The 72,089-nt window shown below is 40.0% G+C and overlaps 1 protein-coding gene across 1 annotated transcript; it reads left to right on the top strand.

Moving 5' to 3' along the window:
• The first annotated feature begins 70,345 nt into the window (after positions 1-70,345).
• On the top strand, positions 70,346-70,991 carry LOC131254076 (wound-induced protein 1). The gene has a single exon (XM_058255104.1). The coding sequence runs from the start codon at positions 70,421-70,423 to the stop codon at positions 70,877-70,879; it is 459 nt and encodes a 152-aa protein (XP_058111087.1). The 5' UTR covers positions 70,346-70,420; the 3' UTR covers positions 70,880-70,991.
• The last annotated feature ends 1,098 nt before the right edge of the window (positions 70,992-72,089 follow it).

The raw sequence follows: 72,089 nt of genomic DNA on the forward strand, positions 1-72,089 counted from the left end.
TTCTTTTGCCTGCTCAACCCTCTTGTAGAGTTATGTGAAGTATGGCCACATGACTAACAATTCTTGTAGATATATGCTTTACTTGAAAATTGCATGTCTCTTAAAGTAGAAACGCATGCGAGTGTGGGGAGAGAAGGTACTTAACCCATTATTTTCTTGTAACCGAGTCCCTTTTCTATATCTTTAAGATCGCAGGCCAATCACATGAGTTAATCAGGTTAAAGTATTTTCACGATTCTTTGGCCTTACTAGCAAGTTTACGGCTCTGGCCGACCGTGAATTGTTATCTTACCAAATCGGCTAGTGGTGATTCCAACCATTTTAAATGTATTATTTTGGCCACCTTGAAAATGTATTGCATGACCAAGGAAGCCAAGATGAGCTTAAAAAAAACCATATTTATGGAGCCATTGTAACTCCAAAAAGATCTACTGCACATGATAACGAAAAAACCATCTAGTGAAAGGCATTCTTCCACCACGTGATGCATATCCAGCACTGAGCACGTTTATGGCGCGCACATGTAATCCCTTTACAACTAAAGGATTTTACATGCATCCAAACAGACAAAATAATAATAAATAATTATAAGTTGAAAATTAAAAAACTTCAATTCCTTAGCATTTTGCTTTTGGCTATTACCCGTCAGGCCTATCATATAAATAGTTCGGATAGTCAGTTTTTTAAATCCTTAGTATTTTGCTTTTGGCTATTACCCGTCAGGCCTATGATATAAATAGTTTGGATAGTCAAAACTGCCACCAACAATTATAATAAAAAATTCTATGGTGTCCACTATGATGTCTACATAAAATATACTCATTCCATCAATTCTCATTTGAGGACATGAGTTTAAAAAACAGGATGACCATAAACTTAATTGAACCATACCACAAGGAACAGTTGGGATAGGGCCACTCACCATTAAACCTTCTTAGTATATATTGTAACATTTATGTCTTCCAACCTGCTCTAAGGTCAATCCCACCAAGACAAAGGAGAAAAACAAATATCAGCTTGATTTAAAACTTCTATCTTAAGGAGGTTTAATGGTGCGCATCCCAATTCGTATCATTTTCTATGCTGTGGTCCACTTGAGCGTTTAATCTGTTTGTTTTTTAAGATGCCGTTCTAAAATGAGTTGGTTTGAACGGAATGGATTCAACATATAAATCATGCCTGCCCCCCTGCCCCCTCAGAGCTTTTTATTGCAAGGTTCACTGCAACATGCCTTTGTTGCCATGAACTGTTTATTTATTCTTGAAAGATAAATTGTGGAAAGATGCACCAATGGTCACAGAAATCACCCCTAATGGGACGTAAATTGCATCCATCACGGCGTTTGATGTACTCCATCCAGTGCTACTAAAAAAGCAACCCATGAATATATCATACATGAGACTTATAATGAAAAAAAAAAAAAAAAACCCTACATGGAATGACCATTTTATTTTACATTGGGTTCCACACCTACACCCACACATGCAGGACGCTCCCCCTTGGTGTGATTCCCTCAAATCACTAAAGTATTCCTCATGTCCTAAATATGGGGCACATAACCCTATAATGTTACTTTAATATGCTCTTCTTCATGCTAAGCTATTGCCTACATCAATCTATAACTAATGTTTGTTAATACTAATAATTTAATATTAGGGTTTAACATATACGACTTTGCTACATCTGCACGCCGCCGGAGCCATTCCCATCCACATGCATGCACACGCATGCCAATATGGAACATGTGTGTAACAGCATGGGGCTAGCTAAGCATCTGCTTAGAAATAATGCTTAAACATTTTGCCCCAAAAGTCAAACAGTTTCCCTCTCAAGTGGACCACATTCTACGAAGTAGACTGATGGTTAAAATAAATTGAGAAAATGACCACTGTTGACAAAACCTTTTACCCAGCGGTTTTTATGAGGGAATACAAACTTTAGTTACCAAGTTAGACTAGCACGTGCGGACAGCGATTTTGAGGACGAAACTGCCCCTCCTTTCACGGAAACGGACTGGGTACTCCCCCTGCCACCAGCCAATGGCGGATGATCGGTGGTCTGTGGGACCCACAATGATGTGTGCTATTCATCCATGCCGTCCATATGTTTTTCCATATCATTTTATGATATGCGACCAAAAATGAGGTATATCCAAATCTCAAGTGTACCACATGACAGGAAACAGTGTTGAATGAGCATCGACCATTAAAAACTTTTTGGGCGCCCACTGTGATGTTTGTGAGAAATCCTCCCTGTCTAAGTTCATTCATAGGTCACAAAGACCTGGATGAAGAAGAAAAACAAATTTCGTAATGATCCAAAACTTCTATAACCCCTAAAAGGGTTGCAATGGTAGGAGTTCAATTCCCCATTGCCTTTTACAGCGTGTTCTACTTGATAGTTAGATCTATCTTATTTTTCGTCTCAAGCCTGAATATGAGCTCGCCAAATAGATGGACGGTTTGGATATAACACAGACCTCATGAAGGGACCCACAAAAGGCGGTGGGGATTACAACAGGAAAAGGAAAAAGAAAAAAAAAAGAGCAACTTATGGCTACGGTTTTTATAGCTACGGATTATAACCGTAGCTATAACCAAAGCCCGGCGATCAATCACAACTCCCGCGATTCCACCGCAAGTCGCTGTCTGGATTTGGCGGTTCCAACTTCGATCTATGGCTACGGATTATAACCGTAGCTATAGCCATATCCCTATAATATTTGTTTGTGTTTTTTTTTTTTTTTTACATGGAGAATTTCATTCTACCTACATTTTTCTCTAACACATATTTATATAAATATGTATATATAAGCATATAAAAAAATTTTTATCTCTTTTTTTCATTTCTTTCTTTATTCATATAACAAGAATATCTTCTAAACCAAAATTAGTTACTTGACGTACCATATATGATTTTAGGGCTAAAAATTGGGCAGGCTCAACCCAACCAACCTATGACCGACCTGACATTGGGTTGGGCTTGGGTAGGGTGTATCAAGTTTAGTCTTGGGGTTGGGCCATACAAACACCAACCCGATAAAACTTGAGTTGGGCTCGGGTTGAGGTCTCGGGTTGCCTGACCCAACACGAACCCGATTAATATATAAGTTCCTTATAAATTAGTTATAATTGAGTGCAGATCATTTGTGTTGATGGCAAAAGAAATTCCAATGCCTCCCCTCAAGCTAACAAGATATGCCAGATTTCCCTCTCCCAAATCAATTGCTTGATACAAAATGCGACTTGTAATGGAGTAGTTGTCCTATATTTTAGCTTATTTGTTTAGAAGAAAATGCACGGAAATGATCGTGAAGTGAAGGGAATTGACCGTGAAATGAAACGAAATCACCGGTATTGAACGTGAAATGCAGGGAAATGACCATGAAGTGAAGGAAATTGACAGTGAAATGCATGGAAATGACAGTGAATCAACACGGAATCGCCGGGATTGACCGTGAAATGCATGGAAAAATGACCGTGAAGTGGAGCGAATTGACCATGAAATGCTTTTATTGGTCCACATCATTTTCGGTGACTCATCTCACATGTAGACTCTTACATGTCAATATCACATCTGGGGACAATATATACATTAACTTCCTATTCCAGAGTGAAATGAGAAACGAAATCGCCAGGATTGATTGTGAAATGCATAGAAATGACCTTGAAAATCTTTGAACTGGGGGGTTATTTTAAAAATCCAAACATGATGGGAACTTGAAAATCTTGAAATTTTGGATAAGAAACAAAAAATCAGAACATGATAGGACCCACGACAAGAACACATCATTATGGGCTATTGTGTTAAGCTCATAATGAGCGGGCCAAACTGGAAATTGAGCGGGCAAACATGGAAATAAGCGGGACAAACTAGAATTTCAGCGGGCCAAATTGGAAATTGAGCGGGACAAACCGAAAATTGAGCGGGCTAAACTGGAAATTGAGCGGGATAAACTGGAAATTGAGCGAGCCAAATTGGAAATTGAGTGGGCAAACATGGAAATGAGCGGGACAAAGGAAATTAAGCAGAACAAACTAGAAATTGAGAGGGCCAAACTGAAAATTGAGCGGGAAACATGGAAATGAGCTGGACAAAGGAAATTGAGCGAAACAAACTGGAAATTGAGAGGGCCAAACTGAAAATTGAGTGGGCAAACATGGAAATGAGCGGGACAAACTAGAATTTCAGTGGGCCAAATTGAAAATTGAGCGGGACAAACTAGAAATTGAGCGGGACAAACTAAAAATTGAGCGGGACAAACTGGAAATTGAGTGGGATAAACTTGAAATTGAGTGGGCCAAACTAAAAATTGAGCGGGCAAATATGGAAATGAGCAGGACAAACTAGAATTTTAGTGGGCCAAATTGGAAATTGAGCGGGCCAAACTGAAAATTGAGTGAGATAAACTGAAAATTGAGCGGGCCAAACTGGAAATTGAGCGGGACAAACTAGAATTTCTGCGGGCCAAATTGGAAATTGAGCGGAACAAATTGGAAACTGGAGTGGGCCAAACTGAAAATTGAGCGGGCAAATATGGAAATGAGCGGGACAAACTAGAATTTCAAAGGGCCAAATTGGAAATTGAGCGGGCCAAACTGGAAATTGAGCGAGCCAAACTGAAAATTGAGCGGGCCAAACTGGAAATTGAGCGGGACAAATTGGAAATTGAACGGGCCAAACTGGAAATTGAGCGGGCAAACATGGAAATGAGCAGGACAAACTAGAATTTCAGCAGGCCAAATTGAAAATTGAGCGGGACAAACTGAAAATTGAGTTTGGCCCGCTCAATTACTAGTTTGGCCCGCTCAATTTTCAGTTTGGCCCGCTCAATTTCCAGTTTGTCTCGCTTAATTTCCAGTTTGGCTGGCTCAATTTCCAGTTTGTCCCGCTCAATTTTTAGTTTGGCCCGCTCAATTTCCAGTTTGGCCTGTTCAATTTTCAGTTTGTCCCGCTCAATTTTTAGTTTGTCCCGCTCAATTTTCAGTAAATTCCCTTCACTTCATGGTCATTTCCATGCATTTCACGGTCAATTCACTTAACTTCACGGTCATTTCCACGCATTTCACGATCATTTCTAGCGATTTTGCTTAGATTCACGGTCATTTCGATGCACTTCACGGTCATTTCTAGGGGTGCACACGGGTCGGTTTGGTCCAGTTCTGGGGTGAAACCGGAACCAAACCGTTCCTGACGGTTCCACAGTTTTTGGAACCGGAACCGGACCGTTAGCACCATAGAACCGAACCGGAACTGGACCGTGAAAAACGGTTCGGTTCCGGATCAGTTCCGCGGTTCTGGTTATCAAATGGTTGGTCAAAAGCTGGCATCCCTTTGGCTCTCACCTTGGCTGGTTTTCTCTTCTCCATTGTCATCAGAAGCAAAGCCCAATCACCTCAACAACATCAAATGAACGGTCTCGATGAAGAAGAAGTCGAAGAAGATCACTGCCTTCTACAAACTCAAGGTTCGAATTCTTTGAAAATCTCACAGACTCAATGTCAAGATGAAGCCAGGGAGGAGGAAATCAGACAAGTTGTTGGCAAAGACGGATCTGACGTGGAGGAAGAGATCGATGGCCTTAAGAACCAGGTCAGTGCTTTTCAAGATAGGGAAGGAGAGCTCGAGGCACGTTTCCTTCATTATTGTAGCTTGCAGGAGTATGGTTCCGCTCTTAAAGAGCTCCAAAACGCTTTGGAATTGGAGATGACCCACATCGAATTCTTGGGTATGAAGGTCGAGGCCATGGGAGCGGAAAATCAGAGGCTCCAGGCTGTGGTGCTTGTTAAATTTAGCGACGTTATCTATCATGGAATATCCATTCAGCGACGCTTATATGAGATTTCTTAGCGAATTTTCATTTTTAACTCCTAGTGCGGGTTTTAAGTTTAGGGAGTGCTTAAATTTGATCTAATATACAATGTAATGGGTAAGGAACTGCTTACAATACCTAAACTCATTTCACCTACTGTCTACTAAGTGTCTTCACAATGTCATTTCAACTAAGAAAAATTGTGTGAAAATTCAAACTAGAAATTGAGTGGGCCTAACTGGAAATTGAGCATGACAAACTTGAAATTGAGCGGGCCTAACTAGAAATTGAGCGGGCCAAACTGGAAATTGAGCGGGCCAAACTGGAAATTAAGCGGGACAAACTGGAAATTGTGAAATTAAGCGAGACTAACTGGAAATTGAGCATCATTCAAAGCATTCCTTAGAAGATCTATAAAGTATTCTTTTGGGACACCTCCATAGTTTAGTAGTGAAATTAAAGTCTTATTTAGGTACGTTTTCCTTGGTATTGATCCCTAGTGGGGGAATACAAAATGACGTGCGTGGGGTCTGTATTCTCAACTGGACAAAGGGGAAATACAAAATGAAGAAAATGGAGGGTTTTACTAGAAGGTGGACAGTCACAGAGGGGGAAGAAGTAATCAAAGAATCAAATTCTGTTGGCTAGGATGAAGGAGTAGGGAGAAGAAAGAAGAAAGATTCAGTGGGACAAACTGGAAATTGAGCGAGACAAACTAGAAATTGAGTGGGCCAAATTGGAAATTGAGCAAGCCAAATTGAGCAGGTTAAACTGAATATTGAGTGGGCCAATCTAGAAATTGAGCGGGACAAACTCGAAATTGAGCGGGCCAACTGGAAATCCAAATCTCAAATAATCTATGTTATAAGAGACAGTGGAGATGAAAATAGATGCATTGTGATGCTTCAGTTCGATTATGCTTGCCAACAAAGTAAGATTTTCTTATTTATTGCCATGTGATTGGGCTACATTATTACATCAATCAGGTTCGGGTTCGGGATCAGGTTTAAGTTAGGGAGTTGAGATTAGGATTAGGTGTAAGTTTAGGTTTAGGGATTTGAGAATATATTTAGGTTTTAGATTTAGGTTTAGGTTTTAGGTTATAGGTTTAGGGAATTGAGAATAGGTTTAGGTTTAAGAAATCGGGTTCGGGTTTAGGCTTGGGTTTTCAAGTTTAGGTTTAGGTTAAGGAGTTAAGATTAGGATTAGGTGTAGGTTTAGGTTTAGGGATATGAGAATACATTTAGGTTTTAGGTTTAGGTTTAGGAAATCGGGTTCAGATTTGGGATCAGGTTTAGGTTTGGGTTTTCAAGTTTAGGTTTAGGTTTAGGTTAGGGAGTTGAGATTAGGATTAGGTGTAGGTTTAAGTTTAGGGATTTGAGAATACATTTAGATTTTAGGTTTATGTTTAGGTTATAGGTTATAGGTTTAGGTTTAGGTTTAGGTTTTAGGTTTAGGTTAAGGTTAGATTATACGTTACAAGTTTAGGTTATAGGTTATAGGTTAAGGTTTAGGTTATAGGATTTGGTTTAGGTTAAGGTTATAGGTTTAGGTTTAGGTTAAGGTTATGGGTTTTGGGATTTGAGAATAGGTTTAGGTTTAGGTTTAGGTTTAGGTTATAAGTGTAGGTTATATGTTTAGGTTTAGGTTAGGTTATAGGTTACGGTTTAGGGAATTGAGAATAGGTTAAGGTTTAGGTTTAGGAAATCGGGTTCGGGTTCGGGTTCAAGTTCGGGTTTAGGTTTAGGAAATCGGGTTCGAGTTTGGGTTCGGGTTTAGGTTTGGGTTTTCAAGTTTAGGTTTAAGTTAAGGAGTTAAGATTAGGATTAGGTGTAGGTTTAGGTTTAGGGATTTGAGAATACATTTAGGTTTTAGGTTTAGGTTTAGGTTAAGGTTATAGGTTTAGGTTATAGGTTTAGGGATTTGAGAATACATTTAGTTCCAGTAAATTCCCTTCACTTCACTGTCATTTCCATGCATTTCACAGTCAATTCACTTGACACTTGCAGAAACAAGTTGCAACAGGCAGCAATGACAGTCCAGGACTGGACAGAGGGATTGGAACAGAGCACATTGCAAAAAAGAGACTTCACCTCAAATTTACATTTTAAAACTCAAGGGATATATTTACCTGTAAAGTATTTCTGCAGAGGTAGCTTTCAGACATAACAACTTTGGCAAGATGTGATGGTTGATATATGTGGCATACAAGTAACTCAAATTAATCTGTCAGCACCAACTTAGATGATCAATCTCAAAGAAAGCCTTTTCTGTGTAAGAATGCGGGAAGGAAACAACCTACTGATCCTGTATTGTGTTGTTTTGTTCCATATAAACAATGACAATATGGTTTGAGGCCACTTCATATTGCTAACTGTTCAGAGGCATAGCAAGGGTGTCTCTTGAAAATTCCCCTTTGATCATTTGAGTTATGGTTGAGCTAATATAGTATTGTAGATAGTTACAAAATGATGTAGCATTTTCAGAACAAAGCCTAGGAAATGTTCTTCAATAATCATAGTTACTCATGGTTTTAGACCTCCCATTCTAAAAAATAAAAAGAATATTTTGAGTTGAGTATTCTAAGGATCCTCCAGGTTGTTGAGTAAAGTTATCTTAAAGGAAGATCAAGCAACTTGTTTAATGTTGCATTTTTTAATTTTGTTTTATTAAAAGCCTTACTACAAATTAGTCAGTTTGTTTTATCTACACTCTGTAGTCAAATGTCTTCAACATCAAGACTTTCAAATTTTCTATTATGCCTAATGAGCATGTGTTGCATTGCATGCTAGAGATCTTAATTGTTTGCAAATTTCCCTTTTTTGGATAATTTGCCATAGTTAGACTCATGTAATAATGGTGTGGGGTTGATCATGTTTGCATGTGAGTTGAGTTGGTAATCAAATGTGGGCTTGATCGTGTTTGCATGTGAGTTGGCAATAATGTATCGGTGGGTTCTATGCTATTTTGTGCTACCAACTACTAAGCATGGCATATCTTGTGTGTGGGTGTTTTGTGGTTGGCCGTTTGTTTGGCAACTGCTGTTCCATGATCCTACTTTGCTTGCTTGCCCTCACCCTTTCGACAATCTGCCATTTAAAGGCCAATCCCAAATCACTATGAGAAGGAATAAGATAATGATGATGCCGATGGCAGCGGCAACGATCAAGAATAACAAAGCACGGATAAAGACTGGGTTAGAAAGTCCCAACGAACCAAAACTAGGAGATTTTCCATCCAACCTACCTTTTATTTTATTTTATTTTATCTATGCATACACTTGTGCCACTATATTCATGAAAGTCTGGGAAAACCGTAGAAGAGTCTAAAATCATGTTTTAATTCCCCATGTTTTTCACTCCCCGCCTAGAAGTTGGGGCAAGATTTATGACCAAAAGGAATTCATGGGAAATGTAAAAACCAACCAAGAACTGATTTATTTTTTATTTTGCCCAGAAACTAAGGAATTACTAAGCTAAGAAATGTAAAACTCAGCAACCAAAAATTATCCTCACATAATGAATGTATTTTATTCAAGCCCACCATTCATCTTTTCAACTCATTTTCAAGCTTGAATCCGAAAATGAGGCAGATCCAAATCTAAGGTGGGCCACACCATAGTAAATTACGTGATCTAAGGTGGACCCCTGACTCTCCTCTTTTATGTAGTAATACTTGGTGGCCTTATCCTGTGTCGATTTTCTTTTGGACTGTTGGAAGCTGGCATTCTGAATCAGGTCAAGATGATCTCTTACTTTTTTCATACACCTTCTAATATTTGGTCATCTGTGACATTGATGCAACAGCTCATTGGAAGGATGATAATCATCTATAGGAAATTAAGGATAGCATTCGTTCCTTGTAAGTACTGAGAGTATTGAACGATGACAGACTATGGTAAGTTTTTGTAGATGCAACATGCTAGTGTCTTTATGTGTGCACATGCATGTATAAGTGCTTTTGTGGCGTGCATATGTAGCACTTATACGAAATTCATGTTTATCTTGGGGCCGTTTGGTTAGCCTTAAAGTTGTATTCAGATAGAACTTTTTGAATGCATTTGTCTAGCTACGCTTGTTCGAAGTTTCTTGTATGGATAAGCAAATCTTCAGTTTTTAAAGATGCTGGAGAACGAGATGGAGGAGAGCAGGAGTGGCACCATTAAGACAAGTGATGTATAATATGACGTTCTTCCCTCCTTTGTACACTACTTGTACACTAACACCATTTTGTTGTTAGTGAGTCCATACGTATTTATGTTGAAAGCACTAAAAAATGAGAGTACCAAGCTTCTTTAAGCTACCTCAATAGTATGTAGAAAACGGGGACATAAAACATGCATATGAAAAAGATTTTGGTCAGTTGGGGTTCTCCCCAAGTTGATGAAAGAAAGAAAATTGATGGATTCTTGCTTCTTCCAAGCTGCATTTGCAGTTCTACAGACAGTTCTTGGCCTTAGCACCATGATCTGATGAACATTTGCATTGCATGGAGTCTGCAATACTTATCCATTTATGTCGTCAAAGCTGTACTTTTTTCTTTTAAGTTGTTTCTTTATTTCTTAGCATATACTTTGAAGGACAAAAATCCTTCATATCAGTGACCTTGCTTTGATTTTGTATTATGATTCAATAACAGTCACTTGAATGGGTTGCTTTCGAGTTTCAACACTTGATGTAAAAGTGCATTTGGATTTCATAGTTCCCCTGGTTGTCATAATTCATTGCAGACCATACTGAGATAGGATGGTCTTGGTGGCGTGGGCTGTTTTTCGCCTGTTTTGCATCTTCTATTTCTCTTGATTTGGTTATGTTAGGTCACTCTTTTCTAATCTTGCTGGCTAGAAGATAGTCTCTTCTTTGTTTGGTTGAGCTATCAGTGCTAGCAACAAAGAGGTTCATTTTTTTTTACTGGATTTTATGATTTTGTTCATCATCGACATGATTTAGTGATTATGTTGTTGTGGTACGATGTAGTTAATAGCGAAGGTGAAACTCTCATGGCATAAAGCATCAACAAGTCTATTTTTACGCAAACAAGCATATGGTTTTAGTGGAGGTTAAACACATTGAACCAGATTTTCTAAACCTAAACCTTAACGTATTCTCAATTCCCTAAACCTATAATCTAAACATATAACCTAAAACCTAAACCTAAATATAAAACCTAAATGTATTCTGAAATCCCTAAACGTAAACCTACACCTAATCCTAATCTCAACTCCCTAACCTAAACCTAAACCTAAACTTGAAAACCCAAACCTAAATCCAATCTCGAACCCGAACTTGATTGATGTAATAATGTAGCCCAATCACATGGCAACAAACAAGAAAGTCTTGCTTTGTTGGCAAGCATACTCGAACTCAAGCATCACAATGCATTAATTTCTATCTCCACGATTTCTTATAGCATAGATTATTTGAGATTTGGGATTTATCTCATTTTTAGAGTCATGTCCTAACACAATATGATAATATTAATAGGCAAGGTGGATTTGTCACCAACATTATTCCAAGACCCATATAACTTCTCCTTATAAGAAGTTGGGTAGGGCACATGCAGCTTGAACCATCAAAGGAGATAAGGATCACCTCTCATATGTTCTCTCTCTTTTCATTTATTTTTTCCATAGGATTGTATGTATGTATGTATGTATATATATATATATATATATATATATATATATATATATATATATAAAAACTAGATTAGGCTCAACCTAGACTCAACTTGATTGAACCCAACCAATTTTAACTAGATCCAAGGTGATGGACTCGTCTAGCCTAAATTTCGAGTTTGGCCCGTTCAATTTTGAGTTTCGGGTCAAATTGAAAATTGAGCGGGATAAACTGGAAATTGAGCAGGCCAAACTGAAAATTGAGCGGGATAAACTGGAAATTGAGCGGGCGTCACTCAATTCTTTGGTTCCCTCACTGAATTTCTAGGTTCCCTCGCTAAATTCCTAGGTTCCCTCACCAAGCACACTGGAAGGATTGCAAATCCAAGGGGTATCTAATCCTGGGGGTTCCAAATCTAGGGGTTTACAAATCCACGCTCCCAAATAGGCCCAAGGATTGTTAAGTAGCTATAATTTTTGAGGCGTAAACGATCCATGCTGATTAGTAAATATGGACGGACAAATTTGCACCTCACACTGCCAAGTGTACTTGGTATAGATGGCTTTACCATACTCCGGTTTTTTCCTCTCCTCTATGTCATCGCCCTTTGGATATGCCCACTACAAGTTCAACCGGAATACGTAGATGCGCCGAACGCGCTGAAGCAGACCCACCCATCGGCCAACCGACACACTCATGTTGAATGTATACCGTTGGTTATCATTGTTTCAACCGTCCGTTTCTTTATACATGCCTGACCCACCCAACCAACAAAATTTTTAAGAAACAGAAAATTCACCATCAGAACCACTTTTATGAGCGCCCATGATCCCACAAGGACGCGGTTTGGTCGGTGACCCTAGCACCAGCCGGATAGTTGGTGTCAAAGCTATGTGAGCCGCACCATTATGTATGTGTTTTATCAACAATTTGTCCAATTTATTTCAGCTCATTTTAGGCTATGAGCCAAAAAATGAGGCAGATCTGAAGCTCAAGTGAACTACCCCACAGAAAACTGCGGGGATTGAATGCTTACTGTTGGAAACTTCTTTAACGCACACAAAAGCTTTGGATCAAGTTGATATTTGTGTTTACCCATCGTACATCGTGTGACCTCATGAGCAGGTTAGATGGCAAATAACCATCACTTTAGGCCCTGGGAAGGTTTCAAATGTGGACATCATTCTCACTATTGTATCTTGTGGTTTGATCCACCTGAGCTTTGGATCGCTTCATTTTTGGACTCATACCTTAAAATGAGCTGAAAGAATGGATGAACAACATGGATTAAACACATACTTCATAGTGGGGCCCACAGCTTTTGCACTAGATAGCTGGCTCATGTTGGGTCACCTACTAGTTTTTAATGGTGGATATTCAGTCAACACTGTGTTCTTGTAGTATGGTTCACCTTAGATTTGTACGTCTCATTTTTTTGTCTTATGCCATAAAATGAGTCGGCTAAATGATTGAACTGAGTGGATAAAAGAGATACATCATCATGGAGCTCACAGATCAGCTAATTGGCTGGTGCTGCGGTCAATAGCCTAATTACATCCTTGATCGTGCGTCAGTAATCAGCAGTCCTATTCTAGTTTCAATGGACTGCTTTCGACAGATGAGCCTGAATAGCTAGGGTTTAGAACATATGAAAGCCTAATTAGCCAGGGTTTAGATTCATGGTCATTTCGATGCACTTCACGGTCAATTCCCTTCACTTCACGGTCATTTCCACACATTTCACGTTCAATTCACTTCATGGAAATTGAGCGGGACAAACTGGAAATTGAATGAGACAAACTGGAAATTGAGCTGGCAAACATGGAAATGAGCGGGACAAACTAGAATTTCAGCGGGCCAAACAGGAAATTGAGCGGGATAAACTGGAAATTGAGCGGGATAAACTGAAATTGACTGGATATGTGGGCCTCAAATTGAGCAAGCCAAACTGGAAATTGAGCGATGGGACCAAGCCCTTCATTAGATAGACAACAATCCAATGGCTATGTTGCTGAAACTGCCTAATAGGAAATCTTCATCCTTCCCTATTGTCATTTCAGGGCTTTATCCTAAAAATAAGAGGGATATAAATCTTAGATGTACCACAATACAGGAAAACAATAGTGATTGGATATCCATAATTTAAATCCTCCTGAGGGCGACTGTACTGTTTTTATGAAATCCAATCTGTTTATGACGTCATAAAGACCCATATGAAGGCTAAAAACAAAGATCAGCTTGATCCAATACGTTTATGGCCACCAAAAGGTTTTTAATGGTCGATGTTCATTAAACATTGTTTCCTATAATGTGGTCCAATTGAGATCAGGATATACCTCATTTTTTTGTATAATATCATAAAACGATATATAAAAAAAGACGGACAGCATAGTTGAAACACATACATCATGATGGGGCCCACAGAGCATCGAACACCAGCCATTAGCTGGTGGCGGGGGGAGTAGTCAATCCGTTTCATGTAGTATATCAATGCCGTCGATCTGTTTTTCTATCTAATTAAGGGGTTGAGCCCCAAATTGAAGCATATCAAAATATCAAGTGGTCATACCACAGGAAACAATGGGCATAATGATTTTCTAGTTTGCCCTACTGATTTCATGTTTCCCCTGCTCATTTTCCAGTTTGTCCTGCTCACTTTTCAGTTTATCCCGCTCAATTTCCAGTTTGGCCAGTTTGGCCCGCTTAATTTCCAGTTTGGCCCACTCAATTTCTAGTTTGGGCCGCTCAATTTTCAGTTTGGCTCGCTCATTTCCTAGTTTGGCCTGCTCAATTTCCAGTTTATCCCACTCAATTTTCATTTTGGGCAGCTCATTTTCCTATTTGGCCTGCTCAATTTCCAGTTTGTCCCGCTCAATTTTCAATTTGGCCCGCTCATTTTCCAGTTTGTCCCGCTTAATTTCCAGTTTGGCCCGCTCAATTTTCAATTTGGCCCGCTCAATTTTCGGTCAATTCGCTTCACTTCACGGTCATTTTCATGCATTTCATGGTCATTCCCGGCGATTCCGTGTTGATTCACGATCATTTCCATGCATTTCATGGTCAATTCCCTTCACTTCATGGTCATTTCCACGCATTTCACGGTCAATTCGCTCCACTTCACAGTCATTTCCATGCATTTCACGGTCAATTCGCTCCACTTCACAGTCATTTCCATGCATTTCATGGTCAATCCCGGCGATTCTGTGTTGATTCACGGTCATTTCCATACACTTCATGGTCATTTCCCTTCACTTCACGGTCATTTCCATGCATTTCACGGTCAATTCCAATGATTCCATTTCATTTCACGGTCAATTCCCTTCACTTCACCATCATTCCCATGCATTTTTTTCTAAACAAACAAACTAAAGTATAGGACTACTCCATTACAAGTCGTATTTTGTATCAAGCAATTTATTTGGGAGAGGGAAATCCAGCATATCTTGTTAGCTTGAGGGGAGGCATTGGAATTTCCTTTGCCTTCAACATAGATGATCTGCACTCAATTATAATTAATTTATAAGAAACTTATATATTAATCGGGTTCGTGTTGGGTCAGGCATCCCAAGACCTCAATCCAAGCTCAACCCAAGTTTTATCAAGTTGGTGTTTGTATGGCCCAACCCCAAGACCAAACTCGATACATCCTGCCCAAGCCCAACCCAATGTTGGGTCGGCCACAGGTTGGTCGGGTTGAGCCCGCCCAACTTCTAGCCTTAAAATCATATACGATACGTCAAGTAACTAATTTTGGTTTAGAAGATATTCTTGTTACATGAATAAAGAAAGAAATGAAAAAAAGAGATAAAAAATTTTTATATGCTTATATATACATATTTATAAAAATATGCATTAGAGAAAAATGTAGGTAGAATAAAATTCTCCATGTAAATAAATAAAAAAAAAAAAAAAAAAAAACAGAGAACGAAATAAAGGATACGGATACGGTTATAGCTACGGTTATAATCCGTAGCCATAGATCGGGGGTGGAATCGCGGGATCCACGATTGATCGCCGATTGGGACAGCGACTTGCGGTGGAATCGCGGGAGCTGCGATTGATCGCGGAGCTACTTCTATAGCTACGGTTGTAATCCGTAGCTATAGAAAACTGTAGCTACAAGTTCCCAGTTTTTTTTTTTTTGCTATTGTAATCCCTACCGCCTTTTGTGGGTCACATCATGAGGTCTGTGTTATATCCAAACCGTCCATATATTTGGCGACCTCATATTAAGGCTTGGGACAAAAAATAAGATAGATCTAACTATCAAGTAGACCGCACTGTAAAAGGCATTGGGGAATTGAACGTCTACCATTGAAACCCTTTTAGGGGTTATCGAAGTCTTGGATCATTATGAAATTTGTTTTTCTTCTTCACCCAGGTCTTTGTGACCCTATGAATGAACTTAGATGGGGAGGATTTCTCACAGACATCACAGTGGGCCCCCAAAAAGTTTTTAATGGTCGACACTCATTCAACACTTTTTCCTATAATGTGGTACATTTGAGATTTGGATATACCTTATTTTTGGTCTCATATCATAAAATGATGTGGAAAAATATATGGACGGCATGGACAAAAAGAATACATCATGGTGGGGCCCACAGATCACCAGCCACCCACCATTGGCTGGTGGCAGGGGGAGTACCCAATCCATTTCCATGAAAGAAGGGGTATTTTCATCCTGAAATTCGTAATCCGCACATGGAGGTCTAAGTTGCAAAACAAAGTTTGTCTTCTTTCATAAAACACAGCTGGATAAAAGGTGGGGTCCACAGTCCTAAATTTCTCAAACCCAAATTAGTTACTTGACGTATCATATATGATTTTATGGTTGAAGGTTGGGCGGGTTCAACCCGACCAAAATGTGATCGACCCGACATTAGGTTGGGCTTGGACAGGATGTTATGGGAGTTGGTCTTGCGGTTGGGCCATACAAACACCAACCCGATAAAACTTGGGTTGGGCTCGGGTTGAGGTCTCGGGTTGCATGGAAAATGGATTCGGTGGGGTGGCAGAGAAAACAGAACAACATTATGAGGGACATGTTTTCATGATTTTTCAGTTATTTGCATCTGGAGAACTTGTAGCATGGAGGAATTTCGGAAAGTAGAAATTAAGCGGGCCAAAGTGGAAATTGAGCGGGACAAACTGGAAATTGAGCAGGATAAACTGGAAATTGAGCAGGACAAACTGGAAATTAAGTGGGACAAACTGGAAATTGAGCGGGCCAAACTAGAATTTCAGCAGGCCAAACTGGAAATTGAGCAGGACAAACTAGAAATTGAGCGGGCCAAACTGGAAATTGAGCAAGCCTAACTAGAAATTGAGCGGGCCAAACTGAAAATTAAGAAATTGAGTGGGACAAACTGGAAATTGAGCATCATTCAAAGCATTCCTCAGAAGATCCATAAAGTATTCTTTTAGGACACCTCCATAGTTTAGTAGTGAAATTAAAGTCTTATTTAGGTACGTTTTCCTTAGCTAGTTGCTAAAAAAAGAAGACAAGTAATTTGGATCAACTCTTCACATCACATTTGTAGATAACCCATAACCGTTACATACAAGCACTAAAAGCAAACAAGGTATTCTACTATTATGCACACAACCAATTCAAAGATGGAGAACCCCAACTTCTCACCCTAATAAAATTTCAAATACTCCCAACAAGTATGGAATTTATTCATTGAAGGATTGAAATTCTTCCTACAACATATGATGTATAATCCTAAGAAAAGGGCGGAAACAACACTGGCAAATGAGCTGAGGAGTCTTATTAGGACATAGGAGATCGTCAATGTATATAACATAATCCTCGACGGGTGATGCTACAACCAATTCACTACATAATTAACAAAGAAGTGGTCACGGATTTATCGATGAACCAATAGAGTTGGTTCATAATGGAGTATCCCAATATTATTCTGATTTTTCATCCAAAAGGATTTGAATCAGAAAAGGTTGGATGTTTGGTCCCTCCAAGACATCCAACACCAAATTGAGAGACCATTCAGAACTGGTTTCTCAGCAATCAGGTGATATTCTTGGCATTCTAGAGGCATGCAGCCTCAAGAGGATAAGCTAGGATATTCGTTTGAGGAACATTTTCATAAAAATTGAGTAATCTGGTAGATATACCCTGGGTTGTTGGAAACTTATATTAGGCGCATCCCCTATAACTGATGAAGAATCTTGGATATACCCTAGCCCTATAAATGTGGGATCCACCTTAGGTGGTCTAAATAGTTCACATTTTGGCTTCATTGTGCATAGAACATCCCCACAATGTTCTATGTCTTCTACTACAAGTTTTATGGGTTTATATCGAAGAGCCATTGTTTTATGTTATGTTTGCAGCTTTTCAGCTTTTCATTGTTTTATGTTCAATTGCCAGCAGTTACGCCATCCAGGCATTGCAATGCCTGGTAATTGAAATATCCAATGCATCTAGATGCCCCCAATTCAAATGATCCTGAAGTAATCTCACATAGTTTTGTTTCTTAAAATTCTAAAGACTTACCTTTATAATTGGTAAAATTGGAGAAGCTATATTGGTGGGTATTTTGAAAGTGGCTTATTTCCCAGGGTATTCATTATGTCAAAGCACAGTTCTAACGTACCTAAAAAAATGCTATGACCAGTCTAATATTTGCCATGTTTCAGGACTTGCACATTTGTGTAAGGACAATGAATTTTCAATCTTTTAGAGTTTATTAACTACTCCCAAGAGCAGTTGAAGTTGGCAAAGCTAGCCCTTCTCTCCTTGTTCAGGTCTGTTCATGGCTCTAGAGGTGGATGGCCCGCTCATTTTTCAGTTTGTCCCACTCAATTTCCAGTTTGGCCCACTCAATTTTCAGTTTGTCCCGCTCAATTTTCAGTTTGTCCCGCTCATTTCCATGTTTGCCCGCTCAATTTCCAGTTTGGCCCGCTGAAATTCTAGTTTTTCCCGCTCATTTTCATGTTTGCCCGCTCAATTTTAAGTTTGGCCCGCTGAAATTCTAGTTCGTCCCGCTCATTTCCATGTTTACCCGCTCAATTTTCAATTTGTCCCGCTGAAATTCTAGTTTGTCCCACTCATTTTCATGTTTGCCCGCTCAATTTCCTGTTTGTCCCGCTCAATTTCCAGTTTATCCTGCTCAATTTCCAGTTTGGCCCGCTCAATTTCCAGTTTGTCTCGCTCATTTTCCAGTTTGGCCCGCTCAATTTCTAGTTTGTCCCGCTCAATTTCCAGTTTGGCCTGCTCAATTTCCAGTTTATCCCGCTCAATTTCCAATTTGGCCCGCTCAAATTTCCAGTTCGGCCCGCTCAAATTCTAGTTTATCTCGCTCATTTTCCGGTTTGGCCCGCTCAATTTCCAGTTTATGTTTATCAATAGCCCTTCACCTTGAGTCAAAAATTGAAATACGAAAAGATTTCACATACACCAAAGTTGGTTTTTGCCTTATTTTAAAAACTTGTTTCTCCTTGTTTCAATTATTAGAGGAACAAAAAATGATTTCAAATGTTTGGGGTGTAAATGCCATTTGCGGGGTCGACCGGGTTTCCTCGCTCATTTCCTAGGTTGTCTCGTTTAATTTGTACGTTGCCTCGCTTAATTTCTAGCTTCCCTCGCTCACGATCAATTCGCTTCACTTCACGGTCATTTCCATGCATTTCACGGTCAATCCCGACGATTCTGTTTTGAGTCACGGTCATTTCCATGCATTTCACGGTCAATTTTCTTCACTTCACGGTCATTTCCATGCACTTCACGGTCAATCCCGGCGATTCCGTTTTGATTCACGGTCATTTCCATGCATTTCACGGTCATTTCCTTTCACTTCATGTTCATTTGCATACATTTCATGGTCAATCCCAGTGATTCCATTTCATTTCATGGTCATTTCCATGCATTTCACGGTCAATTCCCTTCACTTCACGGTCATTTCCATGCATTTCACGGGCAATCCCGGCGATTCCGTTTCATTTCACGGTCATTTCCATGCATTTCACGGTCAATCCCGGCGATTCCGTTTCATTTCACGGTCATTTCCATGCATTTCACGGTCATTTCCTTTCACTTCACGGTCATTTCCATGCATTTCACGGTCAATCCCGGCGATTCCATTTCATTTCACGGTCATTTCCATGCATTTCACGGTCATTTCATGGTCACTTCCATACATTTCATGGTCATTTCCATGCATTTCACGGTCATTTTCCTTCATTTCACGGTCATTTCCATGCATTTCACGGTCATTTCCATGCATTTCCTGGCAATTCCCGAGACCTCAACCCAAGCCCAACTCAAGTTTTATCGAGTTGCTGTTTGTATGGCCCAACCCCAAGACCAAACCCGATACATCCTAACCAAGCCCAACCCAATGTCGGGTCGGTCACAGGTTGGTCGGGTTAAGCCCGCCCAACTTTCAACCCTAAAATTATATATGGTACGTCAAGTAACTAATTTTGGTTTAGAAAATATTCTTTTTATATGAATAAAGAAAGAAATGAAAAAAAAAAGAAATTTTTTTTTATATGCTTATATTTACATATTTATATAAATATGTGTTAGAAAAAAATGTAGGTAGAATAAAATTCTTCATGTAAAAAAAACAAAAAAATCAAAGAAAGTGCATAGGGATACGGTTATAGCTACAGTTATAATCCGTAGCCATAGATCGGGGGGTGGAATCGCGGAATCCGCGATTAATTGCCGATAGAGACAGCGACTTGTGGTAGAATCATTGGATCCGCGATTGATCGCCGAGCTATGTTATGGCTACGGATTATAACCGTAGCTATATCCGTATCCTTGTCCATACGCCATTACCATTCTGCTTGAACGTCTACCGTTGAAACCCTTTTAGGGGCCACACAAGTTTTGGATCATTATGAAATTTGTTTTTCCTCTTCATCCAGGTCTTTGTGACCTTATGAATAGATTGGATGGAAAATAAATGTTATGGTGGGCCCTACAAAAGTTTCAACGATGAAAATCAATTTTCCGCTGCTCTGTGTGGTGTGGCCCAGTTGATCTTTGGATATGATTTTTATTTTGTTGATAATGCTCCGAAATGATCTCGAAATATGGATGAACGTTGTGGATATGATAAATACATAGCTGTGGGCCATGTAACTTTGATCTCTTTTAAGCCGTTCGTAGAACTCTCAGTTGGAGGAGCGTCAGCGCTCGTCTTCGCAGTGAAAAGGAGGGGTAGTTTCGTCTTCAAAGTCGCTGTCCGCACGTGCTAGTCTAAGTTGGTCACTTAAGTTTGTATTCCTTCATAAAAACCGCTGGGTAAAAGGTTTTGTCTACAGTGGTCATTTTCTCAAATAAATTTTCTCGCCGTCTATTTATTTAGTATGCTGTGGTCAACTTGGAGAGATGTTTACATACAACATTGTATTCTAAACCTTCACTTACAGCAATATCTTTTCTGTCATTCCCATAGGATCAATCCACCCATTACGTGGGTCACACCCAGACAGTGAACCAGATCATCAGATGTCCTTGATTTTGACCTTGCAGCACTTTTGAAATGTCAACCAGTCAGCTAAATATTAAGATGGTACCCGCATTATGCACGGTCATGATGTTTTACAGATATGACACGTCAGCAAAAAAGAAGGTTTTGTATATGAAAGTTCACATGCAACGTTTTGTACGTGAACATTTTTCTACGATAAGATTGGAAGTCTCCAAGATGGTGGCACAGCTCAAATCATTTTCGAAGATCGAGATGTTGATCTCATGGCTGGAAGAAAGGAGACATAATATTGCAATATATTTTGTCTGTAATCGTATAAAAAATGTTTATATTTTATTTATTAATGTTTTTAGAGATTTGCTCGGCCTTACACACGTATGCAATAAAGCATATGTACATGTATGCAACCATGGCAAATCAGGTCCAAGATCCAAGCCACCCATGAAATGTCACCATTATATTCATGCCTTGGCCCAAAAATCGGGTTGATCCATTGGTCATGTAGGCTATTGTATAATAAATGTATGGCTCTAAAAAACTCTGAACTTTTGTAACATATTCACCTGTTTTCAATATTGTAGCCCACATGTTGAGTGGATTAAATTTATGTTTGTGAAAACATGTAAGAGGTTGACCATCCATCAATTAAATTTATGTTTGTGAAAATATGTAAGAGGTTGACCAACCTGAAGGATGGATTGGATCTTGAATTTATGTGTCATGCTCGCACATTTGTAGCATATACATAAGTTTTATTACGCGCGTGTGCTTAGTAGAACTCTTATTTTCATATACATGAAATCATGTATGCATGCACCTGTGTTAAGTCCATGCGCATACCTCTGATTATTTAAAAACCTCAAGTACTATTATTGCCTTAAAAAAAAGGCGCTTATTGCCTACCCTTTTCATTAGACGAGTTGGCATGACACGTTTGTATATAAAATCATGCATGCACCTTGCTAAATGCATCCTTATCATTATTATGAAACTCAAGTTAAATAATAGACGTTTATTTCCTAAAATAATGACGTTTATTGCCTACCCTTTTAATTAGACAAGTTGATAAGGGGTTGCATGCAGAGATGAATGGGAAGGGATAAGGTTACACGCAGAGAGAGAGAGAGAGAGAGAGAGAGAGGCCGTGCGCTATTGATCATGTAAGAAATTGCTGTTATGAAAAATGGTTTTGTTTAAAACAAACAAATATATATATATATATATATATATATATATATATATATATATATATATATATATATATATATATATATATATATATATATATGTGTGTGTGTGTGTTATCAATGGAGGATACATTGTTTCACATTTAGGAATAGTCTCACATTCGATAGGAGAGAAGAAAATAATATAGTGTTGAGTACTTTAATATTTACTTGGTGAGATAGAGGAGTACATAGACTTACGTGTTCCAGTGCAACATGAGTGCGCACAGGCTCAGGCATGGGCATGTGAGAAATTGTGGCTCTAGAGGCGCTAGTGACACACTTTACACTTTGCATGTGCATCATGTCGCAGAAGGTGGTGAGAGAGATGAGTTTGGAGTGCTAGCTAGCATGCAACTAGTCTCCTACATGTAAAACGGTAATAAAAAAATAAAAATAAATAAATAAATAAATAACAACTAATTTCTCACCTACAGTCAGAAATGATCCATTGCTTAAGTCCAATCTTTAAAAAATGGAAGAGTTGAAGCACTTCTCTTATGTTGAGGTTGCAATCCTCATTAGAGTTGTAATCTCAAGGAAGATTGCTTAAAACTCAATAGTATAGAGGCTTAAGATAGAATATATGAGCATGGAATATCCTAAGTTTCTATTGCACCGAAAACCCATCAAAAATCTTAAGAGCCGAATGCCCTTTATAAAAAGTTCAAGTCCAACGGTAAAAAAATGGATAGAAAATGACTCTATGTCATCAAAGGTCCTTCGATGTCATTGAAGGTTTCCTCAATGTTATTAAAAAATCCAAATAATATATGAGGTTTTCTTACTAGACATATCTGGACTATTTATGATGTCATTGAACTTGACCTTCAATGTCATCGAAGGTGTCCTCGATGCCATCGAGAAAGTCAGAAATAAGTCCAATTTCTTGTTGGACTATCATGTCTCTCAATTGATTTCATCGAACACAAAGTTAGGGAAAAATCTAATTAGTTGCCAAACAGTTTTGACTCTCTATCAATTCCCTCAAAGACTCATCGAAAACTGCTGTTTTGGACAGACTTTTATATACCAGCTTCACATATCTTTTAGCCTTATTTATCATGTTTCTCTTGGTCTCGTAACGCTAGGGATGATCAATTAGGTATTCCTATTAGGTCAAGATCATCTAGAGTTATATCGGTTGTTTCGGGTCAAGGGTTAGGGTCTCCAAGGCACCTGTTTTACCCATTCCTTACTCCTTGGTGTTACGTCTTCACTTGTGTCTTCGGTCTTTACTTTCCAAAGGCTTAACTGACTACTTGACACAATGACTCACGTGATTGATAAATAGGGTGCAAAAATCAGTGCACTAATAATGTAGTGGTTCAAGCTAACAAAGCTAATCTTCTATTTTCTATCTCTATTTTCATTTAGAAAATTTTCTTTTTATCTTTCATCTTTCAGTAAAATTGTTTTTATAGAGTTCCATCAGTGGTTCTTTCATCCTTGTTGAATGTAAAACCACACAGGCTCGTCGTATCCTACAAGCTATTTGCTTGCAACTTGTTAGTAATCTTATTTATTTTGAGAAGGGGTGAATAACGCTTTAAGGACAGTGTGATTACATGTGCTTTAGCCTGTCCTTAATATTATAATTTTCAATTTCCTATTTCCTTCTATTTTACAGTAATTATGAATTTGTAATTTGAGAATATTAAATCTCAACATTCTTAAAGCATTATTGTAATGAAAACCGAAGATGCATCCTCCGTCAAACTGATGAACCAAGACTTAATTCGACTCGATCGGTTTAATGAAACCAACTTTACAAGATAGAAAGACAAAATAAAGTTTCTACTAATGGCATTAATGATTTATTACATATTGGATCCTAATTTTCAGCCACTTCTTAAAGCAAGTGATGAGGACACACTCGAATAAGTTGATGCACACAATAAATAAGCTAAAGATGAACTGACGTGGACACATTCTGAACACGGTATCTGACCGTTTGTACATTTTGTACACGTAAACTACATTTGTAAAAGACTGCCCTAGAGTTTAAATACAATGTCGAAAAAGAACGTACTAACAAGTTCTTAATAGCCAGGTACTTCAACTTTAATATGGCAGATAATAAACCGTTGATGGCTCAAATATAAAAATTACAGCTAATTGTAAACAAAATGAAGGCAATTAAAATTGATCTCCCTTAATCATTCCAAGTTAGGGCTATAATTGTAAAATTATCTCCGATATGAAAAAACTACAGGAAGAAGTTGTTGCATAAGATCGAAGACTACACACTGAAACAAATCCAGAAACATTTGAGAACTGAGAAAAAATCCTGCAACTATGATAAAAAAGCTGAAAATGAAAATTCCTCGTATAAGGTACAAGTAGTAGAAAAGACCCAAAATAAGAATCCTAAGAAGGATGATTCGTTAAAACCTAATAAAAAAATTCAAGAAATCACAAAAGAAGAACGAAAAGTTTAAAGGTCCTTGCCATGTCTGTAAAAAAATTGGGCATTGTGCTCAAGTATGCCAACTTCGAAGAAAGAAGTAAGTGCAATTGTTGATGAAATAGTTACTATGATCACCAAGGTTAATAGGATCTAAGGAAAATTTTTCGGTTGGTGGTACGATATGGCTACCACAATCCATCTTTGCTACGACAGGTCAGCCTTCAAAACCAATGAAGATGTGACTAATGGTCAAGAAGTCCAAATGGGTGATAAATTTTGATTGAAGGTCGTGGACAATAGAACCATAGAACTATCATTTACCTCTGGTAAGAATGTGATCTTGATTAACACATTGCACGTCCCAGACATGAGGTGAGACTTAGTTTATGGAAATCTTATGGGAAAAACTACGATACATGTAGTGTACGATCAGGAAAGCTAATTAATTCTGTAAAAGAATGAGAACTTTATAGAAATGGATATGCTTGTAACGGCATGAACAAGTTTTCTTTAAATGAAAGTAGTACTTCTGCGTATATGGTTTAATCTGTAGTATTATGTAATGGTAGATTAGCACATATAGGATATAACACCTTAAAATTCATGGCTAAGAGTGGCCTAATTTCATATATTGATAATGAGAATGATAAATGTGAAGTGAGCATATGGTCTAAAATGACAGAGAAATAGTTTCCAAGTGTTGAGAGATCATCTCAAATATTGAATCTTATGCATATTGATATTTGTGAGTTGAAAGATATTCTTACTCATGGATGTAGAAGCTACTTTATAACTTTTATTGATAATTATTCTAGATATGTGTATGTATGCATACTAAAGAACAAAGATGAAGCACTGAGTATGTTCAAGGTATATAAAGCTGAAGTATAAAACTAATTAAATAAGAAAATAAGAATTCTCCATAATGACAAAGGGGGAGAATACTTCTCAAGTGAATTCTTCAAGTTTTGTGAAGAACACGGCTTAATACACCACTACACTGCACCATACACACTACAACAAAACAATGTAGCAAAAAGAAAAAAAAAGACCTTAGTAGAGATGGTCAACTCAATGTTAATACAAGCAAAGTTATCACTAATTTTATGAGGTGAAGCACTACTTGCAATGTGCCACGTCCTAAATAAGATCCAATTTAAGAAAAGTAAAACCTCACCATATGAGGTATGAAAAGGTAGGAAACCTAACCTTGGATATATTAAAGTGTGGGGGTGTCTTGCGTGTTGCAGGACACCTTACGTGTTGTAGGACACCTAATCCCAAAAGAACCAAGCTAGGACCCAGAGCTATCAAGTGTGCCTTTGTAAGATATGAACAAAATAGTAAAGCCTAAAGACTTATAGACTTAGAATCTAACAGTATTATAGAATCTAGAGACATTGAGTTATTTGAGAACTCATTATCTTTAGGATTAAAGAATAATGAAATCCAAACTCTTAAAAGTGAACCAGTGAGTAAAGCTCCACAAGTGGTTCAATCTCCAATTGAACCTCGTAGGAGCCAGAGGATAAGGGTAAAAAAGAGTCTTAACTTTGAACAGATAGACTTTTGACATATCCTTTTTCATCTCGTAGAAGGTAATAGAGATAATGTTGTTAGGAAGATACTTATAGTAATAATTATAGACGATGATCCTAAAACCTTTAGTGAAGCTATGTCCTCTAGAGACTCAGCTTTTTTGAAGGAAGCCATTGATGATGAGATAGACTCGATAGTGTCAAATCAAACATAGGAACTGGTGAACTTACCTCAAGGTTCTAAACCCATAGGATTAAGTGAGTATTTAGGAAGAAATATCACACTGATGGAACTATCCCAACCTTTAAAGATAGATTCGTAGCTAATGAGTATAAATAAAAAGAATGGATAGATTATTTTAACACATATTCTCCAATAGCTAGTATAACATCCATTAGGATTTTATTTGTGCTAGTATCTATACATCATCTTCAAATCCACCAAATGGATGTAAAAACAACTCTCTTGAATGGTGCCCTTAATGATGAGGTATATGTAAAATAATTCGAGGCGTTCGTTCTACCAGGAAATGAGAATAAAGTTTGTAAATTGAGTAAATCTTTGTATGAATTAAAACAAGTACCCAAACAGTAAAATTTTGGTTCCAAACTATTATATCATGGTTTTATGCATAACGTAACTGACAAATGCATATATTCTAAAGTTAGTAGTAATTGTATAACTATTATTTGTTTGTATATTAATGACATGTTAATAATAAGTAATAAAATGGAAGGTGTAACTGGAACAAAAAAGTTTCTATCTTTTGTATTCAAAATGAAGGATCTTGAACAAGTAAATACCATCCTAGGTAGTATGGGTTATGCATTATGTTAGTCTCATTATATTGAGAAGATACTAAATAAGTTTAACCATCTAAAAATAAAATAGGCAAAAATCCCATTTGATCAAAGTACCAAGCTAAATGAGATAACGTAAGAGCAGTTGCATAATTTGAATATACAACTACTATAGGCAATCTAATATATACTATGCAATCCACTAGATTAGATGTTGTATATGATGTGAGTAAACTCAATAGGTTTACTGAAAACCCTAGTGTGGATTACTAAAATGTAATCAGTAGAGTTCATGGTAACTTGAAAGTAACCAAAGACTTATGGTTATTTATAATCAGAGTTTTTGACTGTATTAGAAGGATATACCAATGTGAGTTGGATATTAAGTGTATGAGACAACAAGTCCACTATAGGGTGGGTCTTCACCTTATGAGGTGCAGTTGTATCTTGGGGATCTGAGAAATAAACCTACATAACTCACTCAATTATGGAATCTGAGTTTATAGCCCTGGTTGTGACATGCAAAGATGTTGAGTGGCTTATGAATCTTTTATTAAAAATCTCGTTCTTTGTGAATCCTACACTAGTTGTTTCACTACATTATGATAGTGAAGCTACATTGGCTAGAGCCTACAACAACATTTATAATGGAAAGTCTAGACATATATGTCTACTACATGATTATGTGAGACAATTAATTCAAGATAAAATCATTGTAATTTCTAATGTAAAATTAAGTAATAACTTGGCTGATCTTTTTACTAAACCTTTAACGAGAGAGGTAGTAAGGACAACATTTAGAGGGATGAGATTAAAACTCTTTAATTAAAGTTCCACTAGTGATGAAAACCTAATCCAAAATTAGAAAATCTCCAAGTTCTGGTTCAATAGGTAAAAATAAGTTACTGATATGTGAAAAGTTTCAGCACTAAAATCATAGATAACCTCATCTAAAATAAGTAGTGTTGGGCATTACAGATAGGGGGTTGAGTCTTAGAGCTCTTTATAAAATCCAGTCTAAGAGGATAAGTGTCTTAATAGTAATGGAGACACTGGAAGGATTTCACCTATGTGAACGTACAGGTGGTAGCGACTCTCATGAGAGTTAGAGTTTCTGTCATGATCGTTAATGAAACAGGAAAAGCATGTGGGCATTAAATGTGCTGAGCAAGATTTGTGGGAACTCAAATAACACAAATCAAGTATGTGTATGTTATCTTCGGCCATGTCATTAAAGAATAACTGATTCAAAGTTACGACTACCAAAAATTCCGATAGAACTTTAAGATACTTACATTAAAGAAAGATTTAAATCGAAATATATATTTCTTTATGGATATAAGCTATGTATAGTATGGCAGATGTCTCCTATTTAAAAAATTATTTTGAACCAAGTGTGGGATTGTTTCGTCTATCCATTTTGTTATACACACACACACACACACACACACATATATATATATATATATATTAGTACTTGTGAAAAAAAGAAAACTTAGTTTTTCACCTTTGAAAATAGTCCCATATCGGATACGAGAGAAGAAAAATCATTTTAATAAGTAAGGTGTTAAGCACATTAATATTTTCTTAGTGAGACAGAGGAGTACTGAGAATTGTGTGTTCTAGTGTAGCACGTGCGCAAGGGCACGGGCACGATCTTGGACTCAAACTTAGTCTGAGAGCGTGGGCATGTGAGGCAGTGTGGCTACAGAGGTGCTAGTGGTGCACTTTTCACTTCACACATGCGCATCATGTTATAGATGGGTCACTCTCTTGCAAACTTTCGCAAACTGACGTGAGGTAGGTGCGAGTCGCAGTGCGACAATGGGTAAGGTAAATGGGTTAGGTGGTTGGGTTCAGAGTGCTATGGGTAAGAGGTCTGAGAGAGACTTATCTTCCTTATATATGAGCTGTGGAGCTATTTAAAATGTATGGTATAACTGCTCATGTAGTAATTAAGCAGACCATAGAAAAACTATTCCGTGTGGCTAGCCCAACAGTCAGAAACAACTATCCATGATGTCTAGACAGCTAGCATGTAGCTAGTCTCCCACATGCAAAATGGTAAAAAAAAAAAAAAACTGTAAAAAATGGCTAGTTTCTCACCAACAGTCAGAAACAATCCATTACATTTATGACCCTGGACTAAAATGTTCAGCCACCCTTGCCTATATAAACAAAGTTTTGCTAGTTCATTCTATCATAATAAACAAACAAATTGACTCATTCTCTCATATGAAACATTAAGTTTTAAGTGTTCTCTGATCAAGCCAGTAGGTTCAATAGGAACCTGAGCCGGCTAGAACCAATAGGCCCATAAGAATCTGACCAGAGTGGTGGTCTAAGCTAGCAAAGCTAATCTTCTATTTTCTATCTTTCTTTTCATTTGGGAATTTTTCTTCTTAGCTTTTATCTACCAGTAAAATCGTGTTTACAGAGTTTCATTAGTGGTTCATACGTACTTTTTGAATGCAAAACCACACATAGGCTCATCGTATCCTGGAAGCTATTTGCTTGCAACCTGTTATCAGTCTCAATTATTTTGAGAATGAGCGAATATTGCTTTAAGGACAGCGTGATCACACGTGCTTTGGCCTATCCTTAATATTATATTTTTCAGTTTCCTATTTCCTTCTATTTTACACTAATTATAAATCTGTAAAATCTTAATAATTGCATGAAATCTACACCACTCTGATGTAGGATGTGGCATAGATACATTCTTAGCATGGCTTAAATAAAAGAAAGCCAATCGAAAGCAGAAGTAGTTCATCATATCCACACTTAATTCTATGTAGGGCATGATGTAACTAGTCCTAGGCATGTCCAGTTCAAAGAAATTCATTCTGATTAGGGAGAAATTGTCGTTTGAAGTGTGAACCATAAATTGGCCATAAATTTTGATCAAGGTAATGTTATAGGACATATGACTTATCGGTCTTTATGTTGCAGGCCATTTAGGGTAAACCAACTCACAAAGTGGGTTGCGTTCATCCATTTCATTAGAAAACATACACTTACTGTTCAAAACCGCAATTTTTAGAAAAAAGAATACTATTTTTAATAATTTTATTTTTTACTACATCTCCTTATTTTTAGAGTTTTATATTTTCATATTTTTTGGAGATTAATTGTAATTATGTCATGAATGCTCCCATAAGGTTAATTTAGGACTTTCTATTTTTGGAAAAACTAACTATTTCATCTAAGTTCAGATGCCTTGGGTAGAAGGAACAGGCGGACCATAAAAAGGAAGACCCAAGTGTAGGAAAACATTCAGTGGTGTAATCTCCCATTTCTCACATGGCAGCTTGAAAGTGTGGGTTTCATTCCTCAATGCTCACAGAGGGCTGCCATCAAGGACCGGTTGTTGGGATTCCTCTTAAATCTCAAATCTAGTAAACCAGAGAAAGGAATGTCAGCAAGAATAACATCAAGAAGGGGTTGAGGACCCAGAAACCATTCATCCTATTGATCACGAATCCCACAACCTTTTACGTCTGAAAGGGGAGCACTCTCGTGAGTAGTAGAAGACATATGAAGACCAGGCCAAGGAATGTAGGCCGGGTCTATCTATGGCCCATTAGAAGGAATGGAGAGACTCCATCTTCCTCCAAACATGACTGCACAAGAGTAGGGATTGGGTGAGTATTGAATCCCACAACCTTAAAAGGATTAAAAAAATTGATAACATTTGGGCGAGCCATGGAAGAACACATGAAAGATCATCCCATCCCATTGCCTGGTGGGATGTGACAGAGTCCGAGTATGCCTACATATGGACTAAGCAGAGTGGCCCATAACATACATTTGAACAAAAAAATTTAGAGCCTTAAAGTCACCTAAACTTCACTTGTATCCAAAAACTTCAAAGAGGTGACCATTTCATGTCTGACCCATAAAGAGGTACAAATGGGTAAGCTCCTTTTAAGTATCCATCAACTCTTGTTAGGAGTCACATAGAAAAACCAAGTCCCTTCATTCACATGAACCCAAAAGCAATTCAAGGCCCAGTTGTGCCTCAAATCGAGAGAAAGGGATATAGTTGCTCTTAACCAAACCGCAAGAGTTTTAAAAAAAATGCAAAGAAAAGTCTATAAAAGCAGATTGCCTATACATCCATATCCACATGGGCTTGACAAAATTCCAAGGCGCACTTGAGATCAAATAAGGTTCAAGGGTCATTCGGTCATGCCTAACTCAGACCCTTTCACAAGGTCTTGACTCACAAAAATCTGATATGGGCCTCCCAAACTTCATATGCGCCCAAACATCTTCAAGGAAGAAAAGAAAAAGAAGAGGAGCAAGAAAGAAAAAAAGTACATGAAAAGAAAAGAGAAAGAGGGAACCAAAATGAACCTTGGGCCCACCAAAATACACACGGGGCCCAAAGGTTCACTTTAAAACCATTTATTTACATGACGAAGTCTCCTCCCAAAAATGAAACCATGCCCGTGCACACTTAGCATACATGGGAAAAATGACATTTGTACAAGTGAGGAAAAAATAAAAATGAAATGGAAGAAAGATGGAAAGAAATAAGCTCCGACTTCATGTCCATACACCTCCTTTGTGTCTTACACTTACTACACACTTGGTCTCCATCGGTCTATCAGAATACCACCTATATATATATATATATATATATATATATATATATAGAGAGAGAGAGAGAGAGAGAGAGAGAGAGAGAGAGGAAAGCCTGCCTACACCCACCTTGCTGTCCAAAAGCTCCCCAAAATGGCCACCACCAAAAAACAAACCAAAAGTTAAGGAAGAGAAGGGGGGAATGAAGAAGAGAGAAAATGAGAAAGGGAGAGAGGAGTTGTTGAAAAAAATAATGGCACAGCCACCCCTTGGGCCACCTTATATAGAAAAACTCCATGCACCTCATTAACTATAATATGAAAAAACCAGTGGGCAAAGGGTGCACAAGCAGTGCCTAGTGGGTTGCTTGTCACTTTCTAGTTGATGAAACAATTATTCCTGAGGTGATCTAGGAATGTGACAAGTGGCCCATTTGGCGCCGCTCCTTGCAAGCTCCCCCATAAGGCCACATAAAGTGTAGGGTAAGCTAACCACTTTAATGATCAAATAAAACAAGTACTCCTGGGGTGATCTAGGAAGCAACGAACATATTAGTTCTAAATAGTATCCTCATAAGGTTGCAGAAAGCATAGGGGCTTTACTGTATTGGGTTCTTCCGATGTTAGTACTGATTAATATCGAAAAGGTTGCGATTGGTTGCCTGTAAAGCTGTAAAAAGTGCAAGGACAATGGCAATGTTTTCCCCAAACCTCCATGATATGCACAAGTCATCTACTTTCTAATAATCAATTGACACATATACAAAGGTATGCAATGAATCGAGACCGCATTTTAATCTGACTACGGAGGGTGGGGTGTCCACTCACTTTGGCATTCGGTTGCACATAACCTTTGCCAAAAAGGAGCATCTGTAGACACCCCACCTCGGGCCGATAAGTTTGATTGAGCATAAACCCTAAGCCAAACCCTGATCCATACCCTTAACCCTAAGCCAAACCCTAATCTAAACCTTAAACCCTGATCTGAACGCTAATCTAAACCATAGAACCCTAGAAACTGACCTTATAACTAGTCTTAAACCCAAACTTTAGGGAAAACCAAACCCATAGAGTCAACCCCCTGAGTCAACTCACCTAGTTAGCCCACATAGCCTACCCATTCAACTCACCTTGTCAAACCAAATCCATAACCCATTTTGGCTCAAACCCATTCCAAAGCCTAATTTGGAGAAAAAAGGGAGACAATAAGGTAACTTCGAAGGACTAGGGTTGTCCACATGTACAAGAGGAGCCTCCCTCCGAAGCTAGAGCAAAATTGAAGGACGATTGGCACCTAGGGTGCTGTTCACCACATGACACTAGCCTTATTTTGGCCAGCTTCCCACTTGTGTGCTGCTTTCCTCCTTGCCTATTTCATGCATATATAAATCTCGGCATTTACTTTAATGTCCCTCCCTTGAGTGAAAATTATACCCTATGTCATCTAAACCAACACATGACATCTTACCACATGGCAATATCAAATATCATCCATCTAAACCCTTTTTAACCTTAAGCCTTGCAATAATTACCAGAAAATCGAGTTGGAGGGCTATAAATACCTCCTTCCCTTTACATTTCAAGCATCCACACCCACCCATAAGCATCACAAACCCCTTTAGCATCCCCACCAAGGAGAGTGAGAGTGAAGAGAGAGAGAACCCATGTCCAATCCTAACACTAGCCTCTTGAGTCGACCCAAGTTCAATTCAAGTCACTCGATACGATCCTTTCAACACTATTATCCACCCAACTCAACACTACTGTCCACCCAACTATTTTCAATCAAGCTACATCTAACCATAACATTTTACATAGCGCAACATCCATCTCATCACTCAACACAGCCTATACCAAATTGGCTCAAAAGTATGTTATGAGGCTTGACGATTTAATTGGACCCTACCCAATAAAAAACTTATCAATTACTTCACATTTTGTCACAAGCATTACATACATTTATATACAAGAACTAAATCCCAACCCTCAAGAACAGACAGATCCTGTGAAGTAGAGACCGTACATTTGTATAGGTAGAGTAGGTTCCTAACACCATTCCTTTTTGTAACCGCGATCCCTTACTCAAAATCTCTATTCACAAGATCAAAGAGTCATCTTAAGGTAGAAAATCTTTGGATCCCTACCCTAACATTTCTATAGGGTCTAGCTGACTGTAGAGATAAAGAAATTGGCTAATGGAGACTCTGGTCAAACATAATATACAATCATAGTGCCAAGCCCTCGAAAGAGGCAGCTTGTGGAGAAAGCGGCCTTGAGTCGATTCCACCTCGGGATCCCAACGTCTGTATATACAAAGCAATGTTGAACTAATGAAGGAAGTAACACTATTAAATATAAGTACATATATGGTAAAGACAAGACCGAGTAAGCTATGTAATGCAAGCTTTAAAATTAGGTGTAAATGAGTGGTATATAAATTCGATGTGCCTGAATCATATAACACTAAGAGGAGATCACTTTACTAATAAAGAGGCCAACATTGAGTGCATTTTGTGTTATTACTAAGAATAACACATCTCGTGAAGTTAAAGATAAGAGTAGCATAATTATACAAGATTCTAATGGGAATATAAATTATCTTTCTAATATGTTGCATGTGATAAAGCTATAAGAGATTCTCATGTCCACAGTAAAACCTATAGATTAAGGCTATAAGGTAACATTCAGTGATAGCGAATGTGAAATCCTGCTGATGAACAATGATATGAACATTTTTATGAAAGGAAAGTGGGCTACATATTTGCACTTATGATAAAATTGCCTTATAAGAATTTATCATTCAAAGTAGTCAATTTGTGATATATGAGATTAGGTCACTACAACCATCAATGAAATAGAGATATATCAGGAAAGAAAATCATCATTAGAACATTGACTATAAAATATGATGGAAATCAGATGTGTGAGATATGTGAATTTATAGAGGAAATACGTCATCCTTTGGCAATCTATAACATATTTAATTATTCGCTTAAAGTCATCTGTAGTTATGTTTGGGGACCAAGCCTAGTAGAATTATACGCATTTAAGGTACTATGTATCTTTTATTGCGCAGCACGCCAACAACGCAAGTGAATTGAGATCCAACCTCCGGTCTCACCCACAAACGATAAACAGGAAGAAATATAATCTAGAAATAGAATTCAAGCATACCAACAAACCATAAGACAATATGCGTGGAAAAACCCCAACAAGGGTAAAAACCATGGGTGCAAACTTCCACTATGAAGAAAAAAGAGATTACAAGCAATATATTCACCTTAGATGTATAGAAAATCCTTAGCCTTGCTTTAGAAAACCCTTTTTCATACCTTAGAATAACCCTAGGACCCCTATTTATAGTTTAGGAAACTTCCATTACGCACCTTTGCAAAACTGCCTCAAAATTACAAAGTCCGCACCAAATCCGCGCAAAATTTGCATAACCCTTGACTAGTATAGCCAGGGCTTCGACTGGTCGAGCTTGACCCTCGACTGGTTGAGGCTAAAAAATATGACTCTCTGGACTTTGAGTCGAGCGCCGCTTGATTGGTTAAGCGGCCTACTTAACTAGTCAAGTAGTCCCATCGACCGATCGAGCAGCACCGTGAAAGACCTCCATTTTAGAATGGGCACATTAGTTGGTGTGCTGGCTCCATACCTCAACAATCTCCCACTTGGAGACACATCATCATAATCCTTCGTCTTCTACATCCAGAGTGTACCAGCTCCCCGTCTTTAAGCCCGAAGACCAATCAAAGCTGAACAGAGCTTCAACTTCTCCCGTGTGACCGCCTTGGTCAGCATATCTGCAAGGTTCTCACTTGTATGGATCTTCTCCAGAGTAGTCGATCTATCTTCCAGTAACGAACGTATGAAGTAATATCTGATGCCAATATACTTGGTCCTTGAATGAAAGGCTAAATTCTTAGCCAAGTGTATTGCACTCTGACTGTCACTGTATAGCTTGCAATCTGCTTGTTTCTTTCCTAACTCTTCCATAAAACCTTGCATCCACACCATATCCTTGCATGCTTTTGTAGCTGTAACATATTCTGCTTCCATTGTACTGATGGATACTATCTTCTGTAACTGAGAGACCTAATTAACTGCAGCACTACCCAGAGTAAAGACATACCCTGTAGTGCTTCTTCTACTGTTGATATCTCCTGCCAAATCTAAATCTACGTAGCCTTGTAACTTGATTTCCAACCTCCATGACATAACCCTACATATATAATACCTACCAGGTATCTAAGAATCTACTTCACAGCTTCCCAATGTTCCTTTTTAGGGTCGTTCATGAACCTACTAACAACTCCCACTACTTGAGCAATATCTGGCCTTATGCTCACCATAGCATACATGAGGCTCCCAATAGCTGACACGTACGGGACTTTAGTCATGTAGTACCATTCTTCCTGCATCTTCGTACCTTGCTCCTTAGAAAGCTTGAAGTAGTTAGCTAATGGAGTGCTAACAGGCTTAATACCTCCTATCCTGAATTAATCAAGTACCTTGGCTATGTACTTTGCCTATGACAAAACTAGTTTCTTATTTTTCCTGTCACGCTTTATCCTTATGCTTTGGATTTATTTTGTAACTCCTAAATCCTTCATGGCAAATTCTCTAGATAATTGTCTTTTGAGATCTGAGATGTCCTTCATGCTTGATCCGACCACACACATATCATCAACATACAAAAGAAGGATGATGTACGACATATCAAACTTCTTTAAATAGTAACAGTGATCTGCATGACATCTCCTAAAATCGTTTCCTGACATGAAACTGTCAAACTTCTTGTACCACTACCTCGGGGCCTACTTCAGGCCATATAAACTCTTCTTTAGTTTACACACCTTGTCACGCCCCAAACTCAGAAACTGGGCTCACAAAATTTTCGATCACCGAATCTGGTACCAACAGCCTCCGTAGTACCCCATTCTCGGCTCCCAACATCCATACGCTAAATTCCGATCCTAGGATCCTACAAGGGGAATTTTTCAATGTACATTTAACTCGTAAGAAGCATAACCACAAGTATACCTAAATCACAAAGGCAACATCATCGTCACATATCCGTTAATATAAACATTCAAATACAGTGCTGAAAGGGAAATACATATGACAAAATCATAGCTCCAGAAGATCGCCGCATGCTCCAAACCCAATGCTGCTGCAACCTAACATCACCTGCATGCATCTATCGTGCATAAGCTTATAGAAAGCTTAGAGGGTAGTGTAAGTATGTGTACAAGATAAGTGTCAAGTACTCAATACAATGCCTTAATCATACAATATTGAAATTACTGGCAAGATCATGAATGATACGATATCAGAGTAAGTGGAAATACTACAAGTCTATAAATCATACAATATCAGAGTAAGCAGAAATTACTGATAAGTTCATGAATCATATGATATCAGAGTACGCAATACAGATCAACTATATAAATGAGGAGTCATAGAAAGCCAAATATCAGATGCCGAGGGTACAATGCAATATGTAAATCTTGTCAAGTCTATCTAGGCCATATAAGTATAGAAAACATAACAACCCAAAATGTCATATGGATGTAGATGTAATATGTGATGTGAATGAAATGATCGGGCTAGAGTGTGAGGTCAGGATGATAGTACATAGTATCACAGGTTACGATGTCCATCACAAGGGACTTCTATCTAAACCAATCTCATACCTAAATTTGAAATGTCAGACTCAATGTAGCAAACTCCTGGTCTCAAGTTAGTCGCGCACCCAACTGAAATCCTAGCCATGCGAAGGTACATAATAATTAGTTGTGCACCACCAACCCGAGTGGATAGTGAATGAAATGAATGCATGATTATGCAATTCTTACTCAATAAGTTCACATATCAGTATGGTTCCTCTTTGAGAAATCACCAGGGTCTATTACACTCCAAATTAAATTGCCGCCCCATCGCGTGTAACAAGGTGAGTGGAAGAGACTTCACTATTCGCCTGCTAATATCGGGCCCAGCTCGTTGATAGCAAACTCATTCCTCGAGCTGGTCAGACTCAGCCTATCATTGCCCCCTTCTCTGGGGCAGGTAAGGCCGTACTCCCTTCCAACCGACCACGACATAGTGGAAGACACGGCTTAACGATATATGACCCTCATGCACTCATGCATCTACTTGGTCTAAATGTTGGAGCAACCTCTAAAACCAAGAGGGTTTTGAGACTTTCACCCAAGGATATCTATAGCACCCCATGTCGAAAGATTTCTAGTATCCCATCTGGCCATCCACGATATGCCTATGGAGGCTACAGCCCTGATGTCGCTAGGGCATATGGTGGTCATATCACAAAATGCGAGATACATGAGTCATACCATCCAGTCATGCATCAAACCTGCGCATACCGCATGCTCATGTGGGGCAACTCTACCTATCAAGGAGTCCCATTAACAACTGGCACTATGACATATGCGATGGTCAATCATATCTCATAATAAACATACAGATGATGCATATGGGCATGTATCATGATATTATACTGTCACATACTCATAATCGGTATCAGTAATGGGCATCAACAATTGGCTTCGACAACGTGGGCATTTAACCAACATTGCCTCCAAGGAATGACCCACATAGAGCTAAACATATAATGGGCCCACGGCCTACAAAAAGGCCTAATATACAACACAATGGGCCTTACCCAAGGGCCACATATACACAATAGGTGGGCCCTGCTCATGGGCCTCAAATACATGACATGTGGGCCTTACACATGGGTCTCGAATACATCACATGGGTCATGCATCATGGGCCTAATACATGTCACAATGGGCCTTGCCTATAGGCTGCGAATACATCACAATGGGCCTTGCCCATGGGCCCTAAATACATCGCAATGGGCCCCAACTACGGGTCGCATATACATCATATAGGTCTCGACAATCGGCCTTGACATTCAAAATCGGCCTCAACAATCAGAATCGGCCTCGATACTCGGCCTCGACAATCGGAATCGGCCCATACAATCGGCCTCGACAATCGATTTTAGCCTCTCGATAATCGGTACCGATAATCAACATCAATAATTAGGACTGACAATCAGCATCAATAATCAACACCGAAAACCAGCATATATAAACAAGGTGGGGTCCAAAGATGGACAACCAATCAACCATAATGTAAGGATCGGTTCTCGGCCGTAATTATATCAAATCTGATAGCACAGAGCTATCCATCTATGGAGAATGGCGCCCACATATTTGGGTTGACTCACAAAGAGAATGGGCCTAACAAGGCCTAAGGGAAGGTCACAATGAGGACATCTAACCGTTATTGCCTATCAATGTGGACATCCAACCAACATTGCTCCCAAGGAGTGACCTACATAGGGCCAAACATATACACATCATGGTGAGCTTGAACAGTTCAGGTGGGCTCAGGTCAACAGTAAGTGAGCCCTGCATTTGCACGACATGTAAGCCCACCATCCATGGCTAAATGGTGTGGTAACAACACATATATCATGGCAGGTCCTACTGAATCTGGACAGTCATAGTGAGACACGTCTAATGGGTACATCAAGGTGGGTCCCACGTGGGGCCCACCATAACGTGTACCTACCGTCCAATCTGTTGAGAAGGTCACACAGACCCGAATGCAGAGGAAAAATAAATTTCGTAATGATCTAAAACTTCTGTCAACCCAAAAAGGGTTTCAATGGCAGCCGTTCAATCACACTTTTTCTTATGATGTGGGCCACTTGAGCACCACATACGGCTGATTTTTTGGGGTGGCCCACTGCCTTAAGGGGCTTATCAAAATGCATGATGTTAATGTTCACACGCATCACGGTGGGGCCCATGGTTGGGACCTGTGGTCCTTGCCCGCCTGCCAACGCAGCAGCGTCCTGCTACAGCGTTAGCAGTAGTAGGCGCTGCACATATTATTATTATTATTATTATTTTTAAAAAATGAGTTTTTTGGAGGTTTTTCCTAGGTGGGGCCCGCATCAGGGGAATCCGACCCAGCCATTGGGTTTTATGGCCCAAGACAGACCCATCAAGCCCAATATTCGACATATTTTGGAGTAAAGAAACATCAGGGTCGATTTCAATGGTAAAAACATTGTTTTCTATGCTATGGCCCGCCAGAACATCGGATTAACTTCATTTTTTGGCTCAACGCATAAAATGAGCTGGGGAATGGAATGGACGGTGTGGGTTAGTCTCATACATCAAGTGGGGCCTGCATGAGCAGCCTACCCTAAAGCTTAGACCAAGCTGATATTTTTGTTCTCATTTCACGTCCAGCGTCCCTGGACACGATTTGGGTGCACACATGTTTAAGGTGGGCCCTACTTAGGTGGGCCACCAACTGGTGGATGGTGTGGATGCAACACATATATAAAGTGGGCCCCACCTACAGATGGTTTGGATAAAATATAAGTGATGGGTGATGTGTACTTTGACATGTGAGGGATGAGTTGTTTTGACTTTGGGGTTGTTTGGGGATGGGGTTTTGTACTTGACATGAGAGGTAATTGATGAGATTGATTTGATATGTTGTAGAGATTCTCTTGGGATTGCAAATGCGCGACGTTTTCTCGAACTGATCGCGGGCCCACACTCCTAGCCCGGGTATCACCTCGGTGCGTAATATGCGGCGTTAGAACCACTGCGATAGCACGGTTGCTAGGGTACAAGTCTCGGGTCGAGCTGACTTTGGAATACGGGATAAGACTCAGGGTTATGCGCAAATGTTGATTACAGATTGAGGGTCGCCGAAATTCGACCGGGAGGACCGTGGAAGCTTACAGAATGGTACGGGTTGTGATACGAGCCATACAGCTCTCCCCTCCAAAATAAAATTTTTGTCTTCAAAATTTAAACCATAACATAACCAATACAGAGCTTGCCAAGGGAGGGAAAACCACACTAATATATATATATATATATATAATAAGAACACAACATACCAACATAATCAAACACCTAAGAAATGGGGATAACGCCCACGAATCTCAAGCTCTAACTCCCAAGATGCCTCATTCATGAACAATCTAGGAAGATGGTGTAGGGGCCAAGTCACACGAAACGTCGACGACTCCTCCTGATGTCTGAGGATCCTCTTGCTGCTGTTGCTACTACCGCTACTGGGGTCTCGGCAGCAGATATTATCATCGCTGCTGCTACTGAGGACATGGACACTCGTTCCTGCAATGCCCTATCCCACCGCACCCAAAGCAAGCACCAGAAAAGGGTCTGGGTGGCAGGGGCTACCGAGGGTGGGGGCACTCCCAGAAGCGGTGCCCTGCCTCACCACATCTGAAGTATACACTTGAGGACTGACATATAGGTGGTGCAAATTCTGGGAAGGACGGACTGTTCCTGTGCCTTTGTGGCTATCGATGCTTCTGGGAACTACCAGAGGGGGCCCGCCTCTTCCGGCCTCCTCTCTGAAGAATGACGGTCATTACTTGCAACATCTACTACAGGTGGTCCGCACTTATGGACATGGTCGGTGCTGCGCTAAACTTGGATGGGGTGTAGAAGTCTCTGGTGGGGTAACAGGAATCTCAAGCGGAGAAAAAAAAGTCGTTCGGGTCACTCATTTGGGTGTCATGTCCTACAGGAAGGAACAAGGGCTTATCATCCTTGGGCACCCTCGAATGCACACGTGATAGGGAGCTATATCAGAAAGTTTCTAAGTTATTCAAATTCAGGGATCTAATCATTCTAAGTTTGCAACAATCATACAGTATAAGGTAGCTATCAGCAGATATGTGATGTTATCTTCAGGTATTCCCAAGTTATGCTCTGATACCAACTTCTGTCAAGCCCCAAACTCAGAAACCGGGCTCACAAAATTTTCGATCGCTGAATCCGGTGCCGACAGCCTCCGTAGTACCCCATTCTCGGCTCCCAGCATTCATACGCTAAATTCCGATCCTGGGATCCTACAAGGAGGATTTTTCAATGTACATTGAACTCGTAAGAAGCATAACCACAAGTATACCTAAATCATAAAGGCAGCATCATCGTCACATATCCACTAATATAAACATTCAAATACAATGTTGAAAGGGAAATACATATGACAAAATCAAAGCTCCAGAAGATCGCCGCATGCTCCAAACCCAATGCGGCTACAACCTAACATCATCTACATGCATCTATTATGCATAAGCTAATAGAAAGCTTAAAGGGTGGTGTAAGTGTGCGTACAAGATAAGTGTCAAGTACTCAATACAATGCCTTAATTATACAATATTGAAATTACTAGCAAGATCATGAATGATACGATATCAGAGTAAGAAGAGCCTCTTCATTCACAAACATTTTTTGAAAGTTGGGGAAGCAGACAAAACTGAATGTAACGACCTTGGATTTTCTTGTGCTAATCTTTCCTTAAGTAGTTGTTTTGGGGTAATTAGCGTTTTACTCGATTGCTTGTGAAATTCGCATCAATCACTTTAAATTGTATCTGCATGGCTCTAAACGTGTAGATTAGTGAACGCCATGTTACTCTGAAATCCGGGATCCATCGCTAAATCCAGTTGTTCTGGGGAATTTTTGGAAGATCTGGATCGGACCTAGACCGCGCGTCGAAAGTCCGATAGCAATGATCTTAGGCTGTTGCGTCACCGAGTTGGGCTTGATCTTCACCTCGAAAATCAAGTCGATCTGATGTTCTGGGTCGATTTGCTTGAGCTCGGAGTGAAGAGTGTGAGAACGGTTGGAATTTAATAAGCTTTTACTGAAATCTGAGTCGTGTCGCTTGCGCGACGATTTTAAGCATTCTGACCGTTGGATTCTGACCCAATTTCACCCTCTGATCAGGATAGTTGGCCCAGGCATATACTAGTGCTTGTGGACTTGATAGATTTTGTGACCGTTGAATTGAGTGTGGTCCGCCACGGCTGATCTAAAGAGCCGGTCGGTATGAAATCTCAGCTTGACCTAGATCCATGGTCAATGAGCTTAAGTCCGACCTTTCGTGGTTATAGGCCCACCAGAAGTGCTTCGTTGGATCGAGAAAGGCTTACTTTGGTTATAACCTAAGTATACCTTGACCCTGGGGTTATTTCCATCATTTTAAGGCCTATATATAGTCCTTAAACCCTAGCTCTCATTTCCATACGAATTTTCTCTAACCCTAGCTTGGAAAGAGAGTGGAAAAGAGAGAGTTAGTGAGAGAGATTGGTTGGTGATTCATCTTGATTCTTCCTTGTTCTTCTTCATCTTCGAACCTTCACTTTGAATCGTTCCTCTGACAATTCTGAGTTCCTTTGGGGTAAGTTAACCTAACCCTAACCTGTGTTAGAGCTTAGACTAGACTTGGTGTTGTTGTATCTCATTTCTATCCTTATTTTAGGGTATTTTAGCGCCGTTGACGAAGACAACTCGTCTAAATCAGCTCGGCGGTTCTTTCTTCGCTTAAGGTGCGGACTTTAAGTGTATAGGTTATGATTTTCAAGGCTTTCAATCCCAGTTAGTGATTTATTCTTGTTATGGATGAGATTTCACATGCCAAATGTTGTGTTTACATTGCTTTCCTGACATGTATGTGCTATATTGAGATTTGTGTATTCTAAGTGTATTTATAAAGTACCGTATACATATAAAATATGCACTTGTGTTTGCCATGATTATTTGTCATGTATGTATGCTAGATGCATGTATGACAACTCCTTGGTAAAAGGAATTGTCTAAGTGCATGTATTTCAACATACGTCATGTATGTTGTTCCACGTATGCTAAGTGTTTGTAGAAATGCATGAATGATCTAAGTGTAACTTATTACACTAATTGTGGGCGTTGAGAAGTGATTCTCAATACTCCTATTGATGCGCATGTTTTCCTTTATGCAGTTACATTCCAAGTTATTTAAATTCAAGCATCTCCTATGCTTATATTTATGTTAAGTTGATATTCTTCGGATACGTATGTACCATGATTGGAGTTGCTGTTCCATTATTGTTTTACATTTCCATATGAATATCTGTAGTAGTGTAGGATGTTTGGGACTATGCCTTAGTCTAGGAGATCGGTAATTGACCCTATATTCGTGGTTGAGATTGCTTTCGCCACGTAGGACGTATTAGACAAACCCGAGCCGTATTAGAGTTGGCGGCAGTGGTTTGGCCACGCGGAGTGTTTGCGCACTCTATGTCGTTCAATTCAACGTGCGCTCGTGCTAGTCGAGTTCGTCAAGTAACCCGATTGTCCGATGTATGTTAACCATGTATGGACGCTACTGCTTGAATCTAGGGTACCGAACTTACCAGTGAAATCCTAATAACCATGGTACCTGATCCGCTAAGACTCATGAGCCGGACATGGTGGTATGGGACACCGTGGTCGAGCTGTCGGCCTACGCTGGGGTGACGAGCCTCCCCGTAGTGACCAGTGAGCAACTTAACTCGTGAGCCGATTATAGTGGTATGGGACACTATATTCGTCTTTGTCGGCCTACATTGATTGGTGACGAGCCCTTTGTAGTGACCTCGAGCATACCTGGATACCGCAAGGAGGTGACGAGCCGATCTGTGGTAGTAAGGGCATGAAAGGCGTGCATTGATTGGTGACGAGCCCTTTGCTACGACCTCAACTATATGATCGTATGAGATATCTAGGATTGACGACCTTAGTATGGATCACTGTTTGGATGGTGATATGAGGAAGGTATCTTAGCTTCCCAATCCCGTTGTGTGAAATGGACTAATAACAACTTGGTAATCATATCCATGCACCGCATTTGCATGTGCTTTGTAGATGTGGCGCACTTTGAGGCGATGTCATGCGTAACGTAAGATGAAGACGCTGAGGGTGTACGCGTGAGGGCACGCATCATATTGCATTCATCCTTGCATTAACAAGAGTACTTAGGATTTAATTACTTATCCTGCTTTATCATTACTGTTTGATTGAACTGATAACATGTTAACCAGTGCCTTATTGTTCCACTGAGTTGATCACTCACTCCCACGTTTCTGGGGCGGTGTTACACACCCACCAGACTGTCTTAGGCCCTGATGTTGCAGATGTGGATGCGACGTCTGAGGCAGAGCGGAGCCGGATGACGACGAGGCCGCCTTCTCCTATATGCAGTTGAGACGGGTTCTAGCGAGCCTCGGTCGGATGCGCGGGATCTCTGGGATTTTTTGGGACTGAAATGATGTAACTTGATACTTCAATTTTGATAAATAACACTTTTACACGATCTGGTTGTATATGTAATTCAGGGATTTACACTTGTACACATATTTTACTATAAGTCTTCCGCTTGCTTTATTCACTTATCCCTGAATCATATCTGTGTTTTGGCTTAATCTATTCCATGTTTTATGCACTAATACAACTAACATACATTCATCATTAAATATGTTGCATAAGTGATGTTTTGGAAATCATACAATATCAGAGTAAGCAGAAGTTACTGACAAGTTCATGAATCATACGATATCAGAGTACGCAATACAGATCAACTATACAAATGAGGAGTTATAGAGAGCCAAATATCAGATTTCAAGGGTACAATGCAATATGTAAATCTTGTCAAGTCTGTCTAGGCCATATAAGTATAGAAAACATAACAACCCAAAATGTCATATGCATGCGGATGCAATATGCGATGCGAATGAAATGACCACGTTGGAGTGTGAGGTCAGGATGATAGTACGCAGTATCACAGGCTACGGGGTCCATCACAAGAGACTTTTATCTAAACCAATTTCATACCTAAATTTGGATAGTCAGACTCAATGTGGTAAACTCTTGGTCTCAGGTTAGTCGCACGCCCAACCGAAATCCTGGCCATACGAAGGTACACAATAATTAGTTGCGCACCACCAGTCCAAGTGGATAGTGAATGAAATGAATGCATGAGTTGCAACTCCTATTCAATAAGTCCATATATCAGTATGGTTCCACTCTGAGAAATCACCAGGGTCTATTATACTCCAAAACAGATTGCTGCCCCATCACGCGCAACAAAGTGAGTGGAAGAGACCTCACTATCCGCCTTCCAATATCGGGCCCGACTCCTCGATAGCAGACCCATTCCTCGAGCTGGTCAGACTCAGCCTAGCATTGTCCCCTTCTCTCGGACAGGAAGGCCGTACTCCCTTCCAACCGACTACGACATAGTGGTAGACGCGGCCTAACGGTATACGGCCCTCATGCGCTCATGCATCCACTCGATCAGATGTTGGAGCAACCTCTAGAACCAAGAGGGTTCTGGGACTTTCACCCAAGAATATCTATAACACCCCATGTAGAACAGATTTTTGGTGTCCCATCTGGCCATCCATGATATGCCTGTGGAGGCTATGATCCTGATGTCGCTAGGGTATACGGTGGTCATATCACAAAATGCGAGATGCATGAGTCATACCATCCAGTTATACAAACCTGTGCATACTGTATGCTCATGTGGGGCAACTCCGCCTATCAGGGAGTCCCATTAATAACCGACACTATGGCATATGCAATGATCAATCATATCTCATAACAAACATGCAGATGATGTGTATGGGCATGTATCATGATGCTATGTTGTCACATACTCATAATCGGTATCAATAACCGGCACCAACAATCGGCTTCAACAACGTGGACATTTAACCAACATTGCCCCTAAGGAATGGCCCACATAGAGCCAAACATATAATGGGCCCATGCCCTCACATAAAGGCCTAATATACAACACAATGGGCCTTACTCAAGGGCCACATATACACAACAGGTGGGCCCTGCTCATGGGCCTCAAATACATGAGATGTGGGCCCTACACATAGGTCTCGAATACGTCACATGGGTCATGCATCATGAGCCTAATACATGTCACAATGGGCCTTGCCCATAGTCCACAAATATATCACAATGGGTCTTATCCATGGGCCATGAATACATCATAATAGGCCTTACCCATGGGCCTCAAATACATCGCAATGGGTCCCAACTACAGGTCACATAGACATCATATAGGTCTTGACAATTGGCCTCAACAATCAAAATCGGCGTCAACAATCAAAATTGGCCTTAATACTCGGCCTAGACAATCGGAATCGACCAATACAATCGGCCTTGACAATCGGAATCGGCCTCAATAATCGGTACCGATAATCAACATCGATAATCAGCATCGATAATTAGCACGGACAACCAACATATATAAACAAGGCGGGGTCCATAGATGGACAACCATTCAACCATAATGTAAGGATCGGCTCTCGGCCGTGGTTATATCAAATCCGTTAGCACGGAGCTATCCATCTATGGATAATGGGGCCCACTTATTTGGGTTGACCCACAAAGAGAATGGGCATAACAAGGCCTAAGGGAAGGTCACAATGAGGACATCTAACCATCATTGCTCATCAATGTAGACATCTAACCAACATTGCTCCCAAGGAGTGATTTACATAGGGCCAAACATATAGTGGGCCCATGGCCTCACATACAATCACGACGGGCCTCATTTACATCACATCGGCCTCATCATATGGGCCAACATACATCACATCGGGCCTCGAATACACAACAGGTGGGCCTTGCACCTGGGCCTCAAATATATCATATGAGCCTCATCGCACGGGCCTCAATACTAGGCCTCATATATCGAGTGGGCCTCATTACATGGGCTTAACAATACAAATGGGCGGGCCCTGCCTATGGGCCAAAATACATCATGATGGGTCGCACCAATGGGTTTCATGTATATCAAATCGGGCCGCACCAATGGGCCTCATCTATATCAAATCGGGTCATGCCAATGGGCCTCATGTATATCAAATCGAGTCCTGCTAATGGGCCTCATGTATATCAAATCGGGCCACACCAATGGTGTCACACCCTAAACCCAGAAATCGGATTCACAGGAATCCCGATCGCCGAATCCGGTGTCGACAGCCTTCGTAGTCCCCCATTCTCAGTTCCTATCGTCCATATGCTAGATTCTAATTCTGGGATCCTACAAGGAGAATTTTTTTTTTACATTTAACTCATAATGAGCATAACCACAAGATTACCCAATTCACAAAGGCAACATCATCATTACATATCCACTAAATCATTTCAGTACAATGCTAAAAATGAAATACATAAATTGAAAATCAAGCTCCAGAAGACCACTCTACGCTCCAAGCTCAACACTGCTGCAACCTAACATCACCTGCACGCATCTATCGTGCATAAGCTTATAGAAAGCTTAGAGGGTGGTGTAAGTGTGTGCACAAGGTAAGTGCCAAGTATTCAATACAATGCCATAGTCATACAATACCGAAAATACTGGTAATCCATAAATCATACAATGTCAGAAATAAGCAGAAATACTGACAAGATCATGAATTATCAGAGTAAGTAGAAATACTGACAAGATCAAGAATTATCAGAGTAAGCAGAAATACTGACAAGATCAAGAATTATCAGAGTAAACAGATATACTGACAAGGTCACAAATCATATGATAACAGCATAAGCAAAAATACTGACAAGTCCATGAGTCATACAATATTAGAATACACAATACGAATCAACTATGCAAATGAGGAGTCATAGAGAGCCAAATATCAGATGCAGAGGATGCAATGCAATATACATTCCTGATGAGTAACACAAATAGCGTCAGCCGTACCTAGACCATATAAATGTAGAAATATAATAACCCAAATTGCCATATGCCGTGGATGTAATGCAACATGCGGTGCGAATGGAATGACCATAATGGAGTGTGAAGTCTTGATGGTAGTACGTAGTATCGCAGGCTATGGGGTCCATCACAATGGACTTCTATCCAAACTAGTCCCATACCTAATTTGGATAGTCAGACTCAATGTGGTAAACTCCTAATCTCAGGTTAGTTGTGCACCCCAACCGAAATCCTAGCCATTGTGAAGGTACACGTAACAATTAGTTGCGCTCCACCAGCCGAGTGGATAGTGAATGATGAATGAATAATTGAATATGCAACTCCTACTCACTAAGTCCATACATCAGTATGGTTCATCTTTGGGATCATCACCGGAGTTTAGTACACTCTAAATGACACTGCCTCTCTCCCGCCACACAGTCTAAGTGAGCATAAGAAACCTCACTATCCGCTTGGCCAATAGTTTGCCAATACCTATTCGGCTTGTCGATAGCGGACCCATTCACGAGCTGGTCAAACTCAGCCTAGCAATGCCCCCTACTCTCGGACAGGTAAGGCCACACCCCCTTCCAACTGACCACGACACAGTGAGAGACGCGGCCTCCTGGTATTCAGCACTCAGGCACTCATGTATCCATTCGGTCTCGATGTTGAGGCGTCCTCCGTTACCAAGAGGGTTTAAGGATTGTCACCCAAGGCCATCTATGGTAGTCCGATGCTAGAACAAATTTTCGGTATCCCGTCTAGCCATTCACGATGTCCCTGATGTCGTTAGGGCGTACAGTAATCATAATGCAAGATGCATGTGTCATACAATCCGGTCATGCATCAATCGTGCGTATACCATGTGCTTATGTGAGATAACCTCCACCTATCAGGGAGTCTCATAACAACACGCTCAATGACATATGCAATGATCAACCACATCTCATAACAAACATGCAGATGATGCATATGGGCATGTAATATGATGCTATGCCATCACATACTTATAATCCATATCGATAATCAACCTCGACAATGTGGACACTTAACCAACATTGCCCCGATGAATGGTCCTCATAGATCCTAACATATAGTGGACCCATGACCTCACACAAAAGCCAAATATACAACACCATGGGCCTCACTCAAGGGCTTAATACACATCACGATGGGGCTTTCACATGGGCCTAACATTCATTACAATGGACTATATCGCCTGGCCCTCGAATACATCATAATGGGCCTAGGCTTCACACACATCACATTGAGCCTCGACAATCGGCCTTGATACTCGGTCTCGCCAATCAAAATCGGCCTATACAATCGGCCTCGACAAATCGGAATCGGCCTCGATAGTCAGAATCAGCAATCGGCCATGACAATCGAAATCGGCAATCGATCACCATAATTGGCCTAACAAGGCCTAAGGGAAGGTCACAATGTAGATATTTAACCATTATTGCCCATCAACGTGGACATTTAACCAACATTGCTCCCAAGGAGTGGCCCATACAAGGGATTCATACACAACTTAATGGGCCATACATACATCGCACTGGGCCTCAACCATGGGCCTTGAATACATCACAATGGGCCTTGCCAAATGGGTCGGAAATACATCACAATGGGCCATGACATATGGGTTGGGAACACATCACAATGGCCATGGCATATGGGCCGGGAATACGTCACAATGAGCCACGACATATGGGCCGGAATTACATTACAATGGGCCTTGCTAAATGGGAGGCGGGCCCTACACATGGGTCTTAAATGCATCAAGTGGGCCACACCAATAAGCCATGCCAATGAACTTCATATACATCAAGTGGTCCACATCAATGGGTCGTACCAATGGACCTCATGTATATCACAATGGGTCGCAATACATGGTGTCACTTGTATGTCGGTTAGGCCACAATACATGAGCCAGAAAATACATCTCATTGGGCCTTACTAAGTGGGTCGTGCCAATGGGCCTCGTATCCAACACATCATGGTGGGCCTTGCACATATCAAATGGGCCCTAACAGATGGACAGTGTGCCTGCTATACACATATCGAGGTGAGCCACATAAATGGATGGCATAGGTGAAATGCATATAACATAGTGGGCCCTGCGAATACGCAGTAGGTGGGCTTATCGTCCAGCAAGTCGGATGGTGTAGGTTAACATATACATCGTAGTTGGCCCCACGGCATGTCCAGATAGACGGCGTTGGAATACAATACATACAATAAGTTGGATCCCACCCTAGAAAATAGATGGGTGGCAGGAATATACATGAGGTGGGTTACCACCGTTCTAGGGTAGATGGACGGATTGTATAAGACACATACATCAAAGTGGAGTCCACCGTCCGACAAACTAGATGAACGGTGGATATAGAATATACACTAAGGTGGGTCACATTTATTGGGGATGGATGGTACGAATATATATCATATGGACCATAATCACATCATGTCAGGCCTTACCCGTGGGTCTCGAATACATCACAATGGACCTCACTCATGGGCCTCATATATACAATAGGTGGGCCCTACACATGGGCCTCAAATACACAACATGTGGGCCCTATACATGGATCTCATACACATCAAATGGGCCACGTACCTGGGCCTCGATCACATCAAGTGGGTTGCATCAATGGGCCGCACTAATGGGCCTCATATAAATCAAAGTGGGCCTTAACAATGGGCCACAAATACATCAAGATGGCCTCCTTAAATGGGCCTTATAAATATCAAGGTGGGCCTCAACAGATGGCCAGAAGTACATCAATATATATTGTGTGTGTGTGTGTGTGTATATATATATATGAATCATCTCAAAAGATCAACTGGACCACACTCCAAATAACAGTGGTAACAATGATTTCCACCATTAAAATGCTCAAGGCCCACTGTATCATTTATTTTCTATCCACTCTAGCCATAAGGTCACACAGACCTAGATTAAGAGGAAACAAATTTTCTAATGATCCAAAACTTTTGTGAAACAAAAGGTTTCAATGGCAGACATTCAATCCCTACTACTTTTTGCTATATGGTCCACTTGATCCTGATAGATCTGCCTCATTTTTAGTCTCAAGCCTGTAAGACAAGCTGGCCAAATGGTTGGACGGTTTGGATGCGACACATGCATCATGGTGGGTCCCACCGTCCAGGTGTGGACGGTGTGGATAAAACACATAAATCATGGTGGGTTCCACCGTCCACTACCGTGGATGGTGCGAAAAACACATACATCATTGTTGGGTGTCACCGTCCACTGTTGTGGACGGAGTGAATAAAACACATACCCCATTGTGGGTTCCACATGGGGCCCACCAGAATGTTTATCTAACATCTAAACTGTTAATAAGGTCACACGGACTTGGGACCACCCAAATGTTTATTTTCCACCCAACCTGTTGATAAGGTCACATGAACTTGGATGAAAGGAAAAACAAATTTTCATATTGACCTAAGCCTTACGTGAAAAGGGTTTCAATGGCGGACAGTTCATCAACACTGTTTCCTGTGATGTGGCCACTTGATCAATGGCTGGATGGAGTGGATAGAACACGTACATCAAGGTGGGTCCCACCGTCCAGGGGTGTGGACGATGTGGGGAGAACACATACACCGTGGTGGGTTCCAGTGGACGGTGCGAATGAAACACATGTATCATTGGGTCCCACATGGGGCCCACCATAATGTTTACCTGCAATCCAATCCGTTAATAAGGTCACACGGACCCAAATGAATAGGAAAAATAAATTTCTTAACAATCCAAAACTTCTATGACATCCAAAAGGGTTTAATCTACTGTTCCTGTGATGTGGGCCACCTAAGTCACTTATATGGCTGATTTTTGGGTAGCCCGTAGCCAGGAGGAAGGCCCACCAAATGCACGGTGTGGATGGTAACACACATCATGGTGGGGCCCATGGCTGGGACCGTGGGTCCCTACCTATGGCATCTACGGCAATAGGACGTCGTGCATCCTCACGTGTCAGGGGCTGGCAGTGCTTGCTGCCTAATGCAATTTTTTTAAAAAAAAATCAATATTCCTGTGGTTTTTCACAGGTGGGGCCAGCATCAAGAAAATTCGACCCGTCCATTTGATTCTACGGCCCCTGATCGACCAAATGAGACCAATATGCGATGTATTTTTGACAAATAGAAGGATCAATGTGGGTTTTAATGGTAATACCAATATTTCCTATGGTATGGCCTGCTCAATTATTGGATTGGACTCATTTTTCGGTTCAACGCCTAAAATGAGCTGAGCAACGGAATGGACGACATGGATTATCTACATACATCAAGGTGGGGCCTGCATGAGCGGCCCACCCCAAACTTTAAAAGAATTTTTTTTTGTTAGCTGTTAGTACCCGCCCATGTCAGTACACACACTCCATGTTAGCCGCTCCTTACTGCACGTCCAGCATCCAGGGACGCTGGACGGCACGAATATACATGGGCATCATAATGGGTCCCACATGGACGTGGCCTACATTTCATCAAGGTGGGTCCCACATCAACGTGGCCCACCTGATTTGAATCCATCAGATACTTGTGTTTTTCCACCACCGTAAGGTAGGGTCCACATGACTTGGATGGTTTGGATAAGACATACATCAAGGTGGGGTCCATCCAAGTGGGCCACACATCACACAAAAATGAGAAAGAGAGAAAGAGAGAAGCACCCACCTCAAGATCTCCTCTTCCTTCTTCCGCCTATAGCCTCTAGAGCTTCCAAGGGGACATTTTTAATGGTTGAGATGGGCTTTGGATGGTGGGGATGAGAGATAGGAAGGTGGCCCACACCAAACTCTCTCTCATGGAGGTTGGGACGTGAGTTGCTTGGGAGAAATGAGAGGTAAGAGAGATGGGAGGGATGCGAGATGTGATGTAAAGAGAGAGAGAGAGAGAGAGGGATGGGTGAGAGAGTGATGGGTGATGGGGAGAGTTTACTTTGGAGAGGGTAGTTATACTTGGGGATGGGGGTGAGTGATGGGGGTGATGGGATGTGTACTTGATATTTGATGGGACATATTTTCTTGGAGTTTACAACGTACGGCGTTTTCCTCGAACTGAACGCAAGCCCACATCTCCTGGCCAGGGTATCGCCTTGGTGCGCAAGACATGACATCGAAACCGCGGCGACGGTGCGATCACACTGGTACAAGTCTCGGGTCGAGTTGACTTAGATATACAGGATTCAACTTAAGATCGCGCATAAACGTTGGTTACAGGTCGCGAGTTGTCGAAATTCAACCAGGAGAACCGTATGAGTATATGGAATGGTACGGTCTAGGATACGGGCCTCACAAATGGGCCTCGTATATATCAAATCGGGCCGCGCCAATGGGCCTCTCATACTTCGTAATGGGCCTCATACGCAATAGGTGGTCCCCATAAACAACAATGGACCTGATGGGGTAACCCATGGTCTAGCAAAAATGGATGGGCAACACATATATTCATCAGGGTAGCCCTGCACAATGGGCCTTAGCTGGACGTCATGGAGATAATATACACATCATGGTGAACCTAAACAGCTCAGGTAGACCCAGGTCAACATTAAGTGGGCCTTGCATTTGCACGACAAGTAAGCCCACCATCCATGGCTAAATGGTGTGGTAACAACACATATATCATGGCAGGTCCTACTGAATCTAGACGGTCATAGTGAGACACGTCTAATGTGTCTCACCATCCCATGGATGGACGATTTATATGAGGGGTCCACCTAACGGGCTGACGTCTAATATGTTAGCCCACCATATCTCAAAATAGGTGGGTCCCCATGTGGGGCCCACTATACTATATTTTATAATATATATTATACAATAATATTATATATATATATATACAGGCCAGTCCAGCGTGTTTAGCGTCCAGACATTGGACGTTTGGATGGACAGTGTTGATAAAATACTGATAGACGGCGTGAAAATAAAATAAATACATCAAGGTGGGTCCCACGTGGGGCCCACCATAACGTTTACCTACCGTCCAATCTGTTGCGAAGGTCACGCAGACCCGGATGCAGAGGAAAAACAAATTTCGTAATGATCCAAAACTTTTGTCAACCCAAAAAGGGTTTCAATAGCAGCCGTTCAATCACACTATTTCCTATGATGTGGGCCACCTGAGCACCACATACGGCTGATTTTTAGGGGTGGCCCACTACCCTAAGGGGCCCATCAAAATGCACGGTGTTGATGTTCACACGCATCACGGTGGGGCCTATGATGGGGCCCGCTTTCCTCCAGCGTCAGCAGCAGACGCTGCTTGCTGCAGCGTCATCCAGACGCTGACGGCATATATTATTATTATTATTATTATTATTATTATTATTATTATTATTATTATTATTATTATTAAAAAGGGGGTCTAGTGTCTAGCATCCAGGCATGGACAGACAACCTGGATGCAAGACACATGCATCATGTGTGGGTCCCACATGGGTGGGAGTACATAAACATCAGGGTAGATTTCAATGGTAAAAACATTGTTTTCTATGATATGGCCCGCCAGAACATCGGATTAACTTCATTTTTTGGCTCAACATCTAAAATGAGCTGGGGAGTGGAATGGATGGTGTGGATTAGTCTCATACATCAAGGTGGGGCCTACATGAGCAGCCCACCCCAAAGCTTGAACCAAGATGATACTTTTGTTCTCATTTCACGTCCAGCATCCGGTTTAAGCACACACATGTTTAAGGTGGGCCCTACTTAGGTGGGCCACCATATGGTGGATGGTGTGGATACTACACATCTATAAAGTGGGCCCCACCTACAGATGGTTTGGATAAAATACATGCTTCATGGTGGGGTCCATCCAGGTGGGCCACATGGCCATATCATCACATACAATAGGAACAAATGAAAGAGAGAGAGGGAGAGAGAGAGAGAGATACGTGATGATGGAGGGCTCTGCCACTATCAACCCTCCCTTGTATTCAATCATACATCAAGTGGGTCCCAATACATGTGAGCCTACCAAATCAAAAATCAATGGTGGAGATTACTTCATCAAAATGGAAGGTCTAGATGACCCTATCCATGCATGGAAAATAAACATCATGATGGGGTCCATGGAGAATGGCCTCATCATGGAATGATTATAAGAATCAAGGTGGGCCATCGGCCATACCTGGGGTCCAAAGTGAGATCCATACCATCAATCGGTAGGCCTCACTTACCCCATCATCAAAATATTAAAATCTAGCCTATAAAGCACCCACCTTTGATCTTCTTAGACCTCTTCTTCCATCAACGCATCCTAGAGCTCCAAGGGATGCATTTCAATGGTGGAGATGATCATTGGGTGGTGGAGATGGGAGGTAGGAAGGTGGGCCACACTAGCTTCTCTCCTCTCCCTTGGGAAGCCATGGACGATTGTTCTCTCTTGCTTGGGAGAATGGGAGAGAGAGAGAGAGAGAGAAAGATGAGAGAGAGAGGTTGTAAGAGAGAGGGATGGGTGTGATGGGTGAAAAGGTGAGTGATGGGTGATGTGTACTTTGACATGTGAGGGATGGGTTGCTTTGACTTTGGGGTTGCTTGGGGATGGGGTTTTGTACTTGACATGAGAGGTGATTGATGGGATTGATTTGACATGTTGTAGAGATTCTCTTGGGATTGCAAATGCGTGATGTTTTCTCGAACTGATCGCGGACCCACATCTCCTGGCCCGGGTATCGCCTCGGTGCGTAATACGCGGTGTCGGAACCACGGCGACAGTGCGGTCGCTAGAGTACAAGTCTCGGGTCTAGCCAACTCTAGAATACGGAATACGACTCACGATTACGCGTAAATACCGATTACAGATTACGGTTCACCGGAATTCAACCAAGACGACCACGGAAGCCTAAGGAATGGTACGTGTTGTGATATAGGCCTTACACACCTTGTTCTCCTTTCCTGGTGCCATGTATCCTGTCGGCTAATGCATGTATATCTCTTCTTTAAGGTCTCCATGAAAAAGGTTATCTTAACATCTAGCTGCTCTAGATGTAAGTCCTTTGTTGTCACTATACTCAAGGCGATACAAATCGTAGACATTTTCACCACTGGTGAAAATATTTCAATGAAGTCGATACCTGCCATTTGTTGGAACCCTTTCATAACCAATCTGGCCTTGTATTGTTTCGAACCATCGTGCTCCTCCTTCAGTATGTAAACTCACTTGTTATGAAGAGCTTTCTTACCCTTAGGTAGAGTGACTAGCTCCCATGTATGATTAGACTCAAGAGAGTCCATCTCATCATCCATGGCCTGCTCCCACTTAACCCGTGTATCTAACTGTAATACCTCTTCAAAACATTCTAGTTCATCATTATTTGTCAGTAGTAGATAATGTAAGGAGGGTGAGTATCGGACCTTGGGTCTCCTCTCCCGAGTAGTCCTCCTCGCAATCGTTGTCTACGGTTCTACCTTATTATGCTCCTGTGCATACTCATCCTATGGCACTGTAACACTCATGTCTAGTAACTCTTCTAACTCTACGAATTCTTTCTCATCGGCCTTGCTTATGTTTTGCTACGCACTGTCCTTATGTATCACTTTTTTATTAAAGATTACACCTTTACTTCTGATGATTTTTTAGTTCTCTGTATCCCAAAACCGGTAGCCAAAATAATATTGTTCGTAGCCTATAAACTGCACTTCTTAGACTTTGCATCCAGCTTGTTCTGTGCTCTTAGTACAACCGAACACTTTGAGATGTGCAAGGTTGACTTCTTTCCCAGTCCACGTTTCTTCTAGTAGCCCACTATTCAATGGTACTGAGGGACTTCTATTGATGAGATATGCGACAATATTTACAGCATTTACCCAAAACGTCTTGGGTAACCCTGCATGTAACCTCATACTCCTAGTGCACTCAAGGATAGTCCTGTTAATATGCTCAGTCATTCTGTTGTAGTGTCCATGGAATCATTTTCTGATATTTGATTTCATTTGTTGCACAATACTCCTCAAACCTCTTATCATAGTACTCTCCCCCATTATCTGATTTAAGACATTTTACTATTTTACCTGTCTTATTTTCTACCATTATTTTCCACTTCTTAAATACATCAAATATATCAAATTTGTTCTTTAAGAAATAAACTCACAATTTTCTACTAGCATCATCAATAAATGAAACAAAATAACGTGAACCACTAAGAAATGATACCTGTGCCGGTCCTCACACATCAGTGTGTACAAGCTCCAACAGATCCGTCTTTGGAGCGCGTCCTGTTTTCTTGAAGCTTACCCTCTTCTGCTTATCATACACACAGTCCTCGCAGAATTCCAAGTCAATAAACTTTAGCCTTGGTAGCTTCCCTTTTGACAATAGCACTTTCATCTATTTCTCACTCATATGTCCCAACCTCTGCCCATTCACTCCAGTTGATGTGACTGCGAGTGAACTATACGATCCGAAAGTCACATACAAAGTACATTCCTTCTTGCCTCGAGATATCACCAAGGCCCCTTTTATGATCTTCCAGAAATCACTAGTGAATGTCTTCACATATCCGGTATTGGTCAACTGCCCCTACTGAGATCAAGTTTTGTCTTAAACTCGGTACATGTCTGACATCCTTCAATTTTAAAACTATTCTATCTTTCTAACTTATATGAACATCTCCCTTTCCAACAATACTACACGGCTCATCATCACCCAGGTAGACTCTCCCAAAGTCACCTGTCACATAATCACGCAGAACTTCCTTACACGAAGTGGCATGAAACGAAGCACCCGAGTCTATGACCAAAGACTCATTCCTCGCATTCAGAGATAAGATCAACACCTCTGTGTCACTTTTCTCAAATAGATTCACTGAATCATTCCTACCTTGAGAGATTCCTTCTTGTTTCTTAAGCGCTCTGCAATTACGTTTCATGTGCCCTTCTTTCTTGTAATGCTAACACCCGTCCTTGTCTTTTGGTCCCTTGAACTTCCTCCTCGACTTAGAACGTCCGTGTTTATTGCCTTATTTATTTAGCGATCTTCCTCTTCCTTCAACGTTTAGAGTATTCTCCGAATCCCCTGAAACTCTCAATGCCTTTCTTCTAGATTCTTCGCTGAGAATTAGACCGGCCACATCATCGGATTTCATCTTTGTCGACCCTGAGGAATTGCTCACGACATCACCAAACCATCCCAACTGTCTGGCAAACTTGACAAGATCAATAACGCCGTGACTTGTCATCAAAAGTGATGCTAACGGATTTCAATTAGCTCGTGACTGTATTGAACTCATTTAGAAGTTCAGTTACGCTCCCACTATCTGACATCTTCATGTTGAATAGTTGTTTCATAAGATAAACCTTGTTGGACACTGAGAATTTTTCATACATCGTAGTTAGAGCTCGCATTAATTCTTTCGTGGTCTTCACCTTGGATATATTGAAGGCGACGCTCTTAGACAAAGAGAGTTGGATCATTCCTAAAGCCTTTCGATCCAATAAAGACCATTCATAATCCGTCATCTTCTCTGGTTTCTTCTCTTTTTATCCTAGAGGAATGTAGAGGTCCTTCTGATACAGATAATCTTCCATCTGCATCTTCTAAAAGGTAAAGTTTGAACCATCAAACTTCTCAATTCTAGTCTTCCCTTCTTTCATTATCGCTCTCACTTGAACTAAACCAATATCTCTGATACCAGTTGTTGCACAGCACGCCAACAACGTAAGTGAACCGAGATCCAACCTCCGGCTCACCCATAAACGATAAACAAGAAGAAATATAATATATAAGTAGAATCCAAGCATACCAACAAACCACAAGATAGAATATACGTGAAAAAACCCCAACAAGAGTAAAAAACCAAGGGTGCACACTTTTACTAGGAAGAAAAACGAAATTACAAGCAATATACACACCTTGGACGTATAGAAAACCCTTAGCCTTACTTTAGAAAACCCTTTTTCATACCCTAGAATAACCCTAGGACCCCTATTTATAGTTTAGAAAACTTCTGGTACGCACCTCTGCGAAACCGCCTCAAAATTATGCTATTCGCACCAAATCCGCACAGAATTTGCGTAACCCTCGACTAGTCGAGACAGGGCCTCAACTAGTCAAGGGACCCACTCTACTAGTTGAGCCTAACCCTCGATTGGTCGAGGCCAAAAAACATGACTCTCTATACTTTGAGTCGAGCGGTCCCCTCGACCGGTCGAGCAGCGTGGTGAAAGACCTCCATTTTACAACGAGCGCATTGGTGTGCTGGCTCCACACCTCAACATCCTTTATTAATGAGTTTTCACACCAAACTTGGATCTATTTTCTATGTCAAAGATGAAGTATTTGAATGCTTTAACGAATTTGAAGTATGGTGGAAAATTAGTTTAATAAAAGCTCTGAAATTCTAAGAACTAACAATGATGGAGAGTATGTGTCTAGTAATTTTAATATTTTTTAAAATCACATGGAATTAAAAGGCCGTATTCACTTGCCTAAGAACACCTTAGGGCAAAAATGAAATTATTGATAAGAAGAATTGTTACATTGTTAAATTCTCTCTAGCTGTGATGAATTAAACGAATTGTCGAAAGCTTATTGGGTCGAAGCTATGTAAACCACAATATACTTGATTAATTGTATGCTATTACAACAAGTTATAAATGTCCCACGCCAAAATTTTCACAAGGAGATGCCAAAATTTGACGCATATACAATGTTTGGATGTCTAGCTAATATATACATGGTGATAAAAATTATGACAAGTTTGATGAGAAAGTCATTTATATTTTTCTTAGATATTTATCTAAGAGAAGGATATCGATATTATGGTCTAATAAATTATTGTATCTACAAGAATCATGGTATGAATTTGATGAGAATTCACAATAACATCTAACTTCAAATAGTGATTGAGTATTTAGAGTCTTTATTAGATGCAAATGATTGTCCATGCCACAATCATTAAAGTCAATAGTAAAATCTTAATTGGCTAAATCAAAGAAAAAATGAAGGCATGGCCTCAGCAAATGGTAATTAATGTGGAAGAAAAATATTCTATTCATGACAGATTTCCTATTAAGGAATTTTTAGATTGTTATGTGAAAATATGCACTATGTGTACATAATATAGTCTATGAATTTATACAAGCCAAATAATTTTGAAGAAGTAGTTGGTAATCGTCAATGGAAACAAGCCATGGAGGAAGAGATGTGTGCATTGAAAAGAATAGTTCATGAGACCTAGTTGAGTTTCCAAAGAGAAAGAAAGCTATTGGTTACAGGTGGATTATAAAATAAAGTGAAACTATAGGTGAAGTTGAGTGTTATAAAGCATGTTTGATTATAAATATTTCTCTCAAAACTATGTGAAAGACTATGATGAAATATATAGTTTCGTAGCTAAAATCCAACATGTGTGTTATTATAGCTTTGAAAACTGCAAAGGGTTGGATGCTCAAGCAGATGGATACGAAAAATGACAATATTGATAAAGAAGTGTATGTGGAATACCTCAAAGGATTTGAATATCCTAAATAGTCGAGACATGGATACAAGCTTAAGATTGCACTCTATAGTTAAAAAAAAATCACCTACAAGTTGGTTTGTAAAGGTTAAAGAATTTTCTTACTCTACAAGTGATGAGCTTGGGCCCAATTAGAGTGTTCTTATTGCATCCACACTCTCCATCAGAGTCCCCATAGGAAAGGTAGGCTCCCTGAAAATTAGGTAGATCCAACCATCACATGGGCCACCATATCAATTGAGAATTTTTTGTATGGTTTTCGATTATTTTCTAAGGTACTTTTACAAGAACTTAGGCCTTATATAATTTACCGGTTAGATGGCATGCGCAAGAGTGGATTAGGTGCACTCTGGCTTCACCCAAGATAGTGTGGCCCTTACCATGGGGCCCACCTTGATGTATTTATTCTATATCCATGTTGTCCATCCATTTTTCATATCATTTTAGGGCATGATCCAAAAAATGAAGCAGATGCAAATCCCAGTGGTATATAATATAGGAAACAACGGTGATTGAATGTCCCACCATTAAAAACTTCCAACAGCCCATTTTAATGTTTTCGTAATGTTTATTTTTCATCCAACCTGTTAATAAGGTCATATAAACCTAAATGATGGAAAAAAAGAAGAAAAATAAATATCAGCTTGATCCAAAACTTTTGTGGCCCATTACATGTTGTTAATGGTCAATCACCATTGTTTCTTATATTATGGTCCATGTAATATTTGGATTTGCCTCAATTTCGGGCTTATGCCCTAAAATGATATAGAAAACTGGAAGGATGGCATAAATATAGAATACATGCATCAAGGTGGGCCCCATAGTACGAGGTATACCGTATTGGGTGAGGCTGAACCTCACCTAATCCACTCCTGGCATATACCCAACACCATGGGACTACTATAAAAAACATAGGACAACCATCCAAAACCTCAAAATTCATGTGGTAACCTATGATGGTTAAATCCACCTAATGTTTTAAGTGCCCCACTTGATAGAAGGGCAATCTTGTGGGGCAAGTCGACCTGCAACACTTATAGAATAAGCCGATTCTATAAGGAATTGTAGAGGGAAAGCCTCCCATTTCATCCTATCTATGAATTAGGTAATTGCTCGATCATTCCGTTTACAAAAGGTGTATTTGCACAATTCAATCAAGCATAAGGCCACGAGTGTGATTAATGCCTTCTATTCGATTTACGTGTGCAATTAGAAAGTGCGAGCATGCTAGAGTTGTACTTGACTCAATATTTGATTGAACATTGGCGACCCTCGCGTTGAAATGACAAAGTAAGACCGGATTCAGAAATCCATATGTTAAGTCAGCGACTGGTTATGATCAGCGATCAGGTTATTCGCGAAAGAGTAGGGTGAGTCATTCTTGATGGATTCTTTTTTCCTTGATTTAAGGACTTTTCTTTCACCACTACTTGCAACCAACATATTTTTCAAAAGAACGAAGATAAATAAAAGAAGGCTAAAACAATTCTAATTTTATTAATATGTATATGTGGCTCATTATAATCAATAAAATAAAAATAACTAGAGACAATGAAAAGATAAATACCTAATCCATCCATAAGAACATATGACGTAGGTGAATGGTCAGTAGGATGTTAGCAAAAAGATTGATTGCCCAAGTAAGGACTCGGTTGATCAGGATCTAACTTATAGGGTTGTGGGTATTTAATTTAATCCTACGGTACTGCAGCAATGGTATTGAATAGTAGTGATCTATGCTAAGATAAACATAAAGATAAATGTGAAAGATAGATTATTTTTGGCGTGGGCCTCGAGCTTTTCATTGTGCACTCCTTTTATAGGTTGTCGATACGGTAAAACTTTGTTATATTTCCTTAATGGTCTAGGATCCTTCGCATCTATTACTTGCATTTCAAATAGGGAGATCTCCATAAATCCATAACCATTGGTTTTTATATCTCCACTTTTACGTAAATGCTCTCCTACTTGAGACCTTCATAACACTACCACATTTAGATTTAGTCTCAATCAAAGCCATCTCCACCTTTTATCCCACATCTTAAATCGATTAAGTCATTATGTGGACGTATGAGGGCAGATTGCCCGAGGGTCCGGGAGATCTACTCTCTTATTCTCACAGGTTGCCTCGCTCGAGGGCTTTTGTGATAGGGGTAGATATAATATTTGGCCAGAGTCGCCACTAAGTAATTATTACGATTTTACATTCGGTTAGAGCCCGTAGAAACACTTAAGATTGAGAACATGAAGATCCTTAACCCTAAGATGACTCATGAGTTTGCATTACAAAGATTCCGAGTAAGGGACTGCGGTTACAGAGAGGGAAGGTGTTATGCACCCCCTCTACTTGTACGATGTATGGTCTTTATTTCACAAGATCTAAATGATTTATGAAGAATAAGGGTAGTTCTCGCATACAGAAAATGTAATGCGATACAATGCTTTCAATGATTGATTAATATGAATTACTGATTGGCAGGATCCGACTATATCGGTAAGCCGCGGAGCATACGTTCAAAACGATCAGGTGTAAGGTGTAAGTATGTATGCTTGATATTGTATGGATGCTTATGAGAAAAAAAGACCAACTGGCTAAGGTTTTTGGTGGACCTGCTAATATTATATCGGTAGGTCTTAGAGCATATGCTCGCCAATTAGATACGATTGAAAATGATGGAATGTAATGTATATACTTAAACGATGGCTAACTGGCTAAGGTTTCTGATGGGAAAGATCCGATTATATTGGTAAGCAATAGAGCATATACTCGCCAGTCAGATGCGTGAAAATAATGAAATGCATGATGATGCTCATGTATATGAGGAGCGTGGGGTTGAGAAGGGAATGAATGTTGCAGGATGATAATGCGCTGATTTGGTGAAACTGATAGAAACTTGAATGATTAAATGGGTGATAGTTTTGTAAGGATAAATTAGGTGGCTCAGATTTGGACTTACGTGGCTTAGGAGGCTTAGACTTTGGCTATGTTAGGCTAGACCAGGATTAGGCTCTTTCTCTCTCACTCTCACTTTGACTCTCCTTAGTGGAGGAATAGAAGGGGACTCCTTGGGTGAGAAGGGATGATTGAAAATATGAGTGGATGAGTTGGTAAAATGGTAATTTTGGATAAAGAGATTGACATTAGAGTATATGTACCTCAACCGCATACTTAAGGTTCGAAAAAGGAGAAACCCACGTGCTTAAGGGGTGTTGCCCGAAAGAGGGAGAGTGTCATGTGTCCGATGGCAACCTAGCTGTCGTCGGTCCCCACTTGGACTCCCTGCTTTGGCAGGCAACATCTTCCAAGCGTGCGGAGTCTCTGTTGTGAGGATTGTTGCTTTAAGGTTTCGACCATTTCTCTGATTGGGCTTATTTTTGTGCTTAACTAGGTGAGTTGACTACGTTGTAGGCTTGGGTAGGCTGACCGGGTGAGTTGATTGGGTAAGTTGACTCACCAAGTTCACTCAAGGTTCATGGATTTTGGGTTCGTTAAGGTTTAAGGTTCAAGGGTTAAGGTTTAGAATTGGGGTTCTGTCCATCCATCTATTCAAACTCTATCAGCTTATCAACCTAAGGTGGGGTATCTACACATTATTGCATTTGAATGATCACATCAACGCTATTTCCACTCTTTTCATGATCTCATTTCCTTCTATTCGTGGAACTGGTAGGACTGAACCCACCTAATCCTGATCTCTCATTCTATTGATTCCAATCAACACATGGATATGGACCCAATCTATTGACATCAATCCGGTCCTGATTTGGCTTCATGTTGCAACCAATCCGCTTGGATACTGATTCGATATTCAGATATTTGAAATCTTCGTGATCCCCGTAAGGGCTATGAACGTCTCTGGGAAGATCTCCCATTTTAGAAGGATTGCTAGAGATAACCTAAAAGAATATATCATGGCCAGATTCATGATATGATTCTTTCCCTTGGTAGGTCTTTTATAGACGTATTGGGCACGCTGTCTTAATGACATACCATACAAATCATGACCACATGTCATTCGTCAGTTCGATCTCCTAAATGCATACTTACGGTTCTATGCCACCTCATTACTAATGAAAGACATATGCCGAAGATAAAGTGTAAAACATATCTTTGAACGCGAGTATAATTCTACCAACACCAAACTCATAGTGTTGACACGTGGCAACTTTCTATTGGTCCATGTTGGTGCACGAAAAATAGGTGTTAACAAGGTGGGCAAAGACATCCATCTTATCTAACCTTATATCATCTCATTCAAGACAACCGTCTGAACTTCATTGGAAAATGCCATATCCTTACACTAAAGTTCAATGTAATTCATAAATCATAGTTTCCATTTCTTATGCGTTAATCCAGACCACACCAACTCAAATGTGGGGGCCAACATTGAATAACCAACTAACCCCATGATTGCAGGTGGGTCCCTCTCCTGCACTGTCCGATCCGTAACATCTTAAATGAGTTTCGACGCGGATTTCCTGCAAAAGCCCTTTGGAGGAACTTTGGCTAACAAAGTTAGATGGCCCAGTAGATGGATGATATAAGCCAAAATATGAGACGGATCCAAAACTCAAGTGAGCCAGCCTCATTAGAGAAAACAGTAAGTATTGAATGTCCATGGTCAAAGCATTTGTTTTCAGGCTAATATTTTCGTATTTTCAACGCATAAGTAACCTCGTGAACAACATTCATGGCATATAAACATCACATGGAACCAGGGATATTTCAACATAAGCATTTCCCTACTCACATATTTCCATCATTCAGCCCACTTTAGTTTTGCATCTGCCTCATTGTCGAGCCCATGACCTAACATGATCTAAAAAAACGGATGGACGGGTGGATATCTCACAAACATCAGGGTGGGCCCCACCTAGCTTCCCCTTTCGCAGGCAGTCCGCGTCCAGGTTAGTGAGAGTTCCTTTTTTCAGGTTAGTGTCCTCTATCTTGTTGATGGGCATCACATAGACGGTTTGGATCATTGAGAAATGACCATATCCAATGGCCATAATAAGTCGACGTACACAGACGGTACGTGCGACAAGGTATCTTGATCGGGAAACGAGACGATGGCATTTTGGATATTTTTCATTCACACGAGGGCACTTGATTAGTTAATCCTCACTCCAGACACACGCACGGTGACTGCGACAGGAAGCTGCCATCCCCGCAAAACGACAAGAGAGATGTCGATCAGATACGCCGGGTTGGCATCTCTCCCACCAAGTATGGCCTGGCCAAATGACCAAATCACCCTTCCCAAGGTGTAAGTGGGCCGGGTTCGGGCCCACCATAAAGCTAACCATGGATACTACACACGGGCTTGAAATAGTCACCCACACCGACAGAAGTGTTGGTCCATTCATTAGAGTGTTGAGTATCTACTTATGATTTGGGATTTAAAAAAAATAAAATAAAATTACACATAACATTAGCTGAAATAATTAAATTTTATAGAAAAATAAAAATTTATATCTTTCTATTAAAAAATAAAAACATAGCTTAATAGCATAAAGTAAGTTGTTTGTAATTCATCACATAATTAAAAGCTAACAACTATCATAATGAAATCACATATTAGGTTCGATTCCATGGCTAGGGATAGAGTGCCAAAGAATAAATAAATAAATAAAGAAATAACATACTTACCGTAATTAAAATATGAACCATCTAAATTACGAGCCCTAAACTAGGTCTAGCATGAGCGAAAAATTAAGCTTGTTTGATCATCTGCTTATTGGATTAATCAACTTTTTTGCACGGTAGGTGAAAATAAAAATAAAAAAATCTAATAATCTTATTTCAACAAACAAGTGTCTAAGAGTTGAAAGTTAAGATTTTTAAGTTGATCTTACTTTAGGTCTATTACTTACTGATTTTAATTTTTACTATTTACATAGTTAATTTGCGACATTGTTTCCACATTTACAATTTCTAAGTGCCTACATATTAAACATCATACATAGCCTCATTATCAATAACCTCATTCTGGACAACTATTGACTTGGTATGTAAATTCTAGGGAGGTTTTTTATTTGATATATAAATTATACATGGGTCCTATGGGCTGGAGCTTGTACCTCAAGCCATTTTACACCTTAACTGGTCCACATGACTATGTCAAAATAGATAATTGATAAGTTTGACCTAGATGGTCCACTATTTCGATACATGAAATACACGTAGATATTATTTTAGTAATAATTTATATACGGGTTCAGGTAGGATTTGGGTATATGTTGGGGTATACTCACACCTGGCCCGTTTATTAGCCATATACACATCCATTTGGCTATATTGATACTTAGCCATGAAGGCAAGCTTGGAGTACACATTTAGTGCACTTGGCCTGTTGACACTCCTTAGTGCTTGTACCTTAGTTCTCGGCAAAAAGAATGTTTCAACCTTTTTACTGATGCGGATGGAGAACACACACGAAAAATGAGTAGCCAATTGGATGATAATTCACCATCAATTTTAAAATGATGGAGACTCATTGGCTATACATGTGGTGTATGTCCTCGACAGTTATTAAGAAGATATCTTCAATCTAAAGGCTCCGCCTGTTGTAATCTTGTGTGTTTTAGGCAAATTGCTACTCGACATTCTTTTTCTCACTTAAGGCCTATTTGGATACCACCAAAAAGTTATTTTTTCTACTTAGAGTAGTAGATAACTTATTTGAGATAAGTTTGGTTTAAGATCAATTATAAGTAACTTTTTTTTATTTAAATGTACTTAATCATTTTAGCTTAAAATGTAGAAATTTAGTTACTTAATGCATAAATAGCTTATCTTAAATAACTTATGATCCAAATGCCCCCTTAAATTAATGGCCCAATTCGAACTTGATCTCTGATACTAAGACAAATGCCAAGATGTGACCTGATTTTAGAAAAAAATATTTTCTTATTTTTTCTACATAGAAACCATTTTAAAGTGATGAATTTATAAAGTGAAGAAGGAATCCATTTTTCTAATCAGATCTTTAATCTAAGAGCCCGTTTGGATACCACCAAATAAGTTACTTTTTCTACATACAGCAGTAGATAAGTAACTTATTTGAGATAAGTAAATCTAGTTTAAAATCAATTATAAGTAATTTTTTTTTACTTAATGAGACTTAATCACTTTAACCTAAAAAGTAAAAACCAAGATAAGCTACTTGAAGTATATGTAACTTAGCTTATGATCCAAACACCCCAGGTGACAGAAAAGGAATATAACTGTCCAATTTGTTGGAGAAAAGGTCAAGAATCGCACCAACAAAATGGTTTGTGGTAACAATCAACCTTTTCTATTGGATTGCTAAGAATTTATAAAATTTTAAAAATTACATGTATTTTATTTTAACTAGAAATAGATTTCAGTTTCATATGCAGATAATTTTGCAATAAAATTATGAAAAATTAAAATTGTCAATTTTTTAAATCTCACAATATAATCATTTGATCAAAATTTCTTGAGAATATTGGGATATTCTAAAAAACTGGGCAACGTTTATCGAATCACCATATTTGTATGTTATCTAGTACATCCAGATTGTAGTTCCATTGTTGATAGAGCATGCACAACAGACTCATCAGTCATACAATCTTGATCATTGATCTTCTATTTGTGAATATCCCATGGATGGTTGAAATTAAATTCTTAGTAATCCAATGGAAAAGTTAGATTGTTACGACTATTTCGTCAGTGTGATTACCTTTACTCCTACAAATTGGACAGTTCTGATTGTTGACAAATACCAAGGTGAATAGGAAAAATATTAAATTAAAAGGATCCGCTGGTTGTATTATTTTATATATTAGATAAATTGCTACATAAATATTTTTAATACTTAGTTCTACCTGACATTATGGATGATATCACCAGAAAAATATAAATTTTAAAAATATCCTGATAAATTGCCAAGAAAGAAATTCGTCACCGTGGTATTTTCCAAAGACAACATGCAAAACTCACTTAGGAAGGAGTGATGGGACAAAAGAGATATGGCCCACCTTCGGTATCAGCGGCTGTCATCTTTTCCTAGAGTGATGTTGAACTCTCTAAGCCTATGATAATGAGATTTCCCAATATAATAATAATAATAATAAGATTTCTCATTCATGGCTTACCTTTATTCCAATGCCATTGATTGAAACTTACTTATCAACCATCGCCACCTTCCAATCTGTGCTGATGCCCGCGACACTCAAATTGATGGGACAAAGCTTAATCATTGAACGGTCAGGATCATTGAAATGCATGGTTGAGAGTTTGGACAGTGGCCCATCCAAGCAATGACCTTCTGATGTAGAGCAGGCCGTGGACACTTTCATGTCCAAGATGGAGCATTGAAGGCCTGATCAGAGGTGGAGGTGATCCGGACCATCAAAATCTTACAATAGACATATATATCTCGCAAATTGAAATGAGTTACTCGACATGCCATATATAATTTTGGCGCAGAGAAGCTAATTTATCCAATCAACTTGGCTATGCCGGTTTCCATGCTGAATTTGTGAGATTCCATCGTATCGACAGTCGGTTGTTTCCCCTCGTGGAGTCAAGATATCTTTGTGAGGAGTTCATAGAAACTCTGTGGATTCGGTGGATTAAGAGTAGTTATCCCACCGACGAAGACGGTGATCGACCTCATCACCCTCGTATCCGACCTTCCAGTTCAAGGTTAGCTCACTTTGATTGGAGATTAGAGAGATTTGAACTTTATACACCGTACAAAATTTCTTTTTATTATCAACGGTCAAATACTCGGCTTTTAGAAAATATTATTGATGGCCCATTAAAATCTCACTTATTAAATGGTTGAGATCATTTGATTACACAATTTGGTCATGGTCCATCCAGATCTCCTGATAATGATATGCCAGGGTTGTAATAATGCCAGGTAAATAGCTGTGTTCATTGAACTTTTTTCAAGCAATCATGAGAACTCCTGTTCTAATGATCGCCGACCTAATGTTCCACGTGCACTTCTATTGGTGACTCAGATGCGTGGGTCCCGCCAACTGCATGGACCAATCAAAATGCAAGTGAGCACGTTATCCCAACACACGTATATGGGATTAAATGCGAATAATCTACTGATGCACCATACTGCAAAAAAGAAGCTGATGCTTGGGTTATCCAGACCATTGATCATATGGGCCCTTATGTGAACGTGGGAAATCCCAAAATGATCTCAAGACTCTTCGGACAACGGTCCAAAAATAAACGGTTAAGATAAAAACATAACGACAAACCAGATAAAATAAACGATTTGATGGCTAGGATCTTCCAATCTAGAAGGCATCATGACCATCACACACAACTTCGCTGGATTTTTAAGATCAACGGTATGGATCAAACCTCCATGCTCCCCACTTGCAGGAAATGGTTAATTTCATGGAGATTAGCGACCCCATATGAACAAAACAAGAGCAAAACGATTTAAGGTCGCATTCAGCTTTCTAGGGCACTTTTTTGTCGTCTAAGGGCAGTTTGGTCATTTTCTCATTTTGAAAAGCCATTTGCATTTTTACGATTTCAACTTTCCAAATTACAGTCATACCTTGTTCAGTCCCCAACCGAGAGAAGCACCGAGTCTCGGTATATTAAAAAAATGAATATATCGACACATGCACTCAAGAAGATACCTGAACCGTTGGATCGTCCACATCAGCAATGAAGAATCAATCAATACCAGCCATCCTTCACCTTGACATTGTATCAAAATTTCGTGGGTCCCACCAAACCGCCCCCACTCCCTCTATATAAACCCCAGCCATGACATATATCATGCAACCAAAGCGAGTTAGCTGCATTTCTCTTCATATACCTTCCTTTCCAACGTTCACTCATTCCACATGCAATCTCCAGCCCTGTCGACGTCATCTGAAGAGGCGGAGGCCGTCAAGGTGCTCTACCATGCCCTGACATGTGGCAACACGGAGACCGTTGCTGGCCTCCTGGCGGACGATCTTGAATGGTGGTTCCATGGCCCACCTCGATGCCATCACATGATGCGGGTCCTCACTGGCGAGTCTACGTTCGCGGATTTTCGATTCAGGCCACGAAATGTGACTGCGATCGGAAGTAGGGTGATAGTCGAGGGGTGGGAAGGGGCCCACGTGTATTGGGTTCATGTCTGGACACTGAAGGACGGTGTGATAACACAGTTCCGGGAGTATTTCAATACATGGCTGACGGTTCAGGATCTTAGCCCGATTGTCTGGGAAGTCCAGCACGAGGGCTTGACTCTCTGGCAGAGTGAGCCGCAGGAGCATCTGAACCGTTCATTACCGGGGCTTGTGTTGGCCATCTGATCACATTTTGTAAATTGTCATTAACCCTGCTGTTTGTAAATCATTCATGAGTATTGCACGTGAAATTTTCAAGAAAAAATTACTAATGAATTACCCTTTTCTCTTGTAAAAATTACCAAATGTCTTGGGTTCTTAAATCTTCAAACTAGGCTTTTAAGGGTACCTGGGTACGCAGTGGCATATCAGTAATTTTAAGAGCAAAATTTGAGGTATCATGACAATAGACGTGTAAAAATTCATGGAACGTAGATGGGTGGTACTGGGCAAGTCCGTCCATTGCTCAAATGGCTAGATTCAAGGTGTTATGTAATGGCTGTAATGGCCACCACCGTTACCTTTACAATACGAGTCGTAACGGTTGTTATGGCCCCCATAACTATTGTTACAATTTTTTTCTATTTTTGAAAAAAAAAATCATAAAAAATCTGTATGTGTCTTCTCATGTTGATTAAAAAGTATGGAAAACATGTATTTGCTTTATAACAGATGTAACATGATGTTAACAACAATTATAGGCCTTTTTTTTTTTTTTTTTTTTCATAATGGTTGCTATAGCCGTTACAATCTTGTAATGCGTAACAGTTGTCACCATTACCTTTACATAACAGCCTTTAGGACACTCAGTTCTTATAAGAGTTTGAGTCTAGGCTAAATGGATAATATATCGGGCTTGGTTAGAAAACGTGGACCATTTAAGTAATTGGGTCGGGCTCGTATTGATTTTATCGAACCCAACTTGCCGATAAGCTTAATCAGTGGGTGGTGAGTATATCTGACTGGGCATAGGCCAGAGTATGAATTGGCAGACCCAGTGGGAAAATACAAGGACTCAGTGCAGATTGGGTGGTGAGCAGCTGACCGGGCAAAGGCCGAGTCTGAGTCAGCCAACCCCAGTGCGAAAATGCAAGGACCCAGTCAAAAAAGACGCAGATTGGGTGGTTTGCACGTGACCAGGCATAGACCGAGTCTGGAGGAGGATTTCCTGAAAAAGCCTTTGGCAGGAACTTCCTCAGTGGGGGACCTATGTGGGACCTATTGTGATGTTTTTGAAGAATCTATTCCGTCCATCTGTTTTACGAGATCATTTTAAGATGTGAAGCCAAAAATGAATCCGATCCAAGACGCAAGTAAGCCACACGAGAGGAAAAAATGGAAAAAGAAATTCCTACTGTTGAAACTTTCCTGGGCTTCACCTTGATGTTTATATGAC

This window comes from Magnolia sinica, chromosome 8, assembly GCF_029962835.1.
Source record: "Magnolia sinica isolate HGM2019 chromosome 8, MsV1, whole genome shotgun sequence".
Lineage (NCBI taxonomy): Eukaryota > Viridiplantae > Streptophyta > Magnoliopsida > Magnoliales > Magnoliaceae > Magnolia > Magnolia sinica.

Excerpts from the sequence above, each read along its gene's own strand:
- LOC131254076 (XM_058255104.1), top strand. The coding sequence starts at position 70,421 with ATGCAATCTCCAGCCCTGTCGACGTCATCTGAAGAGGCGGAGGCCGTC.